This window comes from Camelus bactrianus, chromosome 16 (genome assembly GCF_048773025.1).
Source record: "Camelus bactrianus isolate YW-2024 breed Bactrian camel chromosome 16, ASM4877302v1, whole genome shotgun sequence".
Taxonomy (NCBI): domain Eukaryota; kingdom Metazoa; phylum Chordata; class Mammalia; order Artiodactyla; family Camelidae; genus Camelus; species Camelus bactrianus.
Window position 1 is genome coordinate 48,352,124 of NC_133554.1, and position 71,160 is coordinate 48,423,283.

General features: G+C 50.5%; 1 protein-coding gene across 1 annotated transcript; it reads right to left on the reverse strand.

Moving 5' to 3' along the window:
- Positions 1-22,616: 22,616 nt before the first annotated feature.
- CACNG5 (calcium voltage-gated channel auxiliary subunit gamma 5) lies at positions 22,617-58,814 on the reverse strand. The gene is made up of 6 exons (XM_010948646.3): positions 58,666-58,814; positions 31,504-31,756; positions 29,799-29,885; positions 28,829-28,969; positions 25,567-25,712; positions 22,617-25,315 (listed from the first exon to the last, which is right to left on the reverse strand). The coding sequence occupies exons 2-6, from the start codon at positions 31,697-31,699 to the stop codon at positions 25,058-25,060; spliced, it is 828 nt and encodes a 275-aa protein (XP_010946948.1). The 5' UTR covers positions 31,700-31,756; positions 58,666-58,814; the 3' UTR covers positions 22,617-25,057.
- Positions 58,815-71,160: the final 12,346 nt, after the last annotated feature.

Below are 71,160 nucleotides of genomic sequence, written 5' to 3' on the forward strand. Positions count from 1 at the left end.
ACTTTGGGTTTTTTATTTATTAAAAAAAAAATCGATGACCTCCAGGGAGAAGGTGTTTGGAGCAGCTGCTTCTGGATCTGCTGTCTGCTTCTGCCTCTCCACCCTGCGCCTTCCGAGGCAGCCACTCATGGAGGCAAGACCACACAAGCGTGGCCACAATCTGTGCCACCCTGAAACCAGACTCTCCCTCAATCTCAGCAGAGCACAGTTTCCCATGGAATACAGACAGATGCCCAGGGAGGACCCTGTTCTGTCCTGGTCCTCTTGTGATGGATAAATACAGAACACCCTGCGTTTCTGGCAAGGAAGAGAGGAGGGGGCTGGTTGGGAGGAATGGAGAGGATGCAGGCTGATGAAGCCCTCGAGGCAGGACTGAGTGTCGTGGTTCAAGGGCATGGACTCCAGGCCCTGACAGCTCTGCCACTTACTAACTGAGTCAACTTCGGGCAAGTTACTAAAAGCTGCCAGCCTCCCTTTCCTCATCTGTCAAATGGGAACAGCAGTCGTATCTATTACCACCTAATAATTGTACATTTAGCATATAATACTAAGTATTAAAGCATATACAAACGGCTCAATAAACAGCGGTATTACGGACCGCATGTTTATGTACTCCCCTCCCCTAATTCATATATTGAAGCCTTAACCCTCAATGGGATGGTAGGTGGAGGTGGGGAAGTAACTCGATTTGGGTGCAGTGATGGGGGTGGAGCTGCCATGATGCAACTGATGCCTTTACAAGGGGATGAAGAGAACCAAGCTCTCTCCCTCCACCACGCGAGGAATCCTGGAAGAGAGAGCCCACCTGAACCCACCATGCTGCCATCCAGCACTCAGACTCCGCAGCCAGTGGGAAGTGAATGTTGGATGTTCAAGTCCCCCAGTCTGAGGTATTCTTATAGCACCTCAAATTAAAACAAGCCATCACAGTGCCATAGGACACTGGCATGTGTTAGGGTGCAGAGAGGGACACCAACATTCAGGTCTTTGTGAACCACCTTGGCTTTGGGTTCTCCACCCCAGACATGCATCCTCCTCACTAATCCCCCAACCCCAGGGGTGGGAGGGTTCCAACTCCAAGGACACAATGAGATCAGGAAAGGTGGTTCACATGTTTATGCCACGTTTTATCAACGGAGAGCTCTTGAGAGCAGAAAGTTATTCCCCTGGGTGGCAGTGCGCGTCCTGTCCCTGGGGATATTCAAGCAGAGGTTGAGTAACCAGTTGGCAAGGATGTGTAAGGGGGAGTTCAAGATGGTGGGTGGATAGATGGTGCCTTTCCATGTCTCGATCCATAACTAGGGAAGCAGTGCCTGATGTTTAAGTGTTTCTTAACTGATTCACATCAGTTTTACTGACTCATGAATATAACTTGTGCTTCCCTTGTTCGCATCTGAGTCCTCACTGCCAGAATTTCTCCCCTCCATGAGTTTCTCACACCTGTCCCTCCCCCATGAGCTAGCGATGAAGGCCTGGAAATGTCCACTTTCACGATGAGCTTGGAAAAGCATCATTCTTTGTTTCTTTGTTTGGTTTTAAAATTACAACTAGCACTGTGTTTTCCTTTGTGGGGAAAAAAATATTTTAAATGGTAGTTAGGATCGCAAGACATGTTAGCAGCATGGTCCAGACACATTGCAAGTTAACCCCGGTTTTGTGGGCTGGACACAAACCACAACTGAAGGAGACTGAAGAATATTGTACAGGGCCATTTCTACTGGAAAATGTTTTCTAAGCTCTAAACCTGCCCCAGATCAGTCTGTTGGAAGGCGGGAAGTGTCTGTAGATGAAGTTAGATACAGAATTCAGGTCAAGGTCATGGGTTTCGCACTTGAATGGCCCAGTTGACTTTTCTCAAACCACAGGAAGCTCCTCTAGTCTAGACTAACATCTTCCCAAGAAGACCCAGGCAAATGAGTCCTAGTGGCTGAGCCCATCTCATGTATCCTATCCTATCCCTTGCCAGCCCAGCTCAACCCACCTAACCTTGTCCTTCTCCTGGAGAAATAATTTTGAGCACCTGCTCTTTTGGGAGACACTCAGTTCCCCAGACCACCAGCTATCAACTGGGCTCACCCTGTCCCTTAAAATCCAGATGAGATCTGCCTGAATCTCCATCCCACCTCCCCGAGCCTTTTGCAATTTTCTTCCGACTCCTTGTTTCCTCTTGTTATCTCATAGGATTGTCTGTGGCATCACCCTGAGCTTGATCCTAATATAGATCATTGTCCTTTGACCCGGGGTCCTTCACAAACAACCACTCACGGGGGTCACCCTATGACATGGCCTTTGGTGCTGTACTCAGGGTATTGCCAAAGGAAGGCACATCTCAGCAGCACCAGAAAGATCATTGGAAGTTGGCTTTGCTATTTTAAATAGTCGTTTCCACTAACTTGAGCTGCGCCATCCTGCCGCTTTCATGCACCGTGGTCCCCCACACCCCTACTCACCATGCACACCCACCACCAGACTTCGTTATCCCTGTCTAATCATTCCCCTGGTCTTCCTCTTCCTCCCCAAAGTGGTTGATCCCAGTGCTTTCCTAGTCAAAGGCAGCTCCTCCTTCCCTAAGACCAGCTCTGTTTCCAGCTGTGGAGTGTCTGCCCCCCTCCACTACCACCGTCACTTGGGAAGAACAGTACATAACAATCAGACGTTTACTGGTTCCAGTGTGGCTTCTGGGACAGTAAATAAAATTGGATCTCCGCCCCAGACAGACTGGTCAAGGAGCCTTTGGAAACACAGCTCCCATTCTGTGCCAGCAACCACCAAGAAACCAAAGGATGACCCACGGTCCACGTGCCCCTTTCATGAGGCTGGCCAAGAGCCAGCACCCAGAATGACGAATTAGAACAGAAGATCCATTCCCTTGGGGTCGTGGCTGCAATTGTCTAAGCATTTGTTTCAGACACACAAATAACCAATTAAGATGCCAGAGTAAAGGCTATGGGGACTGAAGGGGTCATGTGGTTTCCTTTCTTCACAGCCTAACGAGCTATTAGTTTCATCCCAATTAAGGAGCCATTATTTCTTGAAACCCAAGTATGCAGGCCTCAGCCGATTCCCCGCCCATCGGCTGGGCTCTCTCTTCACTATATTACCTGTTAGGGCCCCCCAGTTCTGTGGGGTCACCACGTGGCTTCCCTTTCTCCCAATCACATCAGGCTCGCCCTACATCTTCACTCCCCTCTGACCAATTAGGGGCCCTCACCCCTCGGCTCTGTGCCCAGCTCTGACTTCTTCACCAGTATTTCCTTTAAGTGTCATAGCAGGGCACCAGGCAAGGAGGAGGAATTAAACTGGTTTTCTCCCAGCTAAGACCATGAGTGGCCAACCAGTTTATTTCTTATCCTATGGGCAATAGAGAACTATTGGAAGTCATTAGATTTGTGTTGTGTGGGGGGTCACACTGATGGAGACAGAAAGGAGGGATTGGAATGGGAACACAACTAGAGACAGAAAGGCCCAGAGGCATCCATGGATATATCATAGGATCAGATTTGGCTAAAAGGAATAAAGAAAAAAATTCAAAATAATAATTTAACAAGGTAGAATTATACTTCTCTTTCATATTCCAGAAACCTGGAGGAATGGCTAGTGTGGTTCTCTTGGTGTCAGGGAGCCAGATTCCTTCTATCTTGTGGTTCCTCTATAGGTGGTTTCCATTCGCATAGTCATTTTGTGATACAAGATGGCTGCTGGAGCGCCAGGCATTATGTCTACATTCCAGTTAGAAGGAAGAAGGGAAGGGGAAAAGGAAATACACGTCATCCACTTAAGGACAATTTCTGAAAGTGAAAATTATATACGCCACTTCTGTTTTGAGTGGAACTTAGTCACGTCGGTTTTGCCTTGCTACGAAGAGAGGAGAGGAAATGTCGTCTTTATTCAAGGCAGCCAAACATCAAGGGTTCTGTGACTGTGGAAGAAGGGAAGAACAACAGACCCGGCTTTAGCTGGGAGTGGCTCCTATTACCTTGACCAAAGGCAGCCCTGTGAACATATTCCCCTTCCTCCCTTAGAGGAAATTCTCCCCACACAAATAGGGCTGTGGAATCCAGTTTGATCTTCTGAGCGTGTGCTGGGCACCACAGGGGACAGAAGATGGACAGGAGGCACGCTTGATGTCTTATCTTGTTCACGACTGCATGTCTTGCCTATTGAAAGAGCGTAGGTGGGCAATAGATGTTTTGTTTTGTTTTGTTTTTAGACTTTTTTTTTTTAAGAACGTTTTAGGTTCACAGTAGAGAGGAAGGTACTTTGAGGAGAGACAATAACAAAAATTACTCTGGCCAACGTAACTGGAGAAAACCTGTCGGAAGGATATTAGGAACACGGGGTATTTGGGGAGGGCTGGGGAACCGGGTGCCAACAGACATCCCTGAGGCCGGGAAGCCTCCTCGGCTCTGGCCTCCGTCTGCTGCCTGGATGTCTCAGCCTCTTTGCCTGCCTGGCCAACTAGCTGCTCATTCTCTGTGGTTCCAGCCCAAGTATCCTCTCCTCTGCGACCCATCCAGGTATCTCTGACTATCCCCTTCTGGGTCCCCTGGCACCCAGTCACTGTGTCACAGCATTTAACACCGAGAGCGGCTCCCCTGCCAGCACTGGACCGTGGGCTCATGGAGGGCAGGGCCTGCAGGTGCTTATTTCCGGCTGCTCCTGGTCCAGCATAGTGTGGGACACACTGTCGGAGCTGCCGCAAGTTTGCAGACAACTGCTTCTCAAGCACCAGCAGAAATGATTCAGATTAATCCTAGAACGCCACCCCCTGACTGCTCCTGGACTGTCCTGAAGGTAGGTCTTGGTTCTGGGTGTTGGGTCTGAGGGAGCAGGTGATGTTGAGGTGAGAAAACCAGGCATTTGGAGTGGCGGTGGGAGGTGTGCTGGGTTTCTGGAAGGGGGGACGCCTGCCTTGTGAGGTGTGTGTGTCTTCAAAACGTCAGAGCAGATTGAGACCAATAGCTCCTAGAGAAGACTTCAGGGAGAGGAGGGCGTGGTGCGGGTGTGCCTTTCTGGACAGGGGTGCGTCTGAGGGTGAGTCAGCCCCCTGGGGCTGTTCTGGGCACAGGAGCTGCAGACATGCAAGTGTGTGTGCTTGCGGGGTAGGGTGTCCGGGGGGTAAGACGCCAGGCTTGGTGCTTGTGCATTTGCTTCTGTGCGGAGGGACGAGGTGTGCATGCCCTTTGTATGTGCAAGAGGGCCGGAGGAGGAGGGGCGCTTGGTGGGGGGTGGGCGGTGGGCGGTGGGGAGAAGCAGCAGCCCTGGAAGAGGAGGAGGAGAGATAGGACGCACGTGAACTCAGAGCCTGTGAGAGGCCGCTGTGAATCAGGGTCTGCACAGAATCTATATGACCTTTCTCAACGTGAGAACCGCTGGGCTTTGTGGGTCCTGTGTAGATGGTGGATGAGCAGCTCCTTATTTGGGAGGTAAATTCGTCCAGGTGTCGTGCAGTTTGTGCACAAAGGGCACGTTCCTGCTGTGGGTCCTGGTCGATGAGCGGAGTCTCGGCTGGACGCCCCGCAGGTTCAGGCGCTGGAGACCCCGAGCCGGAAGGAGGGGCTGCTTCCCCGCCCACCTCCCCGCCTCCCGCGCCTCCCGCGCCTCCCGAGCTTACCGCGGGGCAGCGGCTCCCTCTCCTGGGCCTGCGAAGCCCGCGGGAGCCCAGGCAGCGCGGGGGGGTGGGGGGGGGTGGGGGGGGCTTTGCTGGGAGAAAGGGGGCTTTCACGCCAGCCCTGCGCTGGAGGCTGCTGCAGCCTCCCTCTCTTGCCGCAGGGCCTCACCCAGCCTGGGGCGCTGGTGCCCAGGGGAACCACGGGCTATGATGCCCCCAAGAAGCTCTTCCAAGCTCCCCCAGGTCAGGCCACCCTTTGACCCCCTCACCCTCCACCCCAGCCAGCTCTGAGAGGTAGGCAGACATTGAACCAGCAACACCTGGGAGCTTCCTAGGAGTACCAAATCTCACCTCCTCCCCGGACCTCTGCATCAGCACCTCAGGAGTGGGGTCCAGCCGTCCGTCCAGCCAGCTTCCTGGGCGTTTCAGACTCTTGGTAAAGTTTGTGAAGCGCTGTTCTAGACGGCCTAACGAAAGTGCAGGGGGGTGAGGGCGCTTGCCCATGGTTTCTCACTCACTCACTCGTTCACTCATTCATTCAAGATTTACTGAGGGCCTAATATCTGCCAGGAACTGGTCTGAGCACAGAGGATGTACATCAATGAGCAAAATGGACAAAAGTCCCCAGCCTCGTGAGCTTATATTCTGGTCAGGGGGAGACACTCAATATAGAAAATTAGAAAGCAAAGCGTATAGAATGCTAGGATATGGAGGAAATTGGACCAGGGAGAGGAGTGTCTGGGCTGGAGCGGCAATTTTCAATGGGCCGGTAAGGGAAGGCTGGCCAGGGTAGTGAGGAAAGTCCTAAGGAGGCAAGAGTAGAGGGATAAGAGTGGCAGATATTGGTGGGAAGAGTTTTAAGGAGAGGAAGCAGCTGGAGCAAAGGCCCTGGGGCAGGAATGCTGAGGGTCAGCAGGGCGGTTAGGAATAGCTAGAGGGGGGAGGGGAAGGGCATGAGGTCAAGGAGCTAACAGAGGTGCAGGTGCAGACTTAGAACTGGGTCTTACCTTCTCTTTGCCTCTGTGTCCCATCCAGACCTTGGACTTGTGTGTTTGGGGACAGCCTGGGGAGCCAAGCCCTGGTGTCATAGACCATCAGGACCCAGAGTGAGATGGGAGGAGCAGCATGGACAAAGTTCACCGGACTCCTCTTTGTGCGGGGTGAAGACGGGTCTGCAAGGAGGCTGGGGTGCAGACGGAGGCTACAGCAATAATTCAGGCAAGAGATGTCAGGTTGGTGGCTGGGACCAGGGTGGGAGCAGAAAAATGGGTGAGAAGTTGTCGGATTCTGTTTTTTCTTTTTAATTTTAACTGTGGTAAAACCCACGTAACATAAAATTTACCATCTTCACCCTTTCTTGGTGTACAGTTCAGTGGCATTAAATACATCTGTTATGCAGCCATCACCAGCATTCATCCACAGAACTCTTTTCATCTTGTAAAACTGAAACTCGACCCATTGGACACTAACTCCCTGTTCCCCTCCTGCCAGGCTCTACTTTCTGTGTCTGTGAATTTAACTACTGTGGGCACCTTATATAAGTGGAATCAACTTAGTATATATGTTTTCAAGTTTCATCCACGCTGTAGCACGTGTCAGATCTCCTTCCTGTTTAAGGCTGAATAATATTCCATTGCTTGGATGAACCACATCTGGTTCACAAGTGGACAGCTGCTGGATGAATTCTGAAGACAGAGCCTAGAGGACTGGATTGAGAGAGGATGGGGAGAAACAGAACAGCTAAAAGTGACCCCAAGGATGGCGCTGGCATGACCAAGATGGGGAAGACCAGGAGGAGTAGCCGCCGGGGGAGGACAGAAGTTCAGTTTGGGGTAGTTACATGAGTGATGCCTGTAAGCTCTGCCAGTGGGGGTGTCAACCAGGCAGTTGGGGTTTGGGGCTCATAAGAGTGGTCCCGGGGGACACACATGTTTGGGAGGTGTCAGTGCATGTACATACGTACATGGCATGTGGCGTGTAAATCCGTGAGACTGGGTGGGGTCCCCGAGGAGCAAGTTCAAAGAGAAAAGGTCTAAGAACTGAGCGCTGGGATGCTTTGGTGCTTACAGTGCTCGAGAGGAGGAGGAGGAGGACTCAACAAAGGAGCTGGAGATTGAGTGGCCAGGAAAGGGTGGTGTCCCGGAGCCAGAGGATGGACGTGCTTTGAGGAGGGAAGCTCTTTAAGTCCCATGAATCCAAAGCAGTTGCTTGATCTGAAATTCTGGAGCCACAAACCCTGAGTTTAAAAAAGCGACTGTCAATCAAACTAAAAAACAAGTCCTGAAGGTGTGCAGGGAGCCCCTGTTTGAGGCCCCCTGGGAACATAAGTCCTACTTTCATAAATTTTTTTTACTCTATGTGTGTAGCCATTAAGAATACATGTGTGTTGGAGTGATGATTATATTCAAAATATACAATTGCCAATACTATGAGCTCAGAATTAGTATTTGATAAACATACATCAACGCTGTTGCTTTAGAATAACATTAAAAAAAATTAACAGAATCTGGTTCCCTGAATCTAATAGACCTGAAAAGACCAAGTTCGTAATATGTAAAACATTATGTAAATATCAGTTATTAACATTACTTTCTCTTTTTTAAACACCTTTATTGTGGTGTGGTTCCTGTACAGTAAACGACACATATTTCAGATGTACAATTTGATGAACTTTAGTAGATGTATACACCAGTGAAACCACCGCCACATTCAAGGTAGCTAACATTGCCTTCACTCCGCAAGAGGTGCAATTTTCAAATTCCTGATTTATCCCTCCCCATCCCCTTTAACCCCTGGTAACCATAAGTTTGTTCTCTATGTCTGTGAGTCTGTTTCTGATTTGTAGATAAATTTTCATGAATGGTTTAAAGCAGAGGTTCACAGTCCCCAGAGGGATAGCGACTGATTGTCAGGGTCTCCAAGTCCACTTGGAGAAGCAGTGGCTGCCGCGTCCTGAACATACAGGCAGACCTCAGAGATGCTGGAGGTTCAGTCCCAGACTCCCGCAACAACACAGATAACGCAAAATTGGAGATCAAAAAATACCTATTTCCACAGACTGATGAGGAATGAGGTTGTGAAATGAATTTTGAAGAAGAATTGCTCTTGACAACTTTTCTGAAAGTTTTACTTGGAAATTTACATTTGTCAACCTAAAACTGCTCTAAGAAATGAAGCCTATTAATTGAAAAATAAAAAATTTTTAAATGCAAAAAAATTATACTGGGATTATAATTTCTTTATTTTCCCCTTGACTACCAAATCATAATGCACACATTCAGTAAAAAGAACCCAAAGAATCATCTACATCATTTGGATTTGTTTTAAAGCTGCTTTCAAAGAACGAAACAGTTGTACTAAAGGAGGATTTTTGTGCCCCTTAAGGAATGACACTTGCCTCCCCCAGGTGCAGAAAAAGAGCACCTAGTTTCTGGTTCGTGCTTGGTTAACCTTCCAGGGCCTGGGTGGGGGTAGGGGATGGGTTTATGGTCACCAGGGCCATTTCCAGTGTTTGTTATCAAGACTCCATGCCCCCCTGGGAAGCACACACATGTAGTCATGTGTTTTTGGAGCCCTTGGGGCATGACCTTAAATAATATCCCATCTCCATGTCTTCTGTCCCTTCTGATTAAGGCAAGCCTCAGTTCTGCTCCTCCAGCTCTGACATCCCAGCCGCACTTGCCAATCTGCCCCTTTAACAGAGCGAGGCCTGGCATCCAGAACTCTCAGGAGGCAGCAGTACCTGGCCAGAAGTCAACCACGAGATTTGATGTTCCCTGGATTCAGGTTGATCCTAAATTTCTACTTCTCTTGTGCATGACATTGGATATCCATGTACCGTATGGCATTGATGAAAATTTTTCTTTTAAATGAAATGCATTTAAGCAAACAAGAAAGTTGGTTTACAGAAAAAATAGCATTACAATTGGTACCTAGACGGGGCAAAAAAAAAACGTACACATGTACAGATACATATGTAGTCTGGAACTATTTATTTACCTAGGGGTTATTTATTTGTTTGTTTACTTATTTAGGAGTTGAGAGCACCTACCTGTACAAGTACAGTCTCTGAATTGCAGGGGCTTTAAAAGAATTGCTTTTCTCTCTTATACCTGTGGATGTTGGACGCACCAAGTCTGCGGGCTCGGTCCATGCAGTTGCCAGATCTGGCCACTAGATGGGGCTTCTCCCTTTGTGTCCGAGCAGGCAGCCTTGACAATGGCTCTGCACTGTGTTTCTTGCTCAGAGAGTTATGCCACCATTTTCTGAACTTAATCCAAACCTTTATTACCAATAGGTTCCACAAATGTTCCCTACCATACGGGGCTCAACCCAAATGTCCCCTCCTCGGAGAGGCACCCCCCCCCCTTCCACCTGATCTTATTTTATCTTCTTCATGGCACCTGAACCTACCTCCAGTGGGTGCTAAGGTGGTTGGTTACTGGGTTCCATCCCCATCCCCATCCCCGCCCACTGGAAGGCAAATTCCCGGAGGGCAGGGGCTCTGGCTAGAACAGCTTCTGGCACGCAGTAGGCGCTCAATAAATATCATTCAATGGCTGAGTGGGTGACCCTTTGGTAAAAAAACTTAGCTAAAGCTGACAGGTGACCCTGGAGGATGGGTGTTAGAGGTAAACCTAACTTCAAACGTGGGGCTCCTCCACCTGCTAGCCGGGTGGTTTGGGACAAGTTGTTTGGATTCTCCAATACTCCATCTTCTTGTGAGTGGAATGGGGAAAATTGCCACTATTTCAATGGGTCATTCTGAAAATAAGGTTGCAGACCACAAACCTCAAGTGGTCCATCCAGTATCTGACACGTGGTTGATACTTCACAAATGTGAGTGATTCTCCACCCTTTTCTTGGGGAATAATTCAGAATAAACAGAAAATTCATGCTGAAAATGTGACAGCATTTTTCTCTGCTGCGTTCTCTTGCTGAGTGTTCAGAAATAGACAATTAACTTAGAATACCGTTTAAAAAGGACAGATGCAGACCCTTGTGAACTAGTCTGTCTGGCTTGGGCAGAAGTTTTGACTTGATCATTTTTACGGAAAATGGTTCTGTAAGATGCTTTTTTCCTCTCCAAAAATACCAAGTAGTGTGCCCAATTTTGATAATCTGGACCCTTCCTCCAACCCTAACCTCCATCTCTGATGTCCCTCCACCCTCCAGCTTGCTGTCCTGGGCTTCCCTCAGGTTCTCAAACCCACCTCAGAGCCTTTGCACGTGTCGGTCCCAGCTTGGAAACATCTGCCTGAGGTCTTTCCCGGGAACTCTTATTCATCAGGGCTCGGCTTAAATGCCACTTCCTCAGGGAAGCCTTCCCCAATCTGAGCCCATTAGATCAGCTGCCCCCTTTAGGCTCAGCTTTGTTCAAATTTGTATTTACTTCCTCAGCATCTAGCTTTTCCATTACCTGCTGACAGGTCACTTGTTAGTGGACAGTATCTGAATGTGGAAGCGGTCTGGTTCTCAGCCGCAGTCAGAGTATCCACAGCACCAGGATGGCTGCTGCAGAACAGCAGGGTAGTTATGCTGTACCTCAGAATATGCCAGAACTTGCCAGAACCCACATCTGTGCACTGCACGTTTCCATGGCAACCAGCTGGGTCCTGGTGCGGAGCACTCCTTTCCCTAAACGGGCCCCCACGTTAATTACAGATGTGCCTCTATTAAGGCAAGAGACTTAAAGTCATGGTTTGTGAGTTCATACAACTGGATCCCACTGTCAAGAAATTCATTCTCAAAGACAGAAAGACTTGTCTTCGAGAAGGTGAGTGCTGCGTTCCCAGGTGGAGGGTTGGGAGCCCCCAGATAGGAAAGCCTGCAGCCCTTACCCCTGTTCTCAGCCTCCTCTGATGCTGCCTCAGACACCGGGCTCGCATCTGATGCCCAGCCCTGCCCTCCCCCGGCCTCTCTCTGTCCAGTCCTTCCCTGCCCTCTTCCTCATTCTCAGAGTCCATTGGCAGTGAAAGCTTTTGGAGGTAATTGCTAGATTCTCCATATTTTTCTTCTTTTCTGGCTTGGATGATGGGATTTCAGAGCAACCTGCAATGTTCTCTGGCCAAAGAAGTGTCTCCGTGCATATTTGCAGCTTAATTATCAGCCTCCTGATTGCAGCGTTCTCCCAGCGGGAAACACCTGCTCTGCCTATGGAAGCTTGGCATTTGGGGGTGTGTGTGGGGGGGGCAGCAATCATTTTTTTTTTCCTGCTGAAAATTTTCTGTCCAGGTAAATGCGTTTGAACAGTGGTGATGCATTTTGGTGCTTCATCTTTTAAAGAAATAAATTTCAGTCATCTTTGGTCTGCTGTCCCAAAGGAAAGCCCTTTCTCTTAGAAGGAGTGTGTGCCAGTGATTGCAACTAAGAAATACCATAGGCATGGCTTTCCCTCCATGTTGGTACAGGCCAGCAGACTTCCCGGGAGCTGAGATCAGGCTAGGGATGTTTTCTCCTCTTCCCAGGTTCCCCAGGGGTGGGTCCCCCTGAGTCTGAACCTCAGGCTGTGAGTCCTTCCTATTCCCCTTTGAGGACACCAGGAATCAACAGAAAGGCCGTCTGTGCTCATAGTGAATGGAGGCACCTGACTCTGCCTCATTCTGTCCCTTCCTCCTCCCACCCCACGCCCTCCAGCCTCTCCCAACTCCACCCACACCATCCAGCCCATCTGATCCCTCTTGGTCCACCCATGGCCTCTCTTTAGTCTCTGCCTCTCAGCCCAGCCTCTTGACTCAAAACTGTTGACCACTCTGCCGGGTTCTGGATGCCAGCCTCCCTTCTGGAAACTTTCTTCCCCTTAGCTCCCCACCCTGCAGCCGGAGAGCCCACCCTGCCCCTTCCCAGTCTCCATCCAAGCTCCTGGAGCCCAGCCTGGCATTCTATTTCTTAGAATTTGCTGATTAAACAAATTGTCAGTCCTTAGACTGGCCTCTGATGAAAGTGCCTCCTTCATTAGGGATACAGATCTTTCAAGAGGTGTGATGACATTAGCTAACATTGATTTTATTCTGTGCGGGGCCCTGGCTAAGAACCCTTTACAGGTGTCTTCATTTAATCTCCATGACAATGCATAGAGTGATGCTGATTACCTTTTTGTGAGGTGAGGAAGGGAGAGCATGGTGGAGCCTAGAAACACAAGCCATTTGATTTCAGAGCCTCCAGAATGAACTGAGATGTTGTGCGTCCTGAAGGCTGACCTCCCGATGTTGCTTCATTTGGGTTCTCAGATCTGCATTTGGACAGGTCTGCTTTGACATCATTAAGGGGACATGTGTGAGTTCCTCAAGATTCTTTAGTGTCTCGTCCCAACCTAGGTCTCCACTCTCTGTGCTCCAGGCTGAGCGAACTCACAGTTCCCAGGCACATGGAGCTCCACCACCCTGGGAGGTGTGGCGTAGAATGCCCCCTCCCACCAGGAAGCTCCTATTCCCCCTTCACCTTTGCAGAGAGTCCCAGTACCTCGCCTGACAATTCCCTTCTTTTGTCCACTGTGGTCCTTTATACTGACCTCCACGGCATCACTGTTTATTCCCTATGGTGCTGACTGCGCTGGGCTGGGAAGGGCCCTGCAGGAAATACACAAGAATTCAAGGGTGATGGGGCATCAAATCACCAACTTGCTGGCTTGGGACCATAGTTTCCAAACTGTGTCCTGCAGTGCCCAGAGTACTGCAGGGAACTCCTGGGTGGTTTTAGGGGAAACACAACATCATTGGACTACTGCTATTAAGCCTCCCTGGAAATGGCGTTCCAGCTTTGCTCGGGGTCTCTCTGAAGCTGGCAAAGCAGGGGCCATTCTTGGGCCATTTAACCAGGGCAGACTCCTTAGAGGAAGCTTCTGATGTGTTTGTTTAATGCCCTTTGGAGCAGAGGGCAAGCCAGAAAGCACAACAACGTTCATACTCACGGCTTGGAGATTTATCTCGAAAATGAAGATATGATCAAAGATAACGAAAATGAAAATGTGGGAGGGTTGGCAAAATGTTCCTAGTGGATGTTTTTGTTGGAATCAACCCAGAGGTCCACAGGGTTTTCTGCCTTTGTGCAAGCAGACGTGTTATTTAGAAGCAAATGCATGTCAGTTAGTGTCAAAGCCACTAAGGGAGTTAGCTGGCTCCACTCCACCCCAAGGCAATGTTGTAAAGAGAAGGAAATCAATAAATTGGCCATAAGAGGGCAGAGTTGTTAGCTTTTTTCTTTGTAAAATCGGGAAAACATTCGAGATTTGAAAAAAAAAAATGTTTCTTTGTGGGTGCAAGTTCTAGGTTGAATGGACAAGTGCACAATTTGATAAAGGAATGGTGTAAAAGCCAAGTGCAGACTTTCAACTCCAAAAAACCAATATTCCAGGTATAGGCTGGTAAAGACCAACTTAAGGCCTGGAACTCAACTTAGGTTACAAGTTTATGTCATTTTCTTAACAAACCAAACAGACAAATGCACAACGCACACACATCGAGGGAAATGGTGGTCTCCAGCAGCTAGCGCTGGAGTTTTGAATCAATTCTGAACATGGCATTCAAAAGAGACATTGCCATCTGGAGGGTGTACAGAGGGCAGTGACCAGGATGATGAAATACCCCAGGATCACAGCACCTCTAGATTGGGAAGGGGACGTGGACATAGTTTACCTAGAGAAGACATGACCAGTCAATGGGGACCAATGACTATCCTCAGATGCAATGCTGCAAAGCAGGATTTATTTGATGTCATCCTTAAAGGCAGAGCAATACCAGCAGATTGAAGTGACTGGAGTTAGAACTATGCACAGTAAAGAGCATCAGCAATTTTAACTGTCCAACTCCAGAGCTGCCTCTGTGGGGCGGGTGGGTGCGGAGCGGGAGGTCAACACCATGTGGGGGCGTCCTGAGATGCGCGCCCAGGGAGGCATCCGCCTGGCGTGTGAAATCGGTACAGACTGTGCTGCCCTCACTGAGGTGGGCTGGGGGCAGGGGGCTCCCCACCTTAGCCCATCCGGTGTGAGGGACCTTAATCGTCCCAGCTTGAGCACCTTCCCCACTCCCTGACCTGAAGAAGAGGAGCCGGGGCGCTGAGTAGAGGAAAAGGGAAGATGTCCTCTAAGGCTTGTTTCTGCGGCTCTGAGAATCCTGTCGGCCAGGCTCACCTGCAAGCACCCTTGGGAGATTTTAGCAGGGATTATATAATTATAGCGAGACCCTGATGCAGGTTGGATTCCCAGGGGAGCACAGTGAGAAAGAGCGGAGGTGCTGGCAGGAGTTGGGGTCGGGGGTGTCCTTGAGCCCAGGGTTGGGAGGAGTGAGCGCAGCGGCGGCTTAGGCTCGACCCCTAGGGGGCGCTGGAGGCCGACAGGCCCTGCGGGGTTCCTGAGTTGGCCCCGGATAACCAGGCCTTTACAGTCCCAAACGGAGCTGTCATGGATGTGGGCTGCCCCAGGAAGGGCGTGACCGTGGGTGGGGCAGTTCCCAAAGGAAGGCGCTGGTGGCTGAGGGTCTGGCTGCAGGCCTCCCAGAGACAGGGACAAGCCCTTCACTGAAGGGGGACCCTGGTGGTGGGCACAGGATGTACCACTTGGTAGTAACAGTCGCTGTCATCATCATCACAACTGCTCTGCTCAGCTGTGAGCTTCTCAAGAACAAAGGGAGAAGATCTTGGCTTGACCACTGCCGTCTTCACCCCCAGCTCCAAACCCGAGCTTGGCTCTCTGGGGAAGGCCCTTGATGGCTGTGTACACACAGACCAATGACACCTTGTATCTACAGTCTTTGCAGAGTTTTTTGTTATGTCTGTAGCCTGTAACGTAGAGGCAGCATCTTTCCTTCCATCGCATGGACGAGATGAAGGCTCAGAGAGATGAAGGCACATGGTCAAGTCAGAACGAGGACCAGGCTGCTGAATGGGGACAGGGCCCCGTGTGCTGCTGTGCACCTGCCCCTGCCACCATGCGACCACCCTCACCAGACAAGCCAGCCTGGTGACCAGATCTGGGCTTGGGCCTCCCGTTCCTGAGCCTCCATCCCCCTGCCCTGTCCCAGTGTCCTCACGCCAACTTGCCGGGGAGCCAAGCCCCACCTCTCCTCCATCCCACCTGCTCTGCTCTCCCGCTAGAGATCCTGGCCCCGGGGCCGAACTGAGGCAGTGGACAGGCCACACTCAGGGACACACAGAGCCTGCTTGGGACAGGGCCAACTCTAAAAGCCATCATGCCATGGGCAGTTACTTTGATGTGAGGTGTCTGTAGAGAGAGTGGGAGGGGGAGGTTGGGGAGATATTGGTCAGAGGAACATTCAGAGCAGGGCAAAAAGCAAAGGGCAAAGGGCATAGGTTTGGGGGTTGGTCAAACCCAGGCTTTCACATCTACAAGCCCAGTGACCTCTCCTGGACTCAGTTTGTTAATCTGTCCAATGGGAATAATGACACTTCATTCGATTGTTCCGAGGATTAAATGGAGTTCCGTGTGTCAAGGGTTTGGCACATAGTAGATGCTGAAGAAATCTTCATTCCCACCCTTTTCTTCTTTCCCAAAGAAACAAAGAAGTTCTGGGAGCTTGCTGGGGGCCTCTTTCCTCTGCAACATCTTGGCGAGAAGGAAGGAGAAGGCCCACAGGAGCAGAAGAGAGACAGCTCTGTGTTTAGGGGGGCACAAAACCGCATGGGGAGCTCCAGATTGAGCTACTGTATAGGAGTAATTATGGCTGCTATTTTTGCACATTTGTTTAATAACGTTAATTCGGCGACAGCCTGATATTATAACATCCTCCTCCACACGGGTGGCTTGAGTTCCTATTCACCAGAATCCATTTGCATTTTTCCTATGGGGTTTGGGAACTTGGGAGCTGGTGACTCACAGCTGGAGGGGGCCTCCAGGAAAGGCCCCTCTGCATATGGGGGCGGGAGCCGTGGGGCGTGAGCTCCTGGCAGTGTTGTCCTGTGACTGGTGAACTTGAAACTCACCCAGCCTCCCTGGGAATGGCCTTCTAGCCTTGCTTGGAGCATCTCCCAAAGCTGGCAAAGAAATGGCCATTCCTGAGTCATTTAATCAGGGCAGACCGCTTAGAGGAAGACTTGAGATCCGTTGGTTTAATGCCCTTGGAGCAGAGGACAAACACAGGGACCAGAAAGAATAGCAACATTAATATTCACGGTGAGGAGACTGGTCTTGAAAATTAAGATAGGACCAAAGCGTAGCTCCCACGGGAGGGTTGGCAAAACATTGCTAGTGGATATTATCAGTGGGAACAACCCACATGTCCATCCATTGGGGACTGGGAACATCTAAATATATACATATATATGTATATATATATAAATAGATCTATAGATATATACAGCTGCAAAATGATGACTGAGGTACAGAAACCAGAGAGCAGATGAGGAGAGTTTTCTCTGGACAGCAGTCTTTCAGCTCATCAATGAAGAGTGAGATTTGACAGCCAGCATTTTGCAGCCACCAGTAAAATAATGGACCTGAGCCATGACTATCATCAGCCACCAATGTCACGAAGGAAAGACAGCCGGATGGTTCGTGCCTCCTGAAGGAGTGTTATTGCCAACAGATCTGACCTGCATCCTGTCAAACCTCAGGGTCCACGAACTTATTTACAGAAGGAACAGAAGATAATATTCATTGACACCCTGGGGATACAGTCAGATGGGAAACTCTATGGGGCAAGTGATGGGGGATGAGATAGAGAAACCTATAGATAAAAAGAAATGTGAGGGACCTGAAAACCATCTGCAGCATGAGGATACAGTATGGTGCTCAATAAACGGAGAAACACAGATACTTATGCCTGTTTTAAATAATCCTTGGGAAAATCTGAACATTGATCTAGGTATGTGAAAGAATTAAGGAATTATTAATATTTTAAGGGTGCTATTAGTCGCATTACATGGTCTTAAAAGAATCCTAGCTTTGCAGATACACAGTGAACTATTTACAGAAGAAGCAGCATGACGTTAGGGATTTGTGTGGTCAGATTAAGTGCACACGTATCCTGTGAGGCGTGCATTCCACTTTTTGGTATATCCCCCCCAAATGGCCACACGGATCTGTAAAGGAGACAGATGGCTGTATTTTAGCATCTCTGTTTGTGAGTGGTGGGGAGTCAGAGGCAACCTGACCCAAGCGAAGTTGCTGGAGGAATCAGGGTCAGAGCTTGGAGATGAGTTCACGACTCCGACTTTCCAATCCCATTTTCCTGGTGTCTGTCACTGGGATTTCTCTCTGGGATTTAGGCAAAAGACAGTGGATGCCCACTGTGGTGTATTAGGCAGTGGTTAGAACAATGGACCACAAGTTCACGGAACAAAACAGAAACGCCATAAAGCAGTGCTGATGGAAAAAGCGAGGAAAAGAATGTCGTACAAAAGGCAGTACCATTTATTCAAATTAAAACACATATACAAAAATCAACAGTGCACATTTGAAGAAGCACATATGTCTAAAAGCTGCATTATTAAACACATGGGAAAGGTTGCTCACGCGGTGGGAGGGGAGCGGAAAAAGCGAATGAGTGAATGAATGAATGAATGAATGAAAAACCAAGAGCCCAGGCTTGCGTGGACCAGTGACAGCTGTGCACCACGAACTGGAGAGTATAATTAACTCAGACTCTGCTCTGAGGGTTGGAACAAATAAATAAATCATGTAGGACTGCCTAGGGTAGAAGCTGGCATATAGTAGATACCAAATAAATGGTAGCAATAACCAAAATAATAAGTAGGACTAATTCAATTATTGTTGGTAAGCTCTCAGGGTGAATTAATAAGAATACTTTGACTATTTTCCCCACCTCTTTCCTCTGCCTCCAAGCCAGGAAAGAGAGGCCGTCGCGGTGTCTCTAGGGATGCATGAGGGCCATATGGAATCTTCCCAAGGGGGCAGGTTGGAAGGAAGTCCTTGGAAGAGGTCAGGGAGGAGTGCCCACTCTGGGGACAGCCCCCATGCCTGGGAAGAAAATGAGTCAGAAAGTGTAACTGGTGGTTTCCTGGGGTCGTGGGGACCAGAGTTCCTTGCGGGGCCTCGAGGGGTGCTGGCGTGGTATTTCTGAGGACATTGGACACCTGCCTCTCTGAGGACCCTCGCACCTCCCCTGGGTCGGGCTGTGATTTCCAGCTGCCTGGGAGCCTCTGCACCCACTCCCCACTGGATTTCTCAGCAGCCCCTGGGGACATTGAATTTCCCACCACCAAGCTGAGGGGCTCAAAGTGAGATTTCATCTGATTTAGAAAAACAAGGTGACACTCGTCACATTTAAGTGTGGTGAAGGCAAATTCATTTACGCTCCACTTTTTTTCTTTGCACCTCAGCCAGCCACCAGGATGGGAACTCACACATACGGTGCTTCAGATGTTGTGCTGAACAAACGGAAGTATTCCTTCCTCCTCGCCAGCTGATGGACTGAGACTGCCGGAGTCTCACCTCCCACGGCACCCCCACTGGCCACTTGCTTCATGGTGCCCTGGGATTCAGCCAGGAAAATGGGATTCAGAGACCAAGTCTGAGCGCAACTCCTCAGCACTCTGCCTGGATCAGGTTGTTGGGATGCGAGAGGTGACCCCTGGTCGCAGCCTCCCCTGTCAGTCCACACACGTGCTGAGCCTTCCTCCACGTGTTAGCAAGCAAGGAGAGTGTGTGAGTGTCCACCCCTGACTGGACCCCAGTCAAGAAAATCTGGAATTGCTCTGCAGCCATTTCCAACATTGCTTGTGTGAAAATGCAAAAAAAAAATATATACATATTGGTCTCTGCCCCCAGTTGCTGGCACAGAGCTCCTAAATGCCTTGGAACTTCCTGGGTGATAGGAGTGTCTTTTGTTCTAATGAGGTGCCTCTGGGTGGGCTCCTGGATGGCTTCGGGTTGGGGGGCTGGTCACCTGAAACACCAAGCCATGATCGGAAGCTTGGAACTTTCAGCCACCCACCACCTCCAGCCTCCAGGAAGGAGAGAGGGGCTGGAGGCTGAGTTAATGATCGATCACGCCTAAGTGACGAAGCCTCCGTAACAATTCTAAGGGACAGGGTTTGGAGGGCCTTCCAGGTTGGTGAACACAGCCCCGTGCTGGGAGGGTGGTGCGTGCCAACTCCACAGGGACAGAGCCCCCTGGGCTCAGCGCCCTTCCAGATCTCACTCTATATATCTCTTCATCTGGCTATTAATTCAAATCCTTTTTCATATTCTTTATTATATAATAAACTGGTAAATGGAAGTCAGTGTTGCCTAGAGTTCTGGGTACTATTCTAGCAAACGATCAGATCCAAGGAAGAGAGTCATGGGAGCTTCTAATCTGTAGCCAAGTCGGACAGAACTTGTGGGTAACCTAGGGACCTACTTCTTGGGATTGGCATCTGAAGTGGGGCAGTCCCGTGGGACCGAGCCAGGAACCCGTGGTGTCTGCGTGTCAGCTGTGAATTGGACTGTAGCACACCCAGCTGGTGTCACCAAGAATTGCTTGGAGTTGGGGGAAAAAACCCACACATCTGGTGTCAGAGGTATTGTGTGCGAGTAAAGGAAGAAGCAGTGAGTTTTTCCTACACAGGTTGGCATCATGTGTAGGGAGGGGAGACAAGGAGATGGGATTAATCAGTAGCCTTCAGGGGAACAACAGCTCACCTTTCATTCCCATTTAATGAGAGCTTTCCTTCTCCATCTATCTTTGGATGGAACCCACTTCTCTGATTATTGAAGTGGATGCCTTGGCCACACTGGGCATTTAGAACTGCAGACAGCAACCATTTGAAACAGCACTTGCCAAGCACTGCAAATATTACTGACTGTGATCGTGAGCAAGTCCCTACCCATCCTTAGGGCTCAGTGTCTTCCTATGCATAGAACTGAGAGTGTCAAATGAGATTGTGCTTGCCAAGCACCTACTACGTGCCAAGCACTCTAAGAAGGGGGCTGTATGCTTGTTGATGATGAGGATATTTGTGATGCCTCTCTGCTGGAGTTGAAGCTGGAGTCACAGTGTCTAAACTGACGTTTGTGAGAAACTGTGTCTTGATTCAAGATGGCGGATCCATTTTCCCCCAAACCTACAGCTGACCTTGTAGGACGTCGTCTATCTGTTGCTCATCCTGGAATGAGCAGGGCAGAGGGCCTGTTGTATGGAAGACCCAAGGGCAGGGCCCCCCAAGCAGAAAGTCTTTGCTCCAGAACAGACAGGGAGATCAGGCTTGAGGTACACGTGAGGTGGGCCCTGGGAGGGTGTGTCCTGTCCAAAGTCACAGAGCAGAGGTCTAGGATCCCAGCGCAGGGGTATGTGGGAATCCAGAGACCTTATCCTGCCAGAAGGGAGGGGCTACAGCCGGGAGTACTGGGGCTGCAGGTGGCAGCCACTGAGCCACACCACCATGACTGAGCTCACATGCACAGGGCAGGCTGCGTCCTGGCCTGTCTAGGCCTGAGCACAAGTGCGTTCTGCAGAATCCACTCATTCATCCACTTTTGTGCCCACTCGCGACACAGAGTCCCAAAGGCTGATTAACTTCCCAAGGGTTGTATTAGCATATGAGGGTGTGGGTCTCATTTGCAGGTCCCCCAACCTTGAGTGTGGAATGAAAGTCAAGGCTGGGGGTCCTGCAAAGGGGACCCACACCCTCATCAAGCAGATGGCCTCAGCCCAAGGGACAGCCTGTGAAGGAGCAGTGCTCCTGTTGTGGCTATGCGCAACTGTGCATAGCTGTGCTGACTCCCCCCACCCCTCCCCCGCCACCCGCCCTGCAGTTCTCAAGGCGGAATGCTATTTCCCCTGCCCACCTTTCCCTTTATCCACTTGTGTTGGTTAACTGCATGTGTCACCTTGGTTGGGCCATTGTACCCAGATACTGTTCTGGCTGTTTCTTTTTTTAAATTATTTTATTATTTATTATTTTATTTTTGTGGGAGGAGGTAATTAACTTTATTTATTTTTGGAGGAGGTACTGGGGATTGAACCCAGGACCTTGTATATGCTAAGCATGTGCTCTACCACTTGAGCTATACCCTCTTCCCCTGTTCTGGCTGTTTCTGTGAAGGTGTTTTTCAGATGTGATGAACATTGAAATCAGTGCACTCTGAGTAAAGCAGATTGCCCTCCTTAATGTGGTGGGTCTCATCCAATCAGTTGAAAGCTTAAGCAGAACAAAGATTGACCTCCCCCAAGCAACAAGGAAATCTGTTGGCAGACAGCCTTCCACCTCAAACTGCAACTCTTCCCTCAGTCTCCACCTGCTGACCTCCCCAGGGGACAGATTTTTGGATTTGCCAAGCCTCCACCATCACAGGAACCAGTTCTTTGAAATAAACCTCTCTATATGTACATTCTTCTGGTTCTGTTTCTCTGGTAAACCCTAATATGCTACTTTTATTTAGGGATGAAGGATAGTTACCCAAACATTAATAGAAGGGCTCCCTGCCACACAGTCCTCAGGAACATCACTGATACGCTGGTGTGGTTCTGCCCCCAACTGCTCCCCCTCAACTCCGTGCAGCCCTGATAACAGATCATTTCATTGAAGGTCTTCTCTGAGTGTCTGTCGTGGAGGAGGCGGACACCACTGACTAACCCCTGGAGCAAGAAGGAGGCTGGTGAGTTCCAGGAGAGAGGGAACAATTGTCAGAATTGTCTGAACCACCCGGCTGGTAACCCCAATTGGTTTTCTTCCATAATTCATCAGACTTCGGTATATTAATGTCCCCCTCCCATATTTTGAGGGTGAAAAAATAAAAAATCGTCAGTCTTCTTTTTCCTCCTGGGGAAATAAAAGTTCAGAAAATGTATTGGGGAAGGTGTCCTAATTAATGGCTTCTGAGTTGAGTTTATACACTTCAGTGTTTGATAAAAATCTTCTGATTGTGGAGGGGCTGCCAAGAGGCCCCAGTTCTCAGCTTATAGACAGAAAAGAAACTGTCACCATTGCACAGTAAGTGACACATTCACCCATCCCCCAGGAAGGAAGACAAGGGTCCAGAACCCGTTCCTAAGATACGCGTAAATCGCGCATTCCCAGGGTGGGAGCTGCCTGTCTCAGCTGGACGACAAAGACCCACCCGAATGATGTCACAGTCGACAATCAGCTTTGTTCAGGAGTGGATTCTATTTTTTTCCATGTGCACAAAAACAAACCTGGTACAGTGACAGAGAAAAAGTGCTTTAGGGAGAGAACAGTGCATTTGAGGAGCTAATTACATTGACAAAAATTGGAGTTGAGCACATCTGAACAACTGTCCAATTTGGAAATGCTACCTAATGGTCTCCAAGGACACTCAGCGAGTCCTTTGCCACGGGGAAGAACGTGGTTTCCGTATTAATCTATAAATGGGAACCAGGGAGTACACGTCACGGCAGGTACCAACGGAGTGGAAGTTGGGGATAGACAGGGGGTGAAAAGTCACACGTGGGGGCCACATGGCGCTTCTCCGTGAGAGTTGGGGCAGGGAGGGGAGGTTGGAAATAGTTTAGGCCGAGTCCCTCAGAGCAGAAAGGCGTTGCCCAAGGATCCATGCTGAGATAGTGGCAGAACAAGGACCAGAGTCCACATCTCTTGTGTCTCCTCCACTCTCAGTAGAATACTCCAGAGGTGAAGCAGCCTGCCTGGTCTGGGCTGAACTGTGCCCCCCCGCCCCGTGCCCCATGTTCACATGTTGGGACCCTCCCCTCCACGCTTGGAATATGGCTGTGTTTGGAGATGGGGCCTTTAAGGAGGTGATGAAGTCAGAATGAAGCATCAGGGAGGGTTCTTAGCCAAGTTGACGGGTGTCCTTATACAAGGGTATGTGGGCACCAGGGGCACGCATGCACGCAGGCAGGAAAAAACAAACAAACAAAAAATGATGTGGAGACACGTTGAGAAGACAGCCATCTGCAAGCCAAGGAGAATGGCCTCAGAAGAAATCAAATCAGCTGCCCCCTGGATCTCGGACTTCCGGCGTCCAGAACTGTGAGAAAATAAATGCCTGTGGTTTAAGCCTCCCAGCCCGTGGAAGCCCAAGCAAATGAATGCCTTGCCCTTCCGAAGTCTGCCCGGGCCAGAAATGCAGTTTTCTGTATTTCTTTCCAGAGCCCATGTGTTGCCCACGGTGGCTTTTTGTGCCGAGAACTTGTCTTAAAGAGAGCAAGAGAAAGGGAGAAAAGCTGGCATGGCAGAAACACACGGCGGAGAGCCCAGCGCTGTTCTGTTACCCAAACCTCCAATCCAAAAGTGGGAATGCTGAGAAGATGCTTGGAGATCTGAGGGGGGGTCCCGTCCTGCTGTGGTCCTTTCACCAGTTTCCTTCTGAACTTCATGGCAGGTGCTACATACCTCCCAACTCAGGTTTCTTACCAGGAAAATGGGCATCACGCCACCTCGTCTTCTGGGGAATCTGTTTGCCTATGTATGCCCCATACCCAGGGAGCAGACGCTACCCTGTATCAGGATTAAGTTGGCAAACCCCAAATGCTGACAGGCATCCTCAGGAGAGCAGCTGGATCATTCTGAGTCTGGCTTGTTCAGACTCAGGTGTCGGCAAATCCAGCTCCCAGTCCCAGGCAGCCTCTTTGAAAGCTGCCTTCTCCTTAGGTGGTAAAGACATCTGTCTACATGATTATATTTTAGGGTTTTGGACTGAAAATAGAGCTCATGTGAGCAGGAACAGTATCTCTAGGGCCTGAAACAGTGCTTGGTAACATTAACTAGGACCAGCCAAATTCTGAAATTCTCACAGTCAGAGTCACCTCTTTGGGTTAAGGCATGAAAGACCCGTTAAATCTGTTATCAAGGGGCCAGTCATATTAAGACATCATCAGCCATTAACACCTCTTTGTGACTCATGAGAGAGGCCTCAGACCCACCCTTAGCCCCTTAGGGACAGAGGCTGGGGCAGCTGAGTTCTGCCGGGAGAAGAGGGAAACAGATTCACAGGCTGTGGGGCAGAGGGGAGGTGGAGAGCACAGACAGGCATGTTGTATGCAGGGATGTGGGTGACGAGAAAGGAGAAAGGATTTCACGAGGAACAGTGCTTGATGATTCTGAACCAGTCAGGCCTCACATCAGAGTCACCTTTTGGCCCAATGGCCCAGATCATGAACGTGAGGGCCAGCACCCAAGTCCAGCTGGGTCTCTTTAAGGGTCTTGGCATCTCGGAGCTCGCCTTGGCCGGGACCATGAAGCTGGGTGTGCGGGGATGAATTCATAGCCCTCACACCCACCTCTCCCAGGAAAGGAGAGAGCTGCTGGAGTGATTGGCACTCAAGGGGGTGGGGCTACACCCATGCTCTCAGCCAATCAGCTTGCTCGCTGGTTCCAGGCTCCTGATATCCATCCTGTGGTAGTTGGACCTACTCTAGGGGAAGCAGGGAGAGGACAGGGGTCAAATGACAACAGCTAAGCATGGGGCAGCCTGGGCCTGTCAACCAAGGGCCTAGGGCTCACAGACTGACAGGGGAGCATGGGAAGGCTGCCTGGCCATCTGTAGTCCAGGGAGGGAGGTGGCGGCGAGCCTCAGCATGGGGAAGAGGACATCTGGTCATAGTCGGGGCACTTGAGCAAGGCTGGGTAGTTGCTGTTCATCTGCAGGGAGGCATCGCTGGAGATGTCGGAGGGGCTGCGGCCCCGGACCCAGGCGTCCGGGTGTAGGAACTGGCCTGAGTAGTCAGAACAGTTGCTGAGACGCGGGCGGTAGAAGCTGGGGTGAGGCCTGTACATGTCCTCGGCGGTGTACCTCTTCATGAACAGGTACACGGACATCACCCCGGCGCTCTGCGGTGAGGAGAGAGCAGAGGAGAGCTGGCTGCTGGTGGGGCTGGCCTTGGACACCACCAGGAGAGCAGACGCAGTGGGGACGAAAGGATGCGGCTGGGGGATGTCCCAGGGAGGAGCGTGACAGAATCTCGGGATGAAGGGCGGTGGAGTGGGCGGGTCCAGGAGGCGCGGAGCCTCTCCCTCCTCCCCGCTCAGCCCGGGCAGCGCCCAGCTCCCCACATCCCCTCCGCCTGTTGGAAGGGGTTTACCTCCGTTAGAAGGAAGGAGATGGCAGCGAAGGCGAACGACCAGCCATACTTGTAGTTGAAATAGGTCTCTGCGTCCTTGGTCCTGTTCAGCATCTCGTCGTTGATGCTGGAGATGTAGAGCACCAGCCCCACCACGAGAGACAGGCCTGGCCGGACAGCGGGGGCTCAGCGCAGAGGCCTGGGGAGTTCGCGGCCGGGCACCCCCCCCCCCACCCCCGCCTCCTGTGGTTCAGGGAGGAAGCCACCAGCCTTGTGGGGACCGCGAACTCATTCTGGAGTTCAAGGGGAGCCAGAGTTCTCCTGAGGACTCTCTTTAGACCATTGCCTCCTAGAAAGCGGACAGCTTCAGGTAAGAAAGCTCCCCGTCCAGCCACCTTCTGAGCCACGGGGAGCCCGATGGTCCTCACCCCGCCGGCCCGCTAGAATCACCTGTCAGACGTCTGCGCCACAAGCCTCGCCCCCAGACATGCTGAGTCCCGTGGCCTGGGCCGGGCCTGGGCACTGTACTGCCTTGAAAGCTCCCCAGGCAACGCTAATGTGAACTAAGGGTGAGAACCACTAAGTTAGCAAGTGACTTTTGCCAAACTGAGGAGCAACAGGCTCTTCAGCCAGGGTCTCCAGTCCCAGGATAGATGGTCACGTGACCATGGAGACCATGCGGTCCATGGCCGGTGCAGCCCACCCACCACGGGTGTGCAGGAGAGATAAAGAGGGTTCATCCAGATTCTGAAAAGTGTCCAATCAGGAGGCCAGTGGCACCCAAACTCCTGCTGCCATTGTGCGAATGGCCGATTCAGGCATCCGTCTCATCAATTACTGACTGTAATTGAATCAGGACGTAATTCATTACTCTGTTTTGCACTGTTAGGGTGTAATTCCATTCACTTGATTAAATGAGGGCATTCTGAAGGATGAATGTTAAAAGAAAACAGCTGGGATTCAAGCCGTCCCCGGCACTTAACTCACACTGGAATCATTGCTGGTCCAAGTGAACCCTCTCGATGGCTCTCATGAAAACGGCTTCATGGGACCCGGCTTCACCTGAGATTTCTCATTCTGTTGCCCACGGCTGAAGAAACCTCAGACGCTTCAAAGCTACTGTGTAGCCTTGACTAGTGTGAAATCCATAGAAAGATCAGGGAAGAGCTTAACCCTGTCTGTACCTCCTGGATTCGGTGGAAATACAACCATGCAGAGGGTGGGCTGAGGACGTTGCAGGTGCTCAGTAAATATTTGTTGGATTGATGGGTGGAAGGATGGATGAATGGATTAATAGATGGAAGAATGGATGGAAGATGGGTAGGAGGGTGGATTGAAAAAAAGATGGACAGATGAATGAAAGAAAGGATGGATGGATGGGAAGGAAGCAAGGAGAAAGTCAGAAAACCTCTTGGGCATCAGGTGTTCTGACTGCCACCTGGCTCCCAAGCTATACTGACAAGAAAATGTTGGGGAAAGGAACCTAAAGTCGCTTGGGAATCAGGTGGCCGTCAGAATGCCTGGTGCCCAGCAGCTCTTTATCCTCTTCTCTTTCCATCCATCCATCCATTATTCAGGCCATCCCTCTACCCATCTTCCACCTATAATTCCTCTCTTATCAACAAGTCCAGGGCTCCAGGGCACCTAAAATACATGCCCTGAGAGCCACGCCTTTGGCTTGATCTCCAAAAAAAAAAGTCGTCAAGAAACTGCACAGGTCCCCTTGAAGGGGAGAAAGAGCCTAGCTTCCTTTACCACATTTCCTTCCTGTCTCACTCCCCACACTCCCTGTAGTGATCTCTTCCATCCCTGTGGTTCCCTCCCCTACTCGCTAGGCTGATAGCTCCACCGCTGTCTTTGGTATCTTGAAGTCCATGAGCCCCAAACCTTGACCTCTAGCAGCCTTCTGCCTCAAGACATCACGTGGACATCTCAGGCTTTGCATTTACCACTCTAAGCTCACGATCTCTGATCCAGATCTGCTCCTTTTCCTATGATCCCTAGGTCAGTGATGCAACGCATCGTCCACCTAGTGTCCAAGCAAGAACTTGGCACTCGCCCTCGACTTCTCCCCTGAAGTCTTAGTCCTACTCCTACTGAGTCTACCTCCCAGGCAGGCCTTGAACCCTCTCATTTCTCTCTTCTCTCATCCCCTCAGTCTGGGCCCCCACCCCCTCTCCTGTACTATTTAAACAGCCTCTCACCCACTCTCTCTGCCCCCTGTCTTGCTTCCCTCCCTCCTGTCATTCCCCAGAGAGGTCATTCCAAAATCCAAATCTGTCATGCTGTTCCTCAGCTTAAAATCCTCCTGAGGCTTCTCACAAAGTCCCAAATCCATAAGGCGACCTCAGGTGCCTTCCCCAGGCTCACCTCTCACCACATCCCTCCTTGTGCTCCCACCGCAAGGAGGAATCATTACGCTTCAACTCCCCAAAGCTTTATCCTCTCTCTTCCCTCCAGGCTCCACCCCACCCCAATCTCACGTTCTTTACCTAATTCTGACTCACCCTTCATCTTGCCTTCTCCTGGAGTCCTCCCTGACCGGCACTTGGTCTGAGTTCCAGCCACTGCTCTTGGCCCCCATAGCAGTCCTTGCTGACTGCTGTCACAGCCTCTTTCATTGCAGGGTTCATGTTTCCTGTCCACTTGTTTCTAGCTCCTATTACACTGCCCTTCTAGTAGACAGTGATTCCAGCTCCCAGGATAAGGTCTGGCAGATATCACGAATGAATGAATAAACACATGAATAAATGAAAGAAAGAATGAATAATGCAGTACAATCTGAAGTCGGCAGGAAGACAGATCCGTAAAGAAGGAACTGGGGTGGGCCCAGGGTACGGAGAACAGGGCATCCCTGGAAAGTGAAGGGGAATTTAGGGATCTCCAGGGGATGGTAGAGGTCTGGGAGGTGAAGAGGCCATTATTCCAAAGGCACATTGTCTTTCTCTTTCACGCAAAAACATGAGGACATAGCTCTTCAAAAACAGGAATACTCATCAGTGGGAACTAAGGAGGAAGGGGTGGTGATGGTGCAGAGTGAGGAGGACCCGGGGTTCTAATCCCAGCTCTGCCCGGTGGGGGGGGCCGGTCAGGTCACTGCTCCTCGGAGGTGCGGGACAGGCCCACGGTCATCAGCAGTCTCCTCCACTGCCTGGACCACTGGCTCAGCTGGTCCCGTGCCAGGAACTGACTCACCGCCGTGACCAGAACTTCCCAGAGCAGAGCTGGTTAGGAATCAAATGTCACAAGTCCAGAGTGCATGAACGAAAATGACACGACTTACCAGAGAGGATGAAAAAGATGCCAGAGACAAAGGCCAGGATGGTCCTGTGGGGACGGATGTGTCCGATGTTGCTTAGGATAAACCCAATGAACATGAAGAAGAGGCTGACCAGAGGGAACGGTGTGGCCGAGCGAATCATTTCTAATTAAGGGACGAAAGGATGCTGTCAGCCTCGAGTGTCTTCCCCACAGCTCACCCCCGTGAGGCAAGTGTTCCTGGTAGTACCTGCCAGCCGGTCCCCAAAGCCCCCACCCTGCATGGGCATCTTGGGCTCCGTCCCCTCCTCGGGTGGTCAGAACCAGCTCTGGTGAGGCAAGGCTGTGACGTCAGTCTCACTGGGGACCAGAGAGCTTGCTTCGGTTCCCTGGGTGCTACGGTGTGAATGTTTGTGTCCCCCACAAAATTCATTTTGATAAACCTAGCACCCTGTGTGATGGTATTTGGCGTTGGGGGTCTTTGGGAGGCACTTAGGTCATGAGGGTGGAGCCCTCATGAATGGGATTAGTGCCCTTGGAGGAGACCCCTCAGAGCTCCCTCTTCCCTGCCTCCATGTGAGGACACAGCAAGAAGGCACCGGCTATGAACCGGGGAGGGGGCCCTCACCAGAACGTGAGCACGTGGCACCTTGATCTCCAACTTCTCATCTCCAGAGCTGAGAGAAATTAAATCTCTGTCGTCTCTAAGCTGCTCAGTGTGTGGTATTTCATTATAACAGCCCAAACGGAGGAAGACACGGGGTCCGGACGCCTTCTCATTTGCTCAGGGCACAACACTGGGCGACTCCAGCAACCTGCTGCCACCACTGGGTAAATAAGTGGCAGAGCTGGCTCTGGTGAGCTCAGGCCAGCACAGCCGGCTGAGTCTAAGGACACGAGCTCTTGAGAAACGAGCTGGTCACCCTGACTCTCCCCTCTGCCCGGCTCTGCTCTGCCCACCCCGTGGCCCGGGTTGGAAAGTGTGAGGCACCTACTTAGAACGTTGACAGTGGACTCGGAGGTCAGCTGGGTGTTCATGGGCATCACGTACTCTATGGTGAAGCAGCGGCCCCGCTCCTCGCCTGTGGAGACAAGCATCCCTTACATTTCCAGGTCCTCCTTGAATATGGATTTGAAGTTAGCAGATTCAAGTGGTATTTCCAGATGCTTCTAGGATCTTTGACCCATTGTGTATTTATGCCTGGGCTGGATCCAAACCCTAGGGGGTCCTGTCCCTGGCTGGTGGCCCACAGTGGGGGTGGGCGCCCAACCTGACAACATATCTTTCCTGGAGAAGCACCAAGAGTCATGTGAAAGCAGTCAGCACTGCAAACTCAACACGGAGTCAAAGTCTGGTGGCTGACTCGTCACTTTGGGACAGACTCCACCAATGATGGCACGTGGCTGGCTTGGGTCCCCAGAGCGGGTGTCATGGAGCAGAACCCCCAAAGCCTTGTCAACCACTTTGGTGGTGACTTCAGACTCTGCTTCAGATTTAAGCAGAGACAGACACACACAGTTCAGGGCAGTGGGAGGGGAGGTCAGCGTCAGGTGCCATTCCCAAAGTAGACTCAGCATGTCACCGGGAGGCTAGGCCTTGAGGTGTCCTCCCTGCTAAACACTGGTGGGCGCCAACCACCACCCCATCCCCCAGGGCCCGACCATGACGCTGGGAGGACCAAGTGCTCCCTCTGCCCCGTGCTCACATCGGTTACAGAGCCCTCCAAGAAAGGGTCTGCGACCCGCGACCCTGCAGTGTTTCTGGCCAGTCTTACAGGGCGCAGGATGCTCTTCTCGTGCGGGCTGGTTTGGGGCCACAGTGAGCGGATAAGGACAGAGCACTTGGAGTAGCAACTCCAAGGGGTCCAGGGAAGACCTAGCAAGCGGGTGGGAGGCCCAGATGGGTGGAGTCCAAACCCACACCATCTTGCAGGGAAGACCTGCACTTGTGTTTTCTCTCTGCCGTGTCACGGACACAGGAACAGCGAAAGTGCTAAGTGTTTCCCATCCTGCCAATGAGTGGAGACAAGTGGCACTGAGTCAGGGAGATGGTACTTGGAGTTGGGGCCTTTGGGACGTGTTCAGGTCATGAGGGTGCGGCCCTCATGAATGGGTTTAATGCCCTGATCAAAGAGACCCCACAGAGCTCCCTCATGCCTGCCACCACGTGAGGACACAGCGAGAAGGTGCTGGCTACGGAGCAGGAAGAGGGCCCTCGCCAGAACGTGCCCATGCTGGGACTGCACCTCCCTGAGTCTTCATCTCCTCGTCTGTAAAGCGGACATGTTAACAGGTCCTGGGAAGACACTGAGGTCCACGATTCAGCGAGCTGATGAGCGAAAGGGCGGTGGACCTGTGCGACGGCTGCCTCACAGCCAGGGCATGGAGCGTGGGGAAGCCGGGGTCACGTTCCCCTTTCAGGTGGGAAGACCCAGGTCCCAGGAGATGAGAGGACTTGCCTAAATGGACTTCAAACATTGGGGCTGGAGTTTGGACTGAGTCCTGATCGCTGGCAGGAGCGTTGGCGGGAGCGCTGCCCGGAGTTCATGAGGCTCACCCGGTGTGAACTGCCTCCTCCTAGCAGGGACATCTCTCCCCCAGGGGAGTGGGGGGGGGTCTCATAGGTAGGTTTTCCTGGTGGGGGTTGCTGCTCTCTTGGGGTGGCGGGGAAGGGCTGTCCCCAACCCCGGGCACCCTTACCTGCGAGGAAGCAGACTCTCCAGAGGCCAGAGTGCAGGGACATCTTGATCTCGGTGCTCTGGTTCTGGGGCAGGACCACGCCCTCCTCCAGGTACAGCCAGTAGTCGGTGCTGACGGCGATGCCCAGGAGGCCCAGGCCGCACACGGCAAAGACGCTGCTCAGCAGGGTCAGGGCCTTCCTCCCGCAGGCACTCATCTTCCCGACGGTCAGCGTGCAGCCCGCAGCCGCGGTGCCAGCCGCGGTGAGTGGGCTCTGGGGGCAGAAGAGAGAGTGAGCAGGCAGTAGCAGCCAAGGTTCTGAGGAGGCCACGGTGAGGGGCCTTTGGAGGGTAACTGAGTCAGCCGGGCCAGGCCAAATGGATGACTGAAAACCAACAGGCCAGCTCCCTGGATGTCAGGCCATGGCGACCGAGGTGCCACCTCCTTCTCCCCACCAGAAATTCACAGCTTTCTTGACAGGCCACTGCAAGGGGCTGCCTGGTTCTCTCTGGGAGACCCCCTGGCTGGATAATGCCATTCATTCACTCATTCATTCAGCAATCCATTGTGCCTGCCAGGGGAGACAAAAGGATGAACCTGACGTTATCCTTGGCCTCGAAGAGTTCCCATCTAGAAGACTAAGGCACCCTCAAGGCAGCCGGAATGCAGCTTGGTGGGGGCTGTGGGAGAGATCTGCCCAAGAGCCGGGGGGGGGGGGCAGGGAGGAGGGATGGAGGCACGAACTCTGCCAGGGTGGGCTTCCCTGGGATGAGAGGGACTCTGAGCATGAGCGCATCCTGGCAGAGAGCAGCGGGGCCCAGGCAGGGAAGCGGCAGGAGTCTGGGGGAGAGGCTGAGGGGTAGAGAAGGCAGGCTTCCCGGAAGGTGTCTTCCTCATGGATTCTAATCAGCTGTAGACCCGGGTGGGCCACGGGAAAGAAGCCACACCCCAGGCCACGTTCAACAGGCCTCCTAAACCCACCTCATTGTCTGACTCGTGCCTGCCCAGCATGCGGTGTTGGTAGGAGCCAGCTCTGAGTCAGCCACAGAGAAGCTCAGAGTCGACGCAAGGTGAGCCACGCGCACACCTACTGACACCTGCCTGGGCCAAGCCCTGGGCTCAGTGATGGAGCTGGGAAAAGTGAGGAGTAAGGCAAGCAGATGCCGCCCCACAGAGCCCACAGCCCAGCTCAGAGCTTCTGAACTCTGGCTGGAATCTGGAATCACCCGGGCAGTGTCTAAAAATCCTTAATGCCCGGGTGCCACTCTGAGAGATTCTGATGTAACTGGGCTCATGTCAGGGCAGTGGCATCGTTGTGCTCCCAGTGGTTCTAATTGCAGCTCAGGGTGAGGATTGCTCTTTGCTGTTTGAAGTGTGGCCATTGGACCAGCAGCATCCACATCCCCCAGAAGCGTGGTAGAAATGCAGAATCCCAGGCCCCTCCAACTTTCTAAGTCAGAAGCTGCATTTTAACACGATTCAGGTGAGTCATATACCAGCTGAAGTCCCAGGAGCACTGTGCCAAGCAAACAGGTGACTACAGTACAATGTAGTGACTGCTGTGGCCAGGAAAGCTCAGGATATGGTCAGAGCCCAGAAGAGGGTCGCCCAGTGGGGCTGAGTGAAACAGCAGAGCTATTTCTAGAAGAAGGCAGGGTCTGGGGAATCTCCCTTAAGCCGGTCATGCTTGCAATGAATGTTGCCAGGCTGGGAGCAACTTTCACTGGCCCCTTGCAATAATGCAAAGTCGGAAATTTTGCAAGAGGATGTTAATGTTCAGGGAAGAGTCAGGTGCCACAGCACCTGTGATGGGAAGGCTCAGGCCATCACCCTCGGGGCCCCGGGGGGTGACCCAGAAGCCCTCCCCCAGGCACGGCATCGAATCTCAGCTGAGGAAAGGTGGCTCTCAGCTCAGCCAGCTTAAAGGGGACAGAAACCACACTCACGATCATTGATTCATCTGCAGAGTCTGAGCTTGCTGGAGGGGCAGGGAAAAGATGGAAGGGGAGGAAAATGGGTGCTCTTTGCAAGAAGAAGGGACATCCTGGCCTAGATTCCACAGCACCAACCCTGCTCTATCAGCTGACAAGGGAGAGAATAACCACCGTGCCGGCTTCCTGGAGGCATGTGAGTGCCTGGAAGCAAAGGCACGTACCTACCTGTCCACCAGGCTGGAGAGCAAAGGGGTTTAATCCAAGCCCATCCCTCCTGCACTGACTTTGACAAAGAAGGGGAAAATAAACTGCAAAACAGCCAGCCCTCCCCACTAAGCCAAGCCATTCTGCACGCAGTGGTGTGGGAGGGGCAGCTGGATAGCTTGGGCCCTGACTGGGTTACAAATATCTCATACAGCACCTACGGTGTGAGGTGCCCTGTGATGGCGGCCATGGCAGAAGCAAAGGAATCAGAAGCACTGTCGGAGTTCACAAGCCGGAAAAGCATGAAATGACGGCATCATGACCATGACACCAGCGTGGGCAGTATTTCAACCGGTGGAACCTTGGGTCCCGAGGAGGACGTGAGGGGTGGCAGGGCAGGCTGTCTGGAGGTGCCTTTGGGAATCAACTACACGGACTGCTGGGATGGGTAATGCCACGGGTCATGATCATTAGGATTTTTCTAGCAGTTTCCTAAGTACTTTCACTTATATTTGAGGCTCACAAAACCCCAATGTCTGCCAGAAGGAATGGAGGTAAGGGAAGGAGAGAAGAACAAATGGGTAAGTTGCCTGAATGAGAGTAACAGCCCCATAAGCGGTGAAGAGCCTTGAACTGAGAGGCAGGACACCTAGATCTAATTCTCGGCTCTCTCACTTAGTAACTGTGCAACGTTGGGAAATTTGCCTTTCTGGGATCCATTCCTCTCCCAGGTAACCTAGAGGAAGAGGATAATAATAAAAGCTAAATTACATTGAATGTTTATCATTGCACTCTGCTCAGCACTTCATTTTAATCTTTACAACCTTCTTACCACCCCAGTTTTATGGGTAAGCAAACTGAGAATCAGAGAGGTTGAGAAACTCGCCCGAGATCACTCAGCCAGCAAATGGTGGTGCCTACATTTAAACTTCATCCTGCCTCAGTCTTGAGACCTTTCCAAATGAGGGTCCATGGAGCAAAACTTCCACGGAATATTCTAGCAAAAGGGACTCTGGTGAAAAAAAATCTTGTGGAAACACTGCATCTAGATCTTGAAGAATCGCACTGCACAGTTACAGGTTAAAGGCCTGAAAAGTCTGTTTAGCTTGGCTCATCCCAGTGTTTTCCAAACTTACGTGACCACACAGTGGTATTTCGTTCTGTGAAATCCACTTAGGGGACAGTGCTGTCCCCCCTTGAAGAATAACAGAGCAAAACTGCTGGGAGAGTAAATGCAACAGCAGAGGTGGACGTGCTTTGCAAAACCTAACGCCCAAGCCTGGTGTAAGGCATTGCTATTAGCCAACAATGGGCAAAGACCCTGTTTTTGCAGAGTCGACGGATCAGGGCTTCTAAATACAACAGCTAGCGCCGGTCAGAGCTGAACAGCCAGTTTTAATGGTAAGCTTGGTAGACAGAAAAGATTCAGATCTTGGAGATTTGGGAAGGTGAAACTGGAGAGAAGATTGGATCTGAATCTGTAAAAGCAAGAAATAAAAGAAAAGGCCCAAGTTGACCCAAGCTGCCGAACTCTATAATAGCTGAGCTTGAAGCCTGGAGTGAGCTTGGGAAAACCGAAAAGTCCCTTTCCAGAGCAGGGAACCCATTTATGGAACTCCACACAGAGCGGAAGATAACAACCTCACTCATTATGCAGTTGAATTTACACTTCAATTAGGAAATATTTTTTATTTGTAAATCAATCATCGTTGACTGAGTACTGAAAAGCCCTTTACGGCACAGTATCTCGTTAGGACCTCACAACCACCCCATCAGTAGGGCGTACTGGCCCCATTTCATGGATGGGGAAACTGAGGCTTAGAGATGCTAAGCAGCCTCCGGACATCGCGGGTGTGTGGCAGACTGTGGATTTAAACCCAGGTCTCGGTCTAAAGTCTGTGTGGCAGCTACACTGCCTCCCTACGGAAGAAATAAACAGGTTCAAGAAGTGTTGGGATGAAGAGGCACCCCCAGGGTGGGCCACTAGGGAATCCAGACACGTACGTGACACAGAATTTTGGAAGACTGTCTTTACCAATAGCCAAGTGCTACTCAAGATCCTACTGGGCTTACTGACGGGAGTCACCTGGGCGTATCTTTTCATATCGATTTCCTGGAGGTGCGTTCTCACTCAGCACCTCTTAGGGCAGGAGGACCAATATTTCCCTCACACCACACAGAAAGAAATCAAGGCCCAGCGGGGAGACTTTACCTGCGATCACGCAGGCAGTTCTGTAGATGGAAAAGAGTGTGTGCTGAAAAGATTTGGAAGGCTGATTCAATGCTTTTTTCTCTGTGCTGCACAGAAAAATCGTAAGGCAGAAGATGAAAATGACTGGCGCCACCCCACGCTGAAATCAACACCCTTATTAACATCTTAGGTCACTGCCTTCCAGTCTTCCTTCTTATGTAACTGTGCACGTATTTTTCTACCCAATGTCCTCGGTTAGTCGGGGCAGGGACAGGAGTCCCCACAAAGACCCTCTGCTCTAGAATGAATTCCTTGTTCCCACCTAATGAGGCTCAAGTCTTTCCTTTCACATCGCTGTTCCTTCTTTTCCCATGAATTCCACCCCCCTCTCTACAACAGTTTTTGATTTTTCTGCTGGGGGAGGCAGACATATTTGATAAGATGCTGCCATAAGGGAAGATGTTTATGTTGTAATATTACACAAATAAAGCTGGATGTGGAAGCACATATTTAACACAAACTCTATTGTGAAAAAAAATTCACAGATTGGGAAGAAATAAACCAAAACTTTGACCGTGGATGTTTCCAGGTAATAAGGTTATATATATTTGATTTCCTCTATACTTTTCTGGGCTCAACAAAGCTTCAAACAGAATACGTATTATTTTTAAATTCAGAGAAGAAAACTAAAGGCTAGATTTGTCAATTCTCCAATCACTGCCCTGGTAAACAAAACGCAGTCCCAGCTCCCAGGGGAGAGATGCTGAAATGTAGTGTCATCCTTTGGAGCTTGGGGCCTCGAAAGCACGGCAGCTTTGAGCCTTTTAAGATGATTACCCAGGTGCCATTACCTCTAAGTATTAGCTTGTTAATTATCAGGAATTAATAGTCACTAATTACCATCCATGACTAGCAATGAGGGACAAATGTCTTGTGGAAATTAAATCACAAATGGCACATTTCCCTGCCCAAGCCAATAATAAAAGGACTTGCAACGAAGTGCTTAGGTGCTTGGAGGTAGGTGAGGGTACAGGCGTGAGGGAGGGCCCAGTTAGAGACTGGCAGGGGAGGACGGATGGGGTTTAACTGTAGAGAAAGGGGGAAGAGATAGAAGGACAGTCCAAGGCAGACACCCTGATCTCCATTTCCACCTAGCCCAGAGAAAACCCAGTGATGTTTGATGAAGGGTTTGGGGACCAGGGGTTCCTGTCAGGGCTCCTGAGCCACTTACACCTGCTGCTCCTGTGAGCTGGTCTAGTGACTCAGTGCCAGCTTGGCCAGCTTCCAGCAGGACAACCTGGTGACCAGAGGGCAACCCCCAGCGGTTCTGTGATCTGCCTGCTTCCCATGGTGCTGATCCCCAGTTTATTCTATGATGGTCAAAAAGTGACCGCTGATTCTCAGACTCGCCTTCCATTGAGAGATGGGGTCCACAAACATCTCCTCCGCTTGAGTCTAGGCAGGTGTGTGACTGCTCCCACCAGTACCCATGCTATGTGACTTCTGAAGCTGGGTCATAAAAGGACATGTGGTGGCCACCTAGTTCCCTTGGGAGCTCAGTCAAGGGGAAGCGGCACCCAGGTAAGACGTCCTACGACCCCGAGACCCCCAGGCTTTGGAGCAGGGTTTCTCCACCTCGGCCCTGTTGACATTTTGGGTTGCACAGTTCTTTATTGAGGGGAGCTGTCATGTGCTTTGCAGGATGTTAAGCAGCTTCCCTGCCTCTGTCCACCAGTTGCCAGCAGCACCCAAGTTATAATCAATAAAAATGTTCTGGGAGGGTGCAAAATTGCCCCTGGTTGAGGAAACTGCTTTGGCAACCATGCACAGGTGTTTGGTTGACAGCCCTGGTGAGCTCCCAGCCAACAGCCAGCTTCAGCTGCCAGCCCCAAGATTGAGCCATCCTCGACATCCAGCCCAGGTGAGCCTTTGGATGGCTGCAGCCCCAACCAACATCTGACTGCATCTGCATGGGAATCTCCAAGCCAGAACTGCCCAGACGAGAACTTCCCAAACTCCTGACTCAGGAACTCGTGAGTGAAATAAGATTGTTGTTGTTTCATACCACTATATTTTGAGGCAGTCTGCTATGTAGGAGAAGTTATCAAAATAATGTCATTACTCATTTATTAGCAACTCCTTCTCACTGCCTAAGTACGATATAAATCCCAGGTGTGACTGGCCAGAATGTAATTTAGCAATGGGGGGCCTGAGGGTCACAGTTCAGTCCTTGGAATGGACAGCTCTGTCAGGGAGTGAATGGCACATAGCTTTGGGATCAGGCAAATCTGAGTTGGAATGCTGGCTCTCCCTTGTCACATCCTGGATGTGTCATGTGATCACTCTGAACCTCAGTCTCTTCCTCTGCAAAACAGGGATAGCTTCATAAGGGTTAGTGTGAGGATTTATGAAAGTGTAATTGAATAAGGCTGGGCCACCTCATGCCATCTCAGCACAATGCTGCAATCAGAAGGTAGCACCACTTGACTCCCAAAGAGCAGTGAAAAGCACAGTGGATTCAACAGGGTAAATCTATCCCTCAAAAGGGGCAAAAAGGCCCAGAGTTTCTCATCATGGCAGTTGGTCCCTGCAAAATGTTCCTCATTCCCCCTGCTCCCGGCCAATTTTCAGCCCCCCTGTCTCCTTTTTCATCTCCAAACCAACGAAGGCTTTTGGAATGGAGAGATTTGAGGAGCAAAATTGCTCTGCATAATGATGTAAAGGATGTCTTCGTAGGGGGCACAGAGCCATCTCCGTTGACATAGATGTTAAATGTGATATTATCAAACACGTAGCAAGTGCTCATGAAGTGTCCGACACAACAGAGGCTCAGCACCAGAAGGGAGTGCGTCACCTGAAGCCTGGAGGCCTCCAGGTGTCATCACTATTCCACTCTCCCAATTTGGGGCCCCCTAGTCAGAGACACTGCCCTCCACCAAGAGGTCATGAAGCTGCTGGCCGGGGGTGGGTGAGTGGCCTGTTTTCCATGCTGGCCCCACCGAGCTCTCTCTCCGCCACATTGCTGAGGCCCTTTGGAGAATGTGAACATTGCCAGGCAAAGATTCACTGGCCTTTGACAAAAGCGAGACCCAAGGAGTCTTGCGTTTCAAGCATTCCCTGCCCCAAGAAGCCACAGCCAGCCCATCCACCAGGAGTCCAGGCTATAGAGCTGAGGCTGCAGAGCTGCGCGTCCGAACCTCCTGGAGTGAAGGTCAGTGTCTAAGCAGACTCCTCTGGCCCTTGGTTTGCCAGGGGGTTACTGATGGGCCAGTTTCCATAGAGGACAAAGAGGCATCACGACCACCCACCAAAGGTCACTGCTCTTCCTGAAAAAGAAGCAGCTGGAGAGACTGTGGCCAACACTTTATTAAGGTTCAAGGGGCCTCTTAAAAGACCCGCAATGTTCCTCCAAAGGCATGGCCACAGGGACCAAGTCGAGTGGGAGAAGACGGAGTGCTAGTTAAGTAGTGATAATGGTGACATATCATTGGTATTATAGTCTCTGCAGGATTCTTCTACGTGTTACAAACGTGACCATACTGCACACATCACAATATAACCTGATTTTATTTTACTTAATATCGTCAATATTTTCTGTATTAGTAGCTACAGAATATATATTCTTTGATTTGGATATACCAAAACTGATATAACCATTTCCCTACCATGGAATGGCTAGGCTGTTTACACAAATTTCCCTATTGTAAACAATGGTGCATAAGCATCTGTATAGCTAATATTTGTGGACATCGGCAAGTATTTTCGCAGGATAAGTTTCTGCATGTGGAATTTCTGGGTTAAAGGGTATGAAATGCCTTAGCAGTCTTGGAAGTATTGTCCAGACTTGTTGGAAAGATTTCAAAGGCATTTTCACCCTTGCTACTTAAGGTCCAACATAGGTTCGCCTGTATGGACGCAGAGAACTCCAGACTGTCCCGGATGGAAGGAGACCCTCCCCTATCTCTGCTGAGAATAAAGGAAGCTTTGGAACCTGGGATCTGCTCAACCCTGATGGCTATGCTTCTACACCAACCTGCTTTTCAAGACTAAGGCTTCTGTACTATCTCTCTAGGGCTGAGCGGGGTTGAGCCTTTGCTGGCAAGGGGACCAGCAGGGGTGCAGGGGGCGAGTAGGCCATTCTCCTCTTTGAAAGCCCAGCTCTAAGTCAGGGTGTCTGCACCCCTCAGTGGCTCTGCGTCTCTGCCCATCAGCTGAGCCCATCCGGGGTGCCTGGGGTAGGACAGGAGTTCCTTTTCCTCTATTCTTTTTTTTCCCAGCCATCCATCCCTTCCATGGCTCAATGAATCAAACGATTTCAGATTCAGCTCCTGGCTGGAGAGGCACCCAGTTTGGCAAGCTGTCTCAGGATTTCATTAAATGATTCAAGTGAAGACTCTACTTCACTTGGAGCCTCCTCATCTGTAGAATGGGACTGCAGTAATGCTTTCTCAAAGGGTGGCTTTGGGGACTAGTGAATTGATATGTGTTAAGGCGCTGAGACGGGAAGCACTTGATAAGGGAGGGGTGTGGGGGGTGCTCCTGCTCGCGGCTGGCTTAGGAGCTTGCAGATAACGGAGACCATTATTTTTGTTTCACGTGCCTGCATTACGAATCCATGCCGGGCACAAACATGTACTGAAGACTCACAGAATACGGGCGTTAGAACAGGACAGTGACGGTGATGGTGAGAAGAAGGATGACAGTTGCTACCCACTGAGCATCCCTAATCTCCTTCTGACGCCTGCCTTGCTAAGTCTCATTATTATTCTTTCCTTACATCGAGGAATCCGAGGCTGAAGACGTGGTGGTCACCCAGTTCCTAAGCAACAGAGATTCAAACCTGGGTGTGTCTGGCCCCTGACTACAGACTCTGTGCCTTTCTCCCCCATGCAGCGATGGAGACCAGCCCTGTCTTCCATTTAATCCATACATTTAAAAAAATTCTGCCTCCTCCCTTCAACAGCACAGATGTAGGTTCTTGAGCAAGCCTGTCTGTACCTGGGAGCTTCTGTCCTGTGACTTCCATCACTCCCAGCCCTGCCTCCAGCCACGAACCCTCCCCTCCGCCCAAGTCACACCCTGGCTGCTTCGCACTTTAGGGACCACAGCAGCAGAGGAGACGCACCAGCCCACGAGCAGATGTCCTGTCCAGCCCTAAAGCCAATCCTACAATGAAAGGAACCACCCCCCTCAACTTTTACCCCAACAGAAATAGATTTTTTATCTTGCAGCATTTGTGGAAACCAAAAATCCCCTTTAGAAAAGGTAGGGAGGGTTGCATGCTTCCTTTTTCCTTTAGATTCCACTTAAACAGAGGGGCGATAGGGGTTGCAAACTACATAATTCAGTGGCATGAAGTCTTAATTGTTGGCAATTAGAAGCCCGCTCGTGTGGCCGCCTCCACCCGGCTGCTGGGTGCGATAAAAGCCGGCAAGAAATGAAAAACAATTTTGTTCCTTGTGTCTTAATATGTGTAGACAGGAAAAATGTTCCGACTTGATCTAATTTTGGTGACACTGGCCATCCATCAGACCCAGGCTGCAGAAGCCCGCGGAGAGAGCTGACCCAGGGTTTTCTCCTCTCTCAGCATCCTGCTTCTCAGTCTGCTGCTTCCTTTACCTAATGGACACTCTGCCTCCCCGATTCCTGCGGGCTGACGGTTATTGGACCCAGGGAATGTGCCAGACGCAGCGCATAGCAATTTACACACGTGACTTTACTTAATCCTCGCAACAACCCTTGCAGTAGGCACTGTTATTAAGACGGGGATATTTAATACTAGTAACTTCTTCATACGGTTATGAGGACTTAACGAGCTAACACATGTAACCAGCTTAAAATAGGGGCTCCAGCCTGGCGCAGAGTGAGTGCACAGAGTTCATCTTAACCGGGGTCATTATCCCACGACGGGTTTGGTGGTTCAGCCATCGGTCCAAGTTCACCCAGTTAGAAAGTGAGAGAGCTGGCATTTGAACGCCGCAATCTGGCCCTGTTACCCGCTATGCTAAACCGCCTCTCCTCCATCTCTCAGCCTGGTGGGCTGCTGAGGGAAGTTTGCTTAGCTCACCACCTTGGAAACTCTCTCTTCCAAAACGTCCAGATTCCTGACTGTCAAATGGAAATGTCATTCTGCTTTTTCCTCAACATTATTAGCCTCTTGCCCAAGATAAAAGGGCTGAGGCTTTCAAGTCTTTTTCTCTTTGGCCTTTGCATCACTTAGGTGGATGGACGAACCAGATATCTTCCTAATAAAATAGTGATTATGGAGGAGGAAGGGAGGAGGAGGAGGCCAGGAGAGGGAAGAGAAAGAGGAAAAAGAAAAGGAAGCAACTGAGTGTGTCCTGCCGGACACGCCAACCGAGTTATTCCTGGTTACACCCAGCCCCCGTCCATGCTTAGAATCAGTATTTATGTTTCAAGAAAGACATTGCTTTTTCTGCTGATTCCTCCTTCTGGGAGAAGGGAGGAAAGAGGCTGGGGGAAGTGTGGGGAGGAAAAGCAGTCTGGCTTTGGAGAAGCTACCTGGACCACACTCAGCAGTCAGCTCGGAGCCCTGCAGCGGGTGTACCCCTCGGGAGAGAAATGCTGGCGCAGGGGGACCCTCGCAGGACGATTAACGTGGCCTGGCCATGTGACAAAGCACCAGGATGTGCTTCTATAAATAATGTCCTGCCAGCACCGTTTTCCTCTCTTCAGCACATTTTACCGTAACTCAAGATGCTAGTGATACGGAGCGCACGCACCCAAGCCTCCCCTCTCTCCGCCACCCTGTGTCCCCATCCTTCTTCCAGATACCCCAGCCCTGCCGTCTTGAGTCCCAGGCCCTGAGACAGACAGAGAGCTGGACAGGCTGCTGTGGGTCCAGGAACAACACCCACGAGCCCAGCACTCCAGCCCTCCCAACGTTAGTGCGAAAGGGAGCTGCCGTGCCAGCCGCTGGAGGGTGAGCACCTTGAGCAAATGGGCAAGGAGAGGAAAGCACAGAACAGCGTGATGTGTTTCGTTGAGGAGCTCATTCTCCGCATGAGGCGTTCTGCTTCCTCCTCCACCCACCCGCAGGACTTATGATGAACAATGTCTGAGCCAACCCGAGCTCCCCAGGGGCCTGGTTCTGAGTGTGCTGCCTCGGCCCTGGATGGTAGCCCGGCCGCCCCTGGAGGATCCTGGCACCGACCCCACAAGCGTGTGCTCCCGCCCAGGACTTGTGACTCTCAACAGCTGAGAGCAAGGTGCTGACAGTGGTTTAAAGAGGCTTGAATATTTCCTGACTGGATGACAGAAATGAAGGCCTGGGAAGGAAACCAGGGCCAAGAAGAAGGGGTTTCGCCATTTGCCAGGCCCCCACCCCCAGGAGATGGCTGATGACAAGCGGGGGAGGCAGGGTTCGCTGCTCTGTATGCTTCTCAGCCAGGGACACCAGCTCACGGGCCACTGGACACGGAAAGGCACTGGTCTGGAAAAAGAAGACGCAGGACTGGCTTGAGCCCGGCTGTCCCACCTCATAACCCCATCAAGCCGGCCTGCATGCCCAGGCTGGCTGGTTTGGCTTTTTGTCCTGCCTCTGCTGGAAGAGCCGGGGTCTCTCAGAGCCTCATCAATAATACAGGGATGACTGTTTCCTTACAGAGCGGCGGTGAGGATTCCACGACGTAAAGTAGGTCACGGGCTCTCAGCAAATGCTCATCTTCATCCCTTGATCCAGAGAGGAAGCAAGGCTGCCCACTGAGGGGGCTGACCCCAGGGCGGAAAACACTCAGGGTAATGAGCCGGGGCAGGTGGGGGCGGGAGCAATGGGGGAGGAAACTTGCGTGCAGCTCAGTTTAAAACCAGCCTGGGTGACTGAACAAGGCAGAGATCGGGGTGGGATTTTGCAGGGCTGGAAGCACAGAAACCCCCAGAACCGCTAGATCAGAAAGTGCCTGCTCTCCAAGAGGTCAGGTCGAGGACTGAGAGGAGGAAAGGGAGTGGTGTCCCCAGGACCTCCCCCCGATTCCCGACAGGATGGGACAGGATGCAACCCCAGGCCTTTGTACCAGTGGGCCAACCCCTGCTGCCCATCAGAAAACTAGGGGAGTTTTAAAGAAACCCCAATACTTCCGGGTTGCTTCCAAGACCAATTACTTCCAACCCTCTGGTGGGGGTGGAAGGGGGGAAGGGATGGGGCGTTCGTGTTACTTTTTAAATTCCAACATGCAACCAAGGTTGAGAGCCACTAGCCAGCATGGGGACCCTCACAAGCCTGGAGATCTGCAGACCCCACACTCACGGCTGGATTTCAGTACAGTCTGGACTAGCCGATATGGCGGCCACTAGCCACACACGGCTCCTGAGTGCTGGACACATGGCCAGTCCGAGTTCAGACGTGCTGTGAGTACAAACACACACAGGGTTTCTAAGACGTCATGCGAGGAAAGCATGTAAAGTATCTCATTAATGATTTTCTAAAAGTATCAGTTACATATTGAAATGGTATATTGAACTAAAAATATATTCCTTTTACCTATGTCTTTATATATATTTTTAATGTAGCTTTAGAGAATTTTAAATTGTATGATGTGGTTCACATTATATTTCTGTTGGACAGTCCTAGTCTAGAGACTAATTCAAAATGTATTTTTTATAGTTCTTCTATTTGTAACTTTGTTACATCTGTTTTTTGATAATAATTTTCCTTAAACTTTACCTCGTGATTCCATCTGTATAACATTCTTGAAATGACTAAAATAGAGAAATGGAGAATAGATCAGTGGCTGTGGGGATCAGGGACCAGAGAGGGGAGGTGGTCAGTGTGGCTATAAAAGTAACAGGAGGGAACCTTGTGACGTGGAATATTCTGCCTCTTGACTGCATCCCTGACAATACCCTGGTTGTGCTACACTTTTGCAAGATGTTACCATTGGGGGAAACTGAGCAAAGGGTACATGGGCTCTCTTTGTATGACTTCTGACAACTGCATGTAAATCCACAATTTACCTAAAAAGTAAAAGTTTAATTAGAAAGAAAAAAACCACCTCACCTCTGAAACAACATCTTTCAGGCTCTGCTGGTGAGAGTATTAAGTAGTGTACCTTTTTGGAAACCAGTCTGGCAACGTGCATTGGGTGTTAACCATTTCATTTCTCTTGGTCCCAAAAATTCTACTTTTGGAAACTGCCTCTAAGGAAACAGATATAAATGTAAGTACAAAAATACACAAAGATGTGTATTCACTGTTGTCTGTAATAGCAAAATCCTCAAAACCACAAAAATGCTTTTCTGAAAGAGAAGGTTTGTATGAACTATGGTTTCTCCACTCCATCTACGATTATGTAGTCATTGGTGGAAAATGTTAAATGATAAAAAAAAGTAGGGTACAAAATATTGACAGCTTGCTGAATTGTAAAAAAAAAAATCTGTTAGCATGTGGGGTGACAAATATAAAAATATTTGTAGTTGTTGCTTTGATAGCAGGATTATGGATGAATTTGTTTTTCTGTTTCTTTTATTATCTTTTCTACATTTTTTGACACAACATGTTTATTTTCCTCCCTTAGTCTGTTAATGAGGTAAGCTATGTGAATAGATTTCCTAATGTTAAATTGTTCTTGCATTACTGGTGTAAATCTTGTTTTCGTTGTGATATATTGTGTATTTGTATATATATGTGGGTGTGTATAAAATATTTATTTTCATATAGAGTTTGTTAACACTATATTTATGACATTAGTATTTCTATTCATAAGTGAGATTGACCTATACTTTTTTCCCAAAGTCCCGTTTAGTTTTGTCATGAAGGTTATATTAAAAACACAATAAACCATTACACACATACTAGGATGGCTAAAATTAAAAAGAGAGACAGCGCTAAGTGCTGACAAAGATTTGGAGCAGCTGGAGATCTTACACATTGCTGGTGGGAATGCAAAATGGTACCCCTACGTTAGAAGTTCTTATAAAGGTAAACATGCCCTTGCCACACAACCCAGCAATTCTACTCCTCAGTGGGACTGCAAGAGAAGTGAAAATTATGGTCACATAAAGACTTCCACTTGAATATTCCTAGGAGATTTATTCATAATAGCCCTAAATGAGAATCAACCCACTGTCCATAACTGGTGAATGGATAAACAAATCATGCTGTATTCACATATCACAATACTACTCAGCAATAAAAACAGATAAACTACTGACACATACGATGTGGATGAATCTCAAATGCGTTATGCTGGGTGAAAGAATCCAGCCACAGATACGTACTGTACGATTCCCTTTATGTGAAATTGTAGAAAAGGCAAAACTGTAGGAATAGAAAGCAGATCAGTGGTGGTATCTCCTTGGTTATTTTAAACACATTGGACTTACTGATTTTTTCATTGGGCTCTACAATCAAGTTCAAGTTCTACAATTGAGGTGCTAATATCCCCATTTGCTGTCTGTGCTAACTTCCCTGGGTAAACCATGTCCTCAGTGGTTTGTAGTTTTTATTGTGAGCTCATCTTTAGCAGGGCTTTTTTTCCCTCCGTGGGAATCCTGTGTACTCTGGGCCTGGACAAGCCCTGGAAGGCAGTTTTGAATTTGATTTAGCTGGGTGAGTTAGGGATTCTATCAGTCCAGGACCTATTTTTACAGTAAATTTTAGTTGAAGATTTCTCCCCTTTGAGGGTGTTATAAATTTCAACTTTGTATCTATGGGTAGCTCTGTCTTTGCCCTTAGATATCTTAAAGGAAAGATTTTTCTCCCCTGCCTGGAGCATCTGAACAGAGTTAACATCCTGGCAGCTTTCTTGGGCCTTTTTCACGGAGTGGTCCTAGGGGCAACTTTTGGCCTTGTCAGGGCCCAAGGTCACATCTTCCTGTCCCTGGGTGGGCATTAAGACTTTAGATTTGAGCTACTATGACCTTATCTGGGTCCAACACACTCAGTCTCCCTTGGTGTCAGTTTATATGCTCAAGGCTCGGAGTTTTGAGTTCCTTGAAGACTGCCATCTTTCTTATGAGGCAACTATGTATTTAAAAATCTTCCTAAGTGCTGGCAGTTGGGGTATATGTTAGCTGAGCCTGCTCTGTTGCCAAAACTGGAATTCTCTAACTCAGTACCTACTTTTCATTGCCCTTTTTTTCCTAGGAGTGGTACCAAAGAGCTCCAACACCCCCAGCCAGCACTATGGAGTCAGGAAGAGGAGGGAAGACTGTCTTTTCTTCTCTGAATTTCCCACCGTGCTAAAACAGGCACAAATTATTTTTCCGATTGAGGTGTGTGGGTATGTGTGCATAAACACTTTCATTTAAAGGTTAACAAAAGATGACCTATATATAAAGAAAAAAATGTATTTTAAACCAGAGCAGCTTCATGACATAGGAAGGCTGACAGTGAATTCCCCCCACGCCCTCCCTGAGACAGCCTTCCTGCTTCTTCCTGGGGCATCAGCCAGCCAGCCCCAGGCTTTTGCAATGTTCTATTTTTGTTTTCATTATTTAACTATGTCCCATATACATGGCTAAGTGGAGTGCTCCTATAGCTTAATGGACAACTGACCTCTGTCCGCAAATTCCCAAGAGCTCAGCAGGCCACTCATGGGGTCCTTGGGCAACTTACTCCAGTCAATTTCAGTCCAAGGCTGCAGAGCAGGGATGGGGATGGGACTGCCCAGGGGAGACCCAGGAAGGGGTGAAGCAAGTAGCACACACCAGAAAGGGAGTGCTGAGGACAGAACTGCAGACCTGTGGGCAGTGCGCACTTGTAGCTTGCGCTCAGGGGATGAGCGGCTGGAGGCTGGCTGACCATCAACTTGTTTTTGCACCTCTACTGGTTTGCTTATGATTTACTGAACTCAGCTCCTGACCTGGCTGGCTAGGAGCTATGCTGAGATCCACCTTTTGGAGGATTAAGGGGTTTTAATTCTTCTTCCTCATCTCCTTTCTTAAGTATTTAATTGCTAGACCTTCCCAGTGATCTCAACTGTATCTTCTGACCATCCAACCCCATAAAGGTCACACACTTGGGAGCTTGGAAAACAAATGGGTGAGTCATCAGGCAAAGAGGGAGAAGCCATGGGGCAGGAGTGTTTGTTGATTGACTGATTGACTGCATTGACCTTGACCCTGGCACTAAAGATGTTTTACTAAATGCTTTCATATGGATTTGTGACCTCATTAGATACCTCCATCAAGCCTGGGATGATGCTGTTACGGATGGAAGGATCCATTCTGCAAGTGAGAAAACTACAGCTGAGACAGGTGTCCTGCCCAGGGAGGCTAGGTAGGGCAGGACCTGAACTTGCGTCTTCTGAAGTCCAGGCCTCTGCCTGTGTTCACCCCATCCACCCCACTCAGCCTTCTGTACCCTCAGCTGCCTCTCTGAAACCTTTTTACAGGACATTGCTCCATATCCCCTGGGCAGCCCCACCTGCACCCCTGCTCTTCAGCCTTGGACTGAAATTGACAGGGGTGCGGTGCCTGAGGACCCTGTTAACAGCCTGCTGAGCTCCATGTGACTCGGGCATTTGCAGACAGAAATCAGTTGTCCATTAAGCTATGGGCTTATATCTGCAGGAAAGGTGGGCTCGGGGCTGTGGTAGTGGTCCTGCTTCTGTTTATATGACCCCCTCCCTCATCAGCCCACCCAGCCGGTGACCTGTGTACAGGCCCCACTGAGAAGGCCCCAGCATCGCGAGCAGAGAGGAGCCAGGACACCCCAGTCAGATAAATGCATGGCCCGTGCACATTGATTGAGAACTTGTTGTCAACCCCAGTGCCAGCAGGCGATAGCTGGCCATTAAGGGAGCACCACTGGGTTCACCCAGCTTCAAGATCAATTAATATCAAAACCGTAGCGAACATTTTTTCCATCCTGCCTCTGCAGAGGGAAATAAAGCACGGGAGCCACAATATAGAGACATCATTCTTCCTTATTGATTTCCTCCACTCCCTCTCTATTCCCTCCGGATTGGAACGTCTGTCTCCCTCCTGATGAATGTGTTGTTGTGGAAAGGATGAAGAACACGCATCGTCCGAGGGGCCCGGGGACCCACACTGGGCACAGGCGGAAGGGGGTGAGGTCAGCCAAGGGAGGGAGGCAGGAGGGGCCCGCCTGCACTTAGGAGGCAGCAGAAAAACTGCCGCAGGCCTCCCGCCTCTGCCTCTGCCTCCCGGGAGAGGCGGGAGGCCTGGGAAAGGGCCAACCCAGCCTGGATCGGCTCCAGGGGCCCCCGACCCTGAGTCCTGGGGATTACACTAGGGAGTCCAGGGCTCTGTTCTGGGGTCTGCCTGGGGAAGGCACCCTGCAGACATAAAAATTCCTACCTGCCTTGGGCTCAAATACCTTCAAAGCTGAGCTGAAATCCAAGTGGTACAAATAGCATTATCAGCCAGTAACACTTTAGTCTGAATTAGTAGGCAATTCATGCACAGGGCCCAGTTCACACCTGGCACTGCCATAACCTACTCTTAAAGTCCAGCTCTGGCCTTGGCCCTCCAGCCCCCCAACTTTTTTGGCATCAACTGTTTTTCCAACTGTGTGCTCTCAGCTGGACATTTTAGTTAACCCTGCAGGGCCTCCATCTTCTCATCTGGGCATCTGAGATAATACCCCTTCGTAGAGATGCCAAGACAATGAAATACAGCAGTGTATGTGGGGCTTGGTACAGTTCCTGGCACATGGCAGCTGCCCCCACCCCAAGCTTCTAGAAGTTTCTTATGGGAGTGGGATGAGGTGGGGAGGTAGGGGTGTCTGCAGATCTGGAGCAACGTCCTGTAGAAAAGTTTCAGAGGCAGCTGAGGGTGCAGAAGGCTGAGTGGGGTCCTGATCCACCATGTGCCTGTGACAGTGCTCAGAGCTGGGGACTCCGAGGTGGGGCGCCAGGCCCAGCCCCCACCCTCAGAGAACCAAGTCCAGGTTTGCTGAGCCCCTAGCCTGGGGTCCTTCTCTTCGCATCCTTGAGGGCAGTCAATGCCCCCAGATCAAAGGAAGCGGCATTATTCATAATAGCCAAAAGGTGGAAATAACACAAATGTCCATCAACTGATGAATGGATAAACAAAATATAGTATATCCACACAATGGAATAAGATGCAGCCATGAAAAGGAAAGAAGCTCTGATACATTCTACAACATGGAGGAACCTTAAACATACCACACTAAGTGAAAGCAGCCAGACACAACAGACCACCGATTGTATGATCCCATTTATAATATCCCAAGCAGGTAAACGTATGGAGGAAGAAAGCAGACAAGTGGTTGCCAGGTACTTGGGGAGGAGGGAAGGGGGAGTGACTGCTTAATGGGTGCATTTCCTTTTGGGGGGATGAAAATATTCTGGAACTAGACAGTGGTGACAGTTGCACAATATTTTAATGTACTAAATGCCACTGAAATCTGTATTTTAAGATGGTTAAAATGGTAGATTTTGTGTTATATATATATATTTTACCACAATAAAATCCCTACAGATTGCATCTATTTATATCAAAAATATGATTCACCACAATTTAAGGAGCATATACCAAAAGTGTGTGCATATAAGCAATTATTGGGGGGGGGGTTGCCAGGGGCTGGGAGGGGATTAAATGTGAGGTGATTGCTCAGTAAACTCCAGCTTTTACTCCTTGTGTAAGAGAACTCCACTCTGCTGGCCACACCCTTTCCACACGTCCCATCGTCTGGCATCCCTGAGACGCAGGTGGGATGGGTTTTTAAGGTCTTGCACATTGTGTACATTGTGGAGCAGGCGATGCACTGCCTCCTGGAGCAGCCTGACACCCAGGCACAGGACTCTAGAATTCGCCTTTCATGCCTGGTAACTGACCCCTGCCAGGGGGCCGTGATCAGTACCGGCAAACACAAGGTCTGTGGGTCAGGGCAGATCCACAAAGGGCAGAGGAAACACCAGGCAATGATTTCAGAGACCAGTGGGAGGGAATGCTGTCCAACAGCAGGCAGTGAGCACCCCCTGGGGAGTCCTGGTCTATGGGGTAGGGGAGAAGGAAGAAATGCTGGCCGTGCTGGGGACAAGTCAGCTGATGTGGGGAGGGGTGATGCCGCAGAAGCGCAAACAAGGGCCTGGAGCTGGGAACATCTGGGAGGAGGTGACACCTGAGCTGAGTCCTTCACATCCCCTGGTCCCTGTCTGGAGAAGCGTTTGGGTTTTAAACGAAGGGAAGGAGAAGGGAATTTTGGAAGAGTTGGACCCTGTGCCCAGCGACTTGGTTACATTTTCCTTGTACAAATTCCAAGGGTCTCAGAAGGCAGGTCAGGCTCCTTGGGTTCAAATCCTGGCTCCACCATTTATGAGCTGGGTGACCAAAGGCAAGTTACCTGAACTTTCTGTGCCTCAGTTTCTTCATCTATAAAATACGGTTCATGACCATGACCTCCCTGAGTTAGATAAGGCCAGTGGAGCACTGAGCATGTCCCAGGGTTGGACATATGCGCAGGAGCTACTGTCATTGTACCCACTCCCTTTATACTTGCCCGTGGCTTTGGGGCCAGGGTCACTGACGAGATGGTCTATAAGGACCCGTTGGCCTCCTTCTTTCCCAGCCACAGACTTCAGCAGAATCCCACTCAGGCATCATGGAGAGGGTGATGGGCTCTGTGTCCACAGGGCTGGGAAGACAAAGCAAGTGGCCACCGTGTACAGAGCACCTCGTGCTGCTGCTTGACGTCGCATGAGGTCTGTTGTCTCCCTTTTAGTCTTCTCACTGCACCAGCCCTATGTGGAACTCTCTCCCCTTCACTTTAGAATTAAGGAAACTGAGGCTCAAAGAGGTAAAATAACTGGCCCAAGGTCACACAGAGCAGAGCGGTCGAGCTCCAATCTGTCCACTACCCATGGTTACAGCCCCACGCCAGTGCTTCCCGCCCACCCTGATTCCTGGACATGACAGTGAGGTGTATCTCGTAAGGATTAGACAGCAGGAGGCTTATGCAAGACTTCACACACAATCAGCACCCGATGAACGTTAGCTTCTATAACTACCTGTGCGGTCAGCACGGCTGCCTCCTCCTGGCGGGAGAACGACCCAGGGACCTGTGCTCCCCAGGGAGTCTGTCTCTGGGAGGGCCAGTGCAGATCTGCCGCCCGGCTCATCATCTCAGGACCGCACGGTGTGTGGGTGCCCCCCCCCAACCTAGGCTCTCTCTCCCAATCAGGATCATCCTTCCTGCCCAGCTGTGCCCTCCCCCACAACCCCGTGCCAAGTTGCAGAGAGAATTCCTAGGGCAGCTGTTGGACCTCTGCTTGAAAACCCCTGCTGGATAAGCGATTCCAACACCGGCTTATTCCAGGGGCTCCTGCCTCCCCCAGACTCAGGACCAGGCTGGCATCTGGCTCCTGCGTAGGCAAGAGCGGCACCCTCCACACGACCTCTGCTCCGGTGCCAGCTGCCTCAGTGTCTGCCCTCAGGCACGGGCCTGAGTCTATGGCACACTGTCTCCCTCCAAGGAGGGCTCATGGAAGTCCAGCCTCTGGAGCAGGAACGCCTCCTGCAGCATCCCTGCTAGGCTGTGACCCAGGCGGCCTGGGCTTGGCCTCTGGGAACATGGGAACCCCCCCCCTCACCTCATCAGGCGACAGCACCAAGTGAGCAGAACTTTGCCCGAGATAATGCCAGGGCTGCTCCCAGTAACTTCTTTTTCCTGCCAATTCAGATTCTGCTCCTTGGAATTACACACAACGGGGCCCAAATGTTCTGCCATAAACAGGAACCATTTCAATGACAAGAAATTAAAACAATAAACAATGAGGGTCATTAAAACTTCAGTCCCCCTCCTTCCAAAATGTAGCTCTTGAAATGTCCGGTGTCCCCTCTCCGCTCCAAGTCTTGTCTCCCCCTATGGCCTGCACTTGCTCAGGGAATGGCTTGCAGTGGCACAGTGAAAACTTGCCCCTTTTAGCTTTGCAGAGACCTAGGTTCCATCCCTGCTTTGCCACTTATCCACCACGTGGTTTCAGGCAAGTTGCTTTCTGCCTCTGAGCCTCTGTTTCCTCATCTGTGCAATGGGCATAATAAAGCCCGCTGCCCAAGACTGTTGTGGGGATTTAATTAAACACTGCAAGAAGCAGCAGGTACAAACCAGATGCCGCAAAAGTGGTGGGGACTATCTTGAACCACTATCTTCTGAAAATGTCCGACATCAGTCTCTTTCCATTGGCCTGACACGTGGGACTGAAGACAGTACTTTAGAAAATTACACAGCCTGCTCCTGGGCCCTCTGTCCCACTCACCCTCTGGCCTGTCTGCCTGCCCATGGCCCCTGCCCTTTCTTCAAGCACTGCCCTTTGCCCCGGGAGCGGTCCCCAGAGTCGCACACAGCTGACTGGTGTGCTCATACCCTTTTAAGGTCAGACCGGCTTCCTGGGTTTTCCGTGGCCCGTGGTCTGCAGAGGACACGAGCCGGGGAGCCCTGAGGTTGGAAGGGCTCTGAGAACCCCAGTCCTGCCTCCTCCCTAGCTCTCATTCCAGGTCCTCGTGAAATCAGACCTCAAGTGCCATCCTTGGGCTCTAGGACATGCCTGGGGCCTCTCCATCAACTCCTCGCTTCTGCTTGAGCTACTTGAGCAGAAGGAGCCCTCAAGCTTTGGCCCCTGAGAGACCTGGTTCAAATCTCCAACTGCCACTTACTAACTGGGTGACTTGGGTGGGGGGTTCAGTCCTGAAAACGTCCTTCCTGGGGTCTCCCATCACATGCCCAGGGAAGACGTCCCTGCGCATGCGTGGACGCGTTACCAGGGAATCGTCTGCCCCTCCCATCAGGGCTCCTCTTTTCTTAGCTGTCAACTCTCTGGGGTAATTTCTTTCCCCGAGTCCCCTATGGAGTTGAATCAATCATTTTTAAGGGCAGCCAGTGTCTTCTCTGGGGTAATTTCTGAACCTACCGTTGAAGTTAAGAACCTATTTCTGACATGAAAAAGTGAGAACTTGCCAGTGGATTCACTGAGACTCTCTAATGCAGAGTCTTGGGGCCTTAGGAGTCACAGAGTCTTGTGTCGGCCGCCCCAGCACCTGCTCGACCACACAACAGGTCTGGAGCTTGAGCCCCGCTTAGCTCCCAAGAGGAGCCAGGCCAGCATCCTTGGAGGAACTGGGCAAAGCCTGGCCCCGAAGGCCCTGGGAGATGGTGACTTGGAAAGGGTGATCCCTCCTCCCCAGCTCTCGGGGCCAGGGAGGGAGAGGGAGCATTTAACTTCCCTGACCTCTGGAGATTTCGGCTTTGACCTCACCAGATGGTGTTGCTGCAGCTCAGCGAGCAGATGCACGAATCCGGAACAGGAGCCCGTGGCCGAGGCCGGGAGGAATGGGGGGTGCTGCCTGCCCTCTGGCTTCCTGCTGGCACAAGAGCACGGACGGACTGGCAGGCCCCACGAGAGATGGCACAGACAGACAAGGGGACAAAGGACAACGCACCACTGCCTACAGAAACCGAGGCTAGTCCAAGGCCACACACAGCTAGGAAGTGACTGGGCTAGGATTTGAACCCACTTCTGTGTGTCTCCAAAGTCCTAGTTTTAGGATAAGACAATAGAGCACGGACTGCTTGAGCTCATGTCCCAGTGGTACCCCGAACATCACTTGAAATTTCTGGGCTTTGAAACATGACGTAAGGAAATAACACCCACCTTACAGGACTGCTGCGAGTATGCATGGAGAAACACTTGGGGCGGTGTTTGCACCGAGCAGGTCATGAGTGCACTCTGGCTCTCCCTTACACTCACAGACAAAGCTGATGTCCTCGCAGGGCCCTCGTGCCCAAGGAAGCTCCTCGGACTGCTCCCCACCCAGCCACGCCCACCGCCTCCTGTTCCTGCACTCTCTCTCCCTACTGCTTGGAAGGCCCTGCCCCCAGGTCTCTGCTCCTCCTCCCCTCCTTCCTGCCTCTGCTCTAGTGCCACCTCACCAGGGAGGCCTCTCTGAGCCCCCTTTGAAAATGACACCTGGGACCCCAGCACACTCTAAACCCCAGCCCCGCCTTGTCTTTCTCTGTAGCATCTGCACCACGCAGCCAGCCAGCTAGTTTCCTTCTTTAGCATATGTGTTGTTCGCCTCCCCCTTTGGAATGCTTGCTTCTAAGGGAACAGGATGGGATTTGGTCTATTTTGTTCATGGTTGTACGCCCAGTGGTTCTCAATAGTGGACGACATTGGCTCCCAGGGGACATCTGGCCATGTCTGGAGACATTTTTGGGTGTCACAATGGGAGGAGGGGTGTTCCTGGTATTTGGTGGGCAGAGGACAAGGAGGTTTCTACAGTCCTACAACACACAGGAAACCCCCCAATCCCTCACCCAAATGCCAATGGTGCCACAGCTGCATCCCTATTACTGACAACAGTAGCCAGCCTGTACATAGTAGGTGCTCAATAAATGATTGATGAGGAACAAAAACTACTACTATCATTGTTGTCACCATTATTATTATTTAAGGACAGATACGGTTGAGAGTGATCTTTAAGGATAGTCATCATTTAGGAGGTCACTGCCAATGGGTCGTCCTGGTGACTATAACTTCTTCCCTCTGACCTGAGCTCCGCCCTCAGCAGCACCCACAACGGGCTGCCCACGGGGCATGGCTGGGCCATCGTGAGGCAGGACCAGTCCATGCTTCAGGCCCACTGAGAGCCTAAGCGATGCCAGCCTGCCCCTCCTCCCGGCAAGCCTGCCGTGGGCTCCTTCAGCGGACACCACCAGTTCTCACCCCCACGTCCCCCCCCCTCCACTGGAAAACTCAGGACCGTGTGCCCAGCTGGGCCAGGAACCACTTCCACGAGCCTTTTAGATGATCCCATCCAAACCCTGCACCCCTGGGCCTCCCACAGCCCAGGAGACTGAGTGAATTACGACCCTGTTTTTGCTCTTTTCGCGATAAGGTCATGGGAGGGGTGCGGGATGTGCAGGGAGGCAAAGGCGCTGAACCCTCTGCCGGCCCAGCTCAGCCCAGGCCTCTTGCAGACCAATAAATTACCACTGACAGTCTCACCAGCGCGACTAGCCCGGGCTCTTCCCCTGCAGAGAACACCACCAGAGAACACATTAAGCACCATGTGGCTGTGTTCTCAGGGGACGGGAGAACAGTTGGAAAACGGAGGCCGCTTCGGCCTAGGGCCTAGTTCACGGCCCCGCCCCAGCCACAAGACTGGAAGGCTCCTCCGCCCCTTTGGCAGGCCGCCCACCCCGCAGTCCCGCTGAGAATTCCCACTTGAGATTCACAACTGTCCCTGCTTGCCGCTTGCCCCCCGCCCCACCTCCCCAAGCTCTTCCTTCTCCTGGGGGCCTCCTTGGGCTCACAGCTGATCTGCAGAACACGCTGACAAAGTACCATTTCTCTCCCACTCTCTGCACCTTTTTTTTCCTCCCCTCTCCCTCTCCCCTCACAGGTCCTGAAAGCTTTTAAACAAGTCACTGATGCTAAGGTTTAGCAGCTGACTTAACTGGGTACAAGGCCGTCAGCAGAAGGAATGAGTCTCTAATGGTGGAATATTAGGCAGCAGACAGCTAAGCTTGGGGGAATAGGATGATTTTTGGTGGGCAGGGGTTTTCCTGGTGTCCCTGAGGTCACATGGAGCTGGCTCCAATTCTGCCAGGGAGGAAGGCTGACCCAAAAACCCAGGATGGAATGAAGGAGCAGGTGTGTGCCCAGTGACCACCCGGGGAATGAGCCAGGAGGCTATGTGGGACAGGCCCAGGACACTGATGGCTAGAAGCCTGAGTCAGAAGTGCCAGCTCCCCCAGAGGTAGGGCTGGGTGGAGACTGGGTTCCGACTCTCCTATCCGTGCTTTCTGCTTATCCAAACTCAATCTGTGAGCTATCCTGATGCAAAAACTCATGCCGCCCCCCCCCCACCCCAATCCACAGCTCTGAGGATGGCATGCGGGATCCTGGCAGCACAGTCATCGCTCAAGTCCTGTGTCTGAGGTCAGGCTGGGGGCTGGACGAAGTGGAGAGGACCGGCCCTGGTCATGTCCAGGGAGCCCAACACTGACATCTGTGTCCTCGATTTATACCACACCTCTGGCCTCGGTCTACAGATGAGGAATGAGCCTCTGTGACTTGGCCCAGGTCACATAGTCAGTGACCCAGCTGGGGTCAGAGCCCACATTTTCCACTGTGACATAAGGCTTGCCTCCTTAGGCCAAATGTGACCAATTCAGGCAATCTTCCCCAGCTTTCCTCTCCCCCACACTACGTCATGGAACTTTAATTCATAGCCTGAGAATGACCGAGGTCTCAAAGCCTGCTGCCAGCTGGGGGGCGGCAAGGGAGCCAGGGTGTAACCCACCTGGATGCCAGGTGTCTCACAAACAGGATGTGTCTGGACAGGGCAGCCCTGGCTCTAGCCTGCCCCTCAGGGCATCCACAGCCTTCCACACCTTAGAGGGAGGCTGAAGTCTGGGGTGGAGGATGTCTCAGGTGCAGCTACAATTTTCACCCTTTCTAAGCACCCTGGGAATTGACCCATGATGAGATGTCCCCAGATATCTCCAGCTGCCAAATTAGCAGAGGAATAAGACAGAGCCAGGCAGGCAGGAGACTCTGGGAGGGAGCGCTGGCTGGGGGGTCAGCAGAGAGGTGCAACCAACCTGTCACAAAGATGCCCGTGGTCCTGAGATGTCCTGAAGGCAGGACATCAGATCTGAGCCAAAGTTCCCCCACATCTACTTCCAGTGCAATCCGGGCTGTTAATTATTCAAGCCCTGAGGATTGTGGAGAAGACAGAGTGGGCCTGCGATGGCCGAGAGGGAAGGTCCTATCTTGTGCTCCCTGGGACGGATATGAAGCAAGAAGAACCAGCACCGCTGACAGCTGGAATGTGACTTCTATTAAACTAAGACAGGCTCCCTCTTGGAGACCCCCTCCTGGGTCCTGCCCTTGTCCAGTCGCTGATAATTCAGCATAAAGTGGGCGAATCCCTGCCCTTTCCTGAATGAAAGCGTCCTCAACCATAAAAAGGGACACTGATGTGCCTGGCAGGTCCTAGGGGCCAGTGAGAGCACACTGCCCCACCACTGTGAGCAGGCACCAGGTCAGCACTGGAGGGGCGCAGAATATGAGCCTCTTCGGCCCCCAACCAGGTTCCCAGGAATTATCTCTTCAGTCCCTTTCAGTCCTGGGAAGTGACAATCTGACTTCATTGAAAATTTTTAGTACACTGCATCTTCATCAGTTGCCAAATTAGGATGAGGGCAAAGAGACAGGTCAAGTCATTAAGATGAGGAGTGAGGCTTTGGAGTGACTGAGGAAATACTTCGGTGTGTGCCTGGCGGGTGGATGTCTTACACTCAGCATTTGCCTGCAGATCCCCCAGAGCCACCGCCCCTTTCTCCCCTGTGAGATCGTCTCTGAGCTGTGGCATCCAGCAGGGACACTTCCTCCTACCCAGCAGGACCGGGCATCCTTGCCATCCCCACAGCCAGGCGGGAGGCGTCCTGGGACGGTCGGTCGGACCGCTGGGGAAGTGAGGCCACTCTGCAGGTGGACAGCCTAGCTCAACAGGTGGTGGTGGGCTTCCCCTTCCACGCTATACAGATAATTGCTGCCAGTCCTATTGAAGTTTGTCGTGGGAGTCTGTCCTCCGCTTTGCAGTGGGCAGCCCAGCAGCGTCCACAAAGAGGGGGTGTTCATCACCTCCTTCGCACATCCCCAAGACAGACAGAGAGACAGACAGACAGACAGACACACACACACACACACACCCCAACCCTACCCCTTTCTTCACCGCGATGGGCTAGGATGCCAGCACGCAGGGGACAGTCTGGCCCCAGCCCCTGGCCCCACGGTAACGGAGAACGACCCGGCGCAGTGGCCAAGGCTCTGGCGGGAAATACTCTGTGGGGCCCCCAGGAGGGGGGCGAGGGTCTCTCCCGGTCTCCCCGGCTCTTACCTCGCTGGACCCGCAGGGGCACCTGACCCTGTTCGAATGTCCCTCGCGGGCTCGGTACCGCGCCAGGCACCCGGGGGCGCCCGCCCCGTCGCGTCCGCACGAACCGCTCCGCGCCAGTGACCGTGGCTGCCACCGCCGCTCGCGCCGCGAACTCGGGGAGGGAGGGGCAGGCAGGGGGCGGGGCCGCGGGCGGGGCCTCCCCACCCCTGCGCCACCCCTGCGCCTCCCCGCGCTGCGAGCTGCCGGCCGGCTTTGGGACCCTGCGGACGCCGGGTTCCACCCCGGGAGGTGAGCGCATCTGGGGGAAGCACCTAGGTGGGGTTTGCAGGTGGAGAGCTGGGGGCTGAAGTAAGGGAGAGGAGGCTTTGGGAGGTCGCACAGAGCTTGGCTGGGATGTCCCTGGCTTGAGTTAGACTTATCTTCAAATCTCAGCTGCTGCTGCTCCGTTTAATCATCATATTATTATCATCATCACCAAAACAACACCCCACCACCATCAGCTAGTATGTAGTGATCACCTCCTGTGCCCCGAGCACTGTTCAAAGCACTTTGCACCGATGAAATCATCCCTCCCAACAATCCCATTTTATGCATGAAAAGACTGAGGCACAAAGTCATGAAGTGATGTGCCTGAGGACAAACGGTGGAAAATGGAGGAGCCGGGGCTGCAGCTCAGATCTGTCAGGCTCCCGGATCTGTACTTTTGAAAACATCACTATGCTTTCTTTCTCTGTGACATTAGGTACATAGTTTGCCCCTCTGAAGTACAGAATGGAAATATGTGTACAGTAAATGATAGCAACCCCAATTTTTTAATTTCTTCTTTCTTCAGTGTGTGTGTCTCCTTGATTCTCTGGGCTCTGGACACCCAGTAGGTGCTCAATAAATGTTTGTTAATCTATGAGTAATCTGAAAGCTGCAGCTGGAGCCAGGGTGGCCTGTCCAGCCAGGTTGGATGGTAGAAGCCAGCAGTTAACTGTTTCTGGCCTGAACACTTGCCCATCTTCATTTCTCTGTGATGACAACCTGACTGACATCCTTGTCGTACACGCTTGTGTGGCTTACTTGCAGACCAGCAGCGTCTGCCCTCTGCTATGAACGAGCAGGGTCACCCTGCAAGGATGAGATTCCAGGAGGTAAGCCTGGTCAGCCAGGCCATGGGGAGCCTCCACTGGAAGGTATGTAAAATCTCTATAGACCATGAAGTAGTCAAATACATGGAATGTGCATATGTTTGAGGGCAGAAGTAAGATAATGAGACATCATCAATGAACATATTTGTTGAAAACTGTAAGACAGCAGCCCCGCCAGAAGCCCTTATACTGCTAAAATCTCCTGACCTGGATGTCATAGGACATTGTCACATGTGAATGGGGTCATGAGGAGTTGAGACAACCTAAGGTCTTTGGAAAGAATGCACCAGGTTCCTATTCACAGCATTTTAGGCCTGAATATTTTTCAGCTTTCTCTCTCTTCTCCCACCTTTCCCATGAGTGTTCCTTCCTACCTCCCAGAATCCCCTAATGGAGAGGCTTCTCACCCCACTGAAGGTGTTCACATCTCTCAGCTAGGACGGATTCGCACATTTCTCAAACTCTCAACCCTCATCACCCCTAAACTCTAGCAAATGTGTAGTTTCTTCTGCTTGGCTTGTCCTCTTCACTACTTGGAAAACTCCTATAGATCCTTCAAAACCTTATTCAGTTTGCTCCCTCTGACCCAATAATTAACTTTTCTTTCCCTCAGTCTGGCCCAGGAGCCTCTTGACTAGCTCTTCCTTGTTTAGCAATGGTGAGTTTATTGTCAGTCTCCCCAGCTATGCTTGTGAGTGCCTTGAAGGCAGAGGTCTGGCATATAGTAGGTGCACAGTTAATGCACTGCTGAATGAATGAATCTAAGTAGGATGAATTTCCCCAAGACTGAAGTTGTCAAGTCAAGGGGAAAACCACCCAGCAAAAAAACTGGTGGAGCTGGATAAGTGATACGAAAAGATGAAAAGTGGGCATAGCAGCCAAGAGATGTGCTTTTCTCAAGATCTGCATTTAACATTCCCAGCAAAGGCCAGAGGCATTTCACCAGGATAATGTTTGCACAAACATCTAACACAGGGGCTGGCAACAGAAGTTAGTTTCCCTTCCTCTGATGAGGTCTTAAAGATGAAGAGAAGGTCACCAGCTAGACAAAGGGACAGGAAGGCAGTTTCAGGCAGAGGGACTAGCACGGGCAAAGGTATGAGAACATCAGTTACACTCAGGGAAGTGCAAATGGTCTGGGGCAGGTTGGTGGTGGAGAGCGGAGGAAGATAAAACTGTGCAGCCATGTGGCACCCAGAGTGAAAGGCTTTTTGTGTCTTTTAAAGAGTTTGGACCTCAGGCTTGGAGGCCTGTGAGCAGAAAACCCCAGGAAGGGAAGGTGGGTGGGCACCAACACCAGCGTCATTATCCGACAGTCGGCTGGGGGCTGGTTGAGCTAATGAGACAGGCAGTGGATGGCGGCGTGGGCGGGAGCCCTGCTTGCCAATACAGCTTGTTTGAAACGCTCGCTGTAGACGTGATGGGGAAATGTTGTAGGTGTTAAACCCAGCAGCTGTGCTCAGGGACCTGGGGACTCCGGGCCTGATGAATAATGGAGCAGCCCTTCCTCTCTGGGCCGCTTTTCTCTCCGTTCAATAATTCATGCATTCCCTTGGCTGAGGAGTTTTATAAAACCTCAGCCTTTTCTGAATCCTGAGCCAATCTGAGCAAATCTGATGGCTTCATGCATTAGGTCTTAATTAGAAACACACATACATGGGAGCACACTCAGCAGCACGCGCCTTGTGTTTATAACCAGTGAAATGCCCAGTTATGCCTGGGAGGACATCAAGGAGGGGAGGAGGAGGAGCAAAGGTCCGGCCAGACCCCTTGGCAGTGGAGGTGGGGGCTGGCTGCCCTGGGAGGGATGGGTTGGTTGGCACGGTCCACAGGAAATACATTTTTGGGGTAGGAGGCTGTTTGTTTTGATGCTCAATACCCTTTGAAGTCAAGCTGGTCCAGGGGACCTGCTTTGGCCAAGAAATATGAGCAGAAGTGGCATGTGTCTCTTCCTGGTGGAAGCTGTAGGAGCCCCTGAGTGCTCTGCCATCCCATTTTCCCTGCCTTTGGGATTGTAGAGACACGAGTCAGGACGGAGCATCTGTCACTCTGAATCTCCGAGTCATTACATGGAGTAGAATTTCCCTGCTGACCTGTGATAGACACACAGCTTGAGCAAGAAAAAAGAAAGTTTGTTGCGAAGTCACTAAATTGGAAGGGTCGTTTGTGGCTGCTGTACAGGGAGGTCTAACCTGACTCAGCTCTCCTGCCCGCCTTCCCTTTTTTGTGCCTTCTAGGGACCCCTGATCATTCACTCAGAAGCTTATGGGTTATGGTCTCAGTGTCATGAGGCAATGGTGTGGGGACCCCTCAATTCCAGGTCTAAGTGGTCACGAACACTGGTGGGGATAATGGGTAACAGACAGAGGAAGTCTCTTTCAGAAGTGTTGGGATGGAGATCAGAGTTTCTCAGCAGATTCAGATGGAGTTTGAAATGGGCATGAACTCAAGGCTTGTGGTGTTTCCATGTGTGGGTGTTACGGGGAGAGGGGCAGTTGGAAGGAAGGGGAGAAGGCCCGGTAAAAGTGTCAGAGGGTGGGTAAGGGCGTGGGCAGAACTGGGCAAGGCCAGAGAGAGGGGAACTGAGCTTGATGTACAGTTGCTCCTGTGTAGGGTTGATTAATAATAATAATGTTAGTATCTATTACCAGGAGTACCAGTACTCCTTATTCCGCTAAGCACTTTCCACGTGATGGCACATTTGGTTCCCACAACAATCCTAAGAGCTAGGACGTTAGTACCCTCTACTTCCAGATAAGGAAATGGAGGCTTAAAGAAGCAATTTGTCCTAGAAATGGCAAAATGATAGTGCTCAACAGAGGATGGTATGTTCAGGCTCCACCTGTATCTGTGTTGCCCATGTCATGAGTGGGGACCACAGCCAGAATCTTTAGGCTGGATGTCAGGGCCCAGGCATGCAGGATCTCGTCTCAGCGGGGGAATTAGGGAGCTGTTTGGGAACCACACATTTCGGATGACTGGGCAAACAGGGAAGGCTGGCCACGAGAATATTCAGGGCTCAAAGGATACTGGGCTCCAAGAAGCAGGAGACTGAGTCTCTGTTCTTCCTCAAGGGGGATGCTGGGCCAATCAGCGATGCTTCCTGACTAGCTGGTCAGCAGGACCTGGAAGGTGGGCTGTGCTGAACCGCCCAGGTGAGATGGCTAACTCACCTGCTCTTTCTTGCCCACGGATGCGTGGATTCAACCCTGTAAGTTTCCCTCCTCTCCTCCTGGACCTGACTTTGCTGGTGAGGGAGGGGTTGACTGGGACATTGGGTCTGCCTCACCCATCCCCCTGTCTTTCAGACCTCACCACACCCCTCCTTTTCTATCTCCTCTCTCTCAGGTCAGTCTGAGCTGTTTTCCACACTCCCAGCTCGTGCCCCTCTCCTCCACACAGCCCACTAAGTGGCTTGTCAGGTTTTCCAACGAGGCCTGCTAAGAACTGACATCTTTTCTTCAGTTTGGATGTGCTCTCTCCTCCTCTTGATGCAGCGGAGTGTGAAGCCTGGGAGTGTTCACACGGCTGTTCATGTCCTTGCCGGGTGACCGAGCAGACGCCTGTATTCCCCCCACTGGCCATTCTCCAAGCTGCCCTCCCTGTCCCCCAAGACCAGCTGTTCAGCCTCTGCTCTCATAATTTGTCCCCTTGGCAACTAGATTATTGCTTATAAAACAGTTCCAAGGGCAGGGGAACCCATCAACCAAATGAAGACTCTTCTCCATTCTGACCGCTGAGAAAGTTGCAGGGTGTTAAAGGAAATGGCATTAAAATGAGGGTCCTGGTTGGGGCTGAACACAGCAGGGGCAGGGCAGGCAGAAGAAAGAGGACTGAAGGTGGCCCCGGGGAGATGGCCCTCAAACACCTGGACAGGTCCCTGCAGGACTCAGGAAGCAGGTGGTTGGAGGAGAATCTTTGCAAAAGGTAGTGATTGCAGCCCAATCGTCAGAGACTTTTTCTTGCTCTCTGCTGATCCCAGGAAAAATTCTCTGCCTGGTGACTCATGTCCTTGGGCCTCAGGGAGACAACAATCTCATCTGAAAAGTTAATCCATGCCAGCATCAGTGCGGATTCACACGGGCTAAGGTGTTAAATAGGCCAGGTGACGTATGCACATTTCCTTAGAGAACATCCAGTGATTCCCTCCATGAGAAGACCGACTACAGTGGCTGGAAGCGCAGCAAGCTTGTGGATGCTCCCTGGGCAGGGGGCAGCTCAGCTAACTGGGCAGCGGCGGGGTAGACAGCAGTACGTGGTGTGAGAGGGCACCCACTAAGGTGGCAGGAGGGGGTGGTGAGGAGAAAGGGAGGCCAGGAAAGGAGAGCATGGCCATGGATTTCAGAACAAAGAAAGCAGGACCAGGCTCCAACTGCCTCCCCTCTTACCTGGCTCCTGAGATGACAGAAGATTGCATTGTATATAGCTATTTTCTAGCTTTGAAGTTAATGAAAAAAAAAAAAAACTTTGAAAGACAGGAGGGAGGTTGGTTTTCTAAGCAGGCAGCATCTCGGAAGGAAGCAGTGTGGGTCACTGAGGAGCCAGCCAGAGGGGTGGGGGCCAGATGGGCCCCCTTCAGCCGTGACAGTGTCCTCCAGCCCTAGGTCTGCTTAAGAGACCCTCTGGCTTCCGTCCTGGGCTGCATCAGACCCCCTCCCCAAGGCAGTGATTAAAGTCTGAGAAAAGAACAACTTTCTGGGGGGCAATCTGGCAGCAGGTATCAAAAGCATTGAAATTGTTAGTGACCTTTGACCTAGAAACCCTTCTTCTACGAATCTAGTGATCAGTATTCATCACAGCCTTATTTATGATAGAGAGGAATAGGAAACTCCCTAAACAGCTACTATACAGGAATCAGTTAGGATAAGCATATTTATATATATATATCCCCCATAGAATGGAATACTATGCAGCCATCAAAAATCAAGTTTTCAATTTAAAGACACAGAAAATACTCAGAGTTTCTAAATATTATTAATTACATATATACATATATATATAAAAACACCGCATATATATTTATTAGATAGTTAAGTAAAAATTAGGGCACAAAAATATTTATATAATATGATCTACTTTGTGAAAAATAAAATTATACATATACACATGCTGTGAAAAATAAAAAGGATCCAAGGAAATACACCAAAGTGTGCACAATTATTAATCCTGGAAGAAAGGGTATGGGTGATAATTATATTCTTCATAATTTTCCATATTGTTCAAAAATTTTTTACTATGAATATATGTATATTAATATTACAATCAGAAAAAATAACATTTGCTGTTATTATTTTAAATTAAGGTTAAAGAATGTGTTACACAAAATGTACCATTTTCACCATTTTAAGTGTACAGTTCATTGGTGTTTGCTAGGTATATTTACATTGCTGGGGAACCATCACCATCATAAAAAAACAACATTCTTAATGTAACTTGAAACTTGAAGTTTTCTGTTTAGATTGAGGCAGAAAGCTGGAAGCTAGAATTTTCAAATTGCAACATGAACCGTCTCCTGAAATGGACTCAGACATAAACTAGGGTCTGCTCCACAGAAACATAAAACTGACTGTAGCAGTCAGGAGTGTTCTGGTGGCAAATGAGAGAAAACCAGGCAAGGGGATTAATTGACTTATGTAACTGGCATCTGGACTGAGAGAGGATGGTGGCAACGGGTCCTCAGAGGAAAACCTGGGAACAGACACTGGAAGAAGGGGCAGATGTTTTTCAGCAAATCAGCAGATGCTCGCCACACAGACATTAACAGAAGAATTGTTCTTACAATGCACCAGCCCGGCCCCCTGCCCAGGCTGGTAGAACTATGTCACTAATATTTTTAAATAAGAGGTTTTTTTTAATTGAGGTGAAGTTCACATCACATAAAATAAACCATTTTTTAAGTGAACAATTTGGAAGTACATTCACAATATTGTGCAGGCACCACCTCTGTCTAGTTCCAAAACACTTTCATCACCCTTAAAGGAAACCCTGTACCTATTAAAAGCAATTGCTTCCCGGCCCACCTCTTCCCAGCCCCTGGCTACCACCAGTTTGCTTTCTGTTTCCGAGGGGTTACCTCTTCTGGACATTTCATACAAATGGAAGCTTCCAATATACAGCCCTTTGTCTGGCTTCTAACACTTAGTATTATATCTTCAAGGCTCATCCACATTGTAGCATGGGTCAATACTTCGTTCTTGTTTATGACTAATATTCCATCATATCGCAATCTGTTTATCCGTTCACCGGCTGACAGGTATTTGAGCTGTTCCACCTTTTGGCTATTGTGAACAGTGCGATTATGAACGTGCATGGACGTGTATTTGTTTGGACACCTGTTTTCAATTCTGTGGGGCACATACCTCATAGTGGAATTGCTGGATCGTACAATAATTCAATGTTAAACTTTTTGAGAAACTGACAGACTTTTCCACAGCAGCTAAGCTGTTTTACATTCCCATCAGCAATGTACAAAGGCTCCAATTCCTCCACATTCTCTCCATTTTTAAAATTATTAATTTTTTTTTAACCATCGCCATCCTAGTTGGTGGGAAGCATATGACGCTGATTTCCAGGACAAGGAGTCCGAGGAGATGGGTAGCAAAGGTGGGAATGGGAGTCAGTAATGGGCAGAGCTGGTCCCGGAAATCCTAGCAATGCTGCTTTGCCAGCGGCTCTGGCTGTCCTTTCAGAGTAGGCGAAGTTCTGCAGGATTCACTTGGGCTTGCTTCTAGGAAGTGGGTCTCCCTCTGGGCACGACAAATTGGCCTCTCAAAAAAAAAAAAAAAAAAAAAAAAGGACCTGCTTCAGGTTACCTGAAAGCCTCTAGCTTCTGGAAATCTTGATTAAAAATGACATCAGCCATCACTTGTAAAGGTCATAGATTCTGCTCATATATGGGGATAGGAAGAAAAAAATCTTCTTTCCCTCAGTCATTATCACCTACTGGCAAATGTCTAAAATTTCCTGGCGGGTCTTCTGTGAATTGGTAGGAGAAAGTTTAGCTCAGACTGTGTTTCCCGCCCTTTTTCAAGATGCTGATAATTACGGGTGGTCCGCTCGGGTGAAGGGACGAGTCCATTATCCACAGAGAAGTGTAAGCATGAGCCCTGGTGTGAGATGGGTCTGAGATTAAATTTCCTCTGTCCGCCACTGGGTGACTTGGGTAAATTACACGATCCTTCTAAGTTCTGGTTTCATTATTTGAAAAATGCACGTAACGCCTACATAACACCACCTCGAGGGTTTGTTGAGAGAATAAAAAAGTCAATATATTCCAAGTGTGCAGCACAGGGTCTGGCAAAAAGTAGCAACTTTTTATTATTATTGTTTAGATTTGGATGCATGTTCAGTTATAAATCCTTATGGGGAGGAGAGTGTTTCTAGATTGTTCATCTACCAAAGTGCCAGACACGTTCCTGAGAGCAGGCGTTGGCAGCCCCAGAGCACGGGAGAGGCAGGGAGGGAACTCGGCGGGGGGCAGGGGGGGAAGCATGCCCTCTGGGCACCATTGGCCTACTGGTACAGATGCGCCAGGACCCCTCTAGGGCCCCCTGGGAGGGTGGGGGCTGGGGAGGGAGGTGGTTACTCCACCTAGAAGGAAGGGTTAGGGATGTTAGCTTACATCTCTCCCGGTTGCGGTGTCTCCTGTCAGTCTGTTGGCATTGCCGAGTGCCAGCCACCTATGACCACAGTCGGAAGGGTCTTGACTTGGGTCAGAACCATCTGATATCTTCCTAAACTTCAGAAGTGATGGTCTTTGTAGGAGGGTAAGCAGTTTTTCCACTGATAAGTCAGGACAACCGCAGAGGACAGAGAATCTCTAAATTACTCCTTTATTCTCATGCTGTCAGGGGAGGATGCAGACCGCCCCCCACCCCGACCTTCCCCAGGGGGAGGGGGAGGCAGACGCAAGTTCCCTGGAGGGGGACAAACCCTAGCGCCTCAGGCTTATGAGGGTTTCTCAGACTCGGCATTACGACACTTCCCAAAGGGTGGGGTGGGATGGGGTGGGGCAGATGGCAGCTCTCGCCAGAAGGGCGCAGATTGTCAGGGGGCCTTCCAGCCCCGTCTGCTTTGGGGGGCCCTGGTTTACGTCCTCCGCGGCAGCAGGATTAATAGATCTCTGATTTACTTTCATTCATGACCTGGTGTGGACAATTAGTTACATAGTCACCGTATCACCAGGCACCAACACCATCCACCGTCCCCCGGACAAGGGGACAGTGTTCTGCTCCTTTTGAATCAAAGCCAGGGGACAGGTGAGTGCCAGGTGCCTGGGGAGGGGACGGGAACCTTCACAGAGACACAGAAACCACTCAGGGCCTTTGGGACCCAAAGCCCCTCCTGACTCCCCAGAATGATGACTCTGTGTTTTCCCAGCTGAATAACATTTCCCAACACCTCCTCTCTGGCCTGGAATCTTCTCTTCAAAGTTAGTTTATGGGTTTGTGGGGTTTTATTTTGTGTATGTGTGCTGTTTTGTTTTGCCATAAATTGTTCTTGCTGCAGCAGCGGGTTTTGTCAATGATCCCTGGCTAAGAACTTCTGGAAAAATCACACAGAAGGAGGCTCCCTCAGACCCGAAAACCCCTCAAGAGCCCTTTGGTGTCGAGCTGTTCTCTCCTCACCGCACCCCACCACCCCTCCAGCCCAGGGTGGTTTGCACAGGCCTCGGAAGTTTGTCTGAGACGGTTCACAGGATTCACGGTGTCTCAGGCTCTCGCCTAAACCAGCCCTGGGCAAAGGAGAATGGAATTCCCATGACTGGCTTACACAGTGGACATCCACCCCCAGGGCACTGGAGGACCCCGGCAGCACATGGTTACCGCCAGATCAGCCCCAGACTGAGTTCGGTTAGCAAAGAAGAACATAGAACGGCTCTCAGGCAGGCCGCGGACATGAACCGTTTTCCCCATGGATTGGGGGGCAGCTACACCAGTTAAAGCCCCGGCCCGGCCCTGGCCTCTGCTCAGAGGAGGCCTCTCTCTGCTCATCTCTTTGACGACAGGGTGAGCTGAGGTGGCCGTTTTCAGTCAAATGGCTGCTCCCCTCAGTCACAGATGACTGGACCAGATGTGGGCACTTGACTCCCCCAGCCGCCACCCCACGGGCTTCTTGGTGACCAATGACGTGGCCTGACCTGAAAGTGCCCGAGCCCACTGGTCTCCCTTCTTGGGTGGGGGAGGCGTTCCAGGAGAGACCCGCTGTGGAGGAGACAGGCAGAGGTGTGATCGCCTTACAGTTTGAGAAAACAGACAGGCAGAAGAAGCAAAAAGCACAGTCAGAAGTTTCCATCCTGTGGGCTTCCGTTTATGTAACACTCTTGAAGCGACAAAACTATCGTGGTGGGGAAAGAGCAGCGGCTGCCAGGACTGTCGTCGGGGGAGAGGGTGACTGTGACGGAGCACGAGTGAATATTTCTTTCCGGATGGAACAGCTCTTGATTAGATCTCAACTCTGGTGGTTGTTTTATGAATCTATGTGTGTGTTAGAATTTCAGAGAATTTCACACACACACACACACACACACGCACACATACACACACACACGGAGCACGTAAAGCCTGGTGAGATCTGAGTATGGTCTGTACTTTGGTGAGCAGTGCTTTGCTAGGTCGATGTCCTGATCTGATGATGTGCTGTGGTTATGTAAGACGGCATCATGGGGAACACTGGGTGATGGGTATGTGGGAACTCTGTATTATTTTTGCAAATTCTTTTGAGTCAAGTGATTTCAAAATAAAAGATCTTGAAAGAAACAGAGAAGCTGAGATGCTAACATGAGTGACAGAAAAAAAAAAATCCACCTCTTGGAACTGCCTAGAATCCAGAGATTTCCAGGTCCTAGGTGGGTCCATGTGTATATTTATTGCAAACCAATGTGTCTGAGAGGAACCAAATCCTAGTACATTAGCCTTCATGTGCATTTTTGATTATTTTCGTAGGGAAAAAATAATCCCCCGCAGCTAGAATTGCTGTGTGTAAGCACATTTTTAAGGCTCGTGTTACTTCATGCCAAATTGCCCTCCAGAAGGATTGTACCAATTTATATTCCTACCGCAGTGTATGAGAAGGCTGGCATCCTCAACTCTTGCCAAAATTGGGTTTTAATCTTTAAAGAAGGCTTACTCTTTGCCAAATTGATAGATAAAACTTTGAATCTCATTGTTTGTTTGTTTTTTTCCTCCAGGAATTCTAAATTCTTGGACCAAGTTGGACCAGATAATCAGCTACTTACCTGGAGATTTGGGTTTATTTATCTTTTTTCTCCGTCACTTTCATGACGTTGCATTTCAATGTTAGCCCCTTAATTTGCTAGAGGTCACCGAAAAAAAGGGCACCGTGTGAAATGTGCTGCTGCATTTATTGTTATAAAAAGCCCAAAACATTGTTGAGAACATCATTTCTTATATTGCTCAGTCTCTCTTTTATTTTATAAAATCACACCTGAGAAATTTTCTTTGGAATCCAGTGTGAGGAAAGGCTTTCGTTCCTGGAAGAACATATGTGCTTCCTCCTTTCCAGTTATGAGAACTCTGTAACTGAGCATCGTTTTTTTCTATAGTCTCCAAATTTTCAACAAGTATGCATTTTATAATAAGAGAAGAGCCTTGATTATAAATAGAAGAGAAAAAGATACGAAGCAGTAATTTGTCTTCTTGAAACGCATTTTAGAATGAGAGTATCCCTGCATCAAAAAAGCAGCTGACGTGGCTTCTTGCCTCTCTCTCTGACAGCAGCAGGGCCCTGGAAGGCTCACCTACCTGCGGTATGGTGTTTTCAAAATACCCTAAATCCAAAGTGGAGTTTAATTCCTCTCCCCTTGAGTAGGCACTGGACTTAGTGACTTGCTTGTAAGAAATAGAGAATGGTAGAAATGACAATGTGTGACTTCCAAGATTAGATTGTAAAAGGCCTTGCTTCTTCCTTAGTATGTCCTGGATCAAAGTGGAATATTATACAGCTCTTAAAAATAATTGTGTGGGGAAGGGGTGGGAAGGGATACATTGAGAATTTGAGATTTGCAGATACTGACTAATATATATAAAATAGATAAACAACAAGTTCATACTGTATAGCACAGGGAACTATAGTCAATATCTTATAATAACTTATGGTTAAAAAGAATATGAAAATGAATATATGTATGTTCCTGTATCACTGAAGTATTGTGTACACCAGAAATTGACAGAACATTGTCAACTGAAGGTACTTCAATAAAAATGTATTTAAAAAAAATAAAATAATTCTTTGGAAAGATCTATATTTTGTAGTGGAATCTTCCTTAGTTGATGTCCACCAAAGGACCTACTGGATTAACCGACCATTTTTTTCCCCTCCACAAAACACTAAATTATTCCCA

Bases quoted from the DNA above. Each gene is read 5' to 3' on its own strand.
- CACNG5 (XM_010948646.3), bottom strand. From the start codon at position 31,699: ATGAGTGCCTGCGGGAGGAAGGCCCTGACCCTGCTGAGCAGCGTCTTT. The intron at 25,713-28,828 runs GTAAGTCGTGTC...CTGTCCGGCCAG, and splicing joins CATCTTTTTCATCCTCTCTG to GCCTGTCTCTCGTGGTGGGG. The intron at 25,316-25,566 runs GTAAACCCCTTC...TCCTCACCGCAG, and splicing joins TCTCCTTCCTTCTAACGGAG to AGCGCCGGGGTGATGTCCGT.